The sequence below is a fragment of the Raphanus sativus genome, chromosome 8 (assembly GCF_000801105.2).
Source record: "Raphanus sativus cultivar WK10039 chromosome 8, ASM80110v3, whole genome shotgun sequence".
Classification (NCBI taxonomy): Eukaryota; Viridiplantae; Streptophyta; class Magnoliopsida; order Brassicales; family Brassicaceae; genus Raphanus; species Raphanus sativus.
In genome coordinates, this window is record NC_079518.1 from 12,936,561 (window position 1) to 13,006,340 (window position 69,780).

Here is a 69,780-nt window from a genome sequence, read left to right on the forward strand (position 1 = left end):
GCATTGGCCGCGATTCTACACTGTGACACTTTCCGAGCCATACTTCCCCCAACTGCTAGAGTCAAATGTGTTTCTGATGCTGGTTACTTTATTCATGGGTACGTGAGCTTTTATTATATGGTTAAGGACCGCCATAAAACCATAAAATACGAACAAACCGAACCAAAACCAAACTGTAAACCGGATACTTCATCTTCTACGTAGTCTAAAATCATAATCTAATCGACATCAACTTATGGAACTATTGATCATTTAATTCGATTTTGTGAAACAGTAAGGATATATCAGGAGGATCATACATCCAAACGTATTACAGTAAAGTCGTCGCACTCCACGTACAATTTCTCTCCTATCTTTTAGTATCTCACTATTATAAACTCCTCATAAATCATGAGGATATATCATAAAGTCTGTCTTGCTTAAATCGTTTTGTAGGGATCTGCAAAGACTCTTCCTGTTTCATGCACCTCAAAAATGAAACCTGAACTCGTACGTATACTCAATTATCATCATTGACCGCGCGGGCATTATCTTTTGCATATACACATGGAACAATGTTAACTAGTGCTTTTTTTATCTTGTTTTGCAGTGTTTCTTCCCGCAAAACGTTGTCCCTTCCATGCGAACACCACTCTTTGTCATTAATGCTGCCTTCGATTCCTGGCAGGTCTGGTACATTACATTTTATAATAGGGACATATATAGATAAAAACATATATCCATTAATTAGTATGGTAAATATTTCAGATCAAGAATGTTTTGGCTCCAACTGCTGTTGATAAGCGTAAGGAGTGGAAGAACTGTAAGCTTGATCTTAAGAAATGTACGGCCGCTCAGCTCAAAACCGTCCAAGGTGATCTCCATATAACCTAAACCGAATTATCAATTTCCGGTTTTTAATGGGTGAATAAGTACGACTGTTTTATCCAGATTTTAGCTTGGTTTCAGTTCAGTTGCTTTACGAAAATAGTCAGTCAATGTTATAGACCGAATCTAGTTTGAACTGATTTAGTATGGTTTAGGCTCAAAAGTTTCGGTGCAGTTTAAACAAGTTGATTTGGCTCGGTACGTATTAACTAGACTAAACTGGGTTGGTTTAAGCATACAGGGTTTAGGGATCAGATGATGCGTGCATTGTCTCCGGTTCACTCTACTCCGTCCAGAGGACTGTTCTTGGACTCGTGTCACGCTCATTGCCAAGGCGGAAGCGCCGCCTCTTGGTCCGGTGCCAAAGGTCCCCAAGTCGCCAATTCGGTAGTAAAACTTAATTAGTTCTTTGTAACCGTTTGTGTTCTAATCTTAATTATGCTTTTAATTTGGTATTTAATGTCTTTTTATTTTTGTGCAGAAAATTTCACAAGCAGTAGGAAACTGGTTTTATGGTCGGAATGCATTCCAGAAGATAGACTGTCCGTCGCCTATTTGCAACCCTACTTGTCCTGCAATCTCGACTGACGAATAGTTCTCAAATCATATGGCAAAAATGTTCATTTTTATTAATACCAAAAATTACCATTGCTGAGGAATAAGAGGTTAAGACAACTGCATTAAAACTGACTAAAAGATCATATTTCTACATTCATTTAAAGACTATTCCTGTATTTAATGTGAAAAGTTTTAAACTTATCCATTTTGGTGAACAACTCATTTCTGTATGCGTTCGTTTTAATTCAGTTCCATGCCTGGAAGAATTATAACTTATAAGAGTTGTTGCTTTCTAATCTCTGATACTGATCAAGTTACCTGTGTGTCTCGTACAACCATCAATAAATATAAGACGGGAGACTGCTGATGTATTTCATCAAGAACCAAAATCAAAACATAGATGAAACTTCTAGGAGGAGCAGCATAAAGAACATTAAATTGCGGACAGAAGAAAACAGAGCTATATGATAGCTGAAGTAAAAATATCTTCTTCTTCTTGCTGAGATGGTTAAAAGATTAAATGTCAAGAGCATGAAGCAGTTTCTTTTATTTATATCCAAGACTAACTGTACAAAAAAGTCAAACAATCAGAAACTATTTCGTAGAAAGAAAAAATCCAAAGGAATAAACTATATTGGGTTGTAAAGTTCTAATGCCTTATATTTATATTATATAGTATGTACAATGGTTTCAAGATTCAACACCTTCGAAGTCTTCTTTTAATACTTCACATCATTTTTTTCTTTCTTCCACTTCATCATTTAATATGTATTCAATTTTTAAACACTACAATAATTTCTATTTCTATATATATAAAACAGACTTTTCTGGCATTTTCCGCAGCCATGTCGCCTTTGGAAAGATGGGCATTTCTTGACACGTGTTGCAACCTAGGTGCTCTATTCTTTTTAACGCGCGTTTTGGTTTCGGATTTGAAATAGGCCCAAGCCCATCACCAAAGAAACACCCCATCCAATTAGATCGTCACTTCATCTTCCTGATATCACTGCGATCTTCCCGATGAAGTCTCGGCGACGTAGAGCAGTAACGTCTCTCCTTTCAATTAATCACATCTTTACTCCAACTTTTATCGCTTGATCCAAACCGCCTAATTAATGCAATAAAAGTACCTCTTTGTCTTCCATAGTAACCGATTGAAGGCTTCCCTATAAATATCGGTATCTTCCTGCTACGATGAGCGCACCTCACACAATATCAAACAGGATTCTAATTTCCAGCAATCGATATCCATGTCTTCATACACTCTCCTGCTGTGCCACCGTTTCTTTTTCATGCATGTACAAAGCAAAGCGTAGTCACTGGCTGCTTAGTTCCAAGTTAGTAGGTTCGACAAAAGCTTCAACCGTTTGCATAAATGGCGATTCTTTTAGGCAGATCCTGCGGTGAATTGTTTTTAACGTATCAATGACATAGGTGTCTGAATCAGAAACTGTTAAATCTATACTCTGCTATATCATGCTCTTCACAACATCTCTTTTATACTCCTGTCAACGGGCAAGTAACTATTTTTGAGTTCTTCACATCTTTAACCTCCATCTGTTTTTTTATCACTGAACCTGCCTCTGTCTTAGGTTAGTCTTATTGTTCTAGATTATTCCATTCATGTAAGCTTTTGAATGGGTTTTGTCTTATTGGATTCAGGGCATTATTGAATTTGTTACTGGTCTATCAAAAATGTCGTGTTATTGGCTGCTTTAGATTTAACTTAATTTGACATGGACTGGTGTTTGATCTTGAAAGGGAAATCGACAAAATTTATAAAGTCTAAGAACCATGTAGCTTTGAGAGGAGAAGCAGCATTAAGGGCAACACTGCCAAAGGAAGCTAAGAACAATGCAGCCATAAGGTAATTCTATCTTTTGTATGCTAGCAAGTAACAACTTACGATGAGATTGATGAATTGACTGATAGAACTTCTAGGATTAAAAGATTAAAGCATGCAAATAAAGTTCTATGATTACTTAATTCTATACTTGACATTTAATTTTCTCTCTTTGCAGGTCAAAAGCAAACACGTTGGAGGAGCTTTCTCTATGAAAAGAAAAGGTAGTTTAAGTAAACATTATCGTCAACTCTTTGTTCTCTCAATGGTCAGTTATATAAGCCATGTAATTTTGTCTGATTTTCCTCCCTAATCAATTCATAGGCTCGCTTTCTGGGTTTCGTTTTTTCCGGTGCTAATGTATTCAAACAGGAGAGTTTAGATCGAAAGCTTCTTACTCCCGTTCTGAAGTTTGCTGGTGAGCTGAATCCAACTAAACAAACTGATGCAGAATCATTCTTGGTTTTCTGACGTCTTCTTATTCATCAGCTGTTGCTACGCTTCATTTCTTTGTTTATGACAGGTATTTGTATGGACTAGAAAGGTAAACAGAATCTTCCATCCTTCGAAACATTCTTCAGTCAAAAGTTAATATCTGAGTTTTTTTAAACCCTGGAACACACTGTGCTTACACTTTCTGGCTCAGGAACTCTAGAGAGGTGACAGCATTACAAAAATACTGTTTGGACCATTGGCATCATCACATTTCACGTCAGGTGCGTTCAAGGGAAACCATCTGTTGAATAGTCTGTCAAAAAGTAGTTACACCACGTTGATTCGCTAATGATATATTGTTCATGCAGTCTTAGTAACAATGATGTTATCGTAGGGTGAGATCGAGTTTAGTACTTTAGCCCCATCCTTTGTGTGCCACCAGTCTCACCCATGGGAAGGATGACGTAGTTAGTCACAATACAAAGAACATAAGGCTCTATGTAAAACGGGTTTTCATTCATATGACTGACCGGGGAGGTGGTGAGAGAAGTTTCTCTTTGGTGTGGCCTTTCAAGAAATCTGTATTTCTATTTTGTAGTGATATCAATTTTAATGCAAAGCCTTCAACATATATATTCTGCTATTTTTTCCCTACAAGTTTCGTATTATTAAACTTGCATTTCTGTATCGTATCTCAAAAGGGCAAATCATGATAAACCGTATTGTGAAGAAATCGTTAAATATAATTTTGGGAATTTTCTTCAGTGAAAATAGATAACTATGCTTCAAACTCTTGATCCCTTCACTTGCACATATAAGATAGATCAGTATTTCATTGATTTTTTTTTAAAAAATGGTGAACAATATGATAGATCAAAATTAAATTGATTTGATCTTTTTCAAAAACCCTAGAAAACAAGATTACAACCTTCTATATAAGATATCAAATTTGTGACCCTAGAAAACAAAGACAATATTTAGGGAGGTGTATTCAACTGAGAGTTTCAGGTGATTTGTTTTAAAATGACAAATCCACTGTTATTTAAACATGAATTTTAAAAACTCATTTAAAATCAACTGTTATTGAACTTGACATTTCGTAAAGTACTCTGAAATCCACTGTTATTGAAAATATTTTAAGTTGTGGGATTTTAAAGTTTTGAGGTGATTTTAGGGTGTTTGGGTGGAGTTTCTTAGTTAAAAAAAATAAAACTCAAATCCCACTGTTTTAGGTGATATTTTAAGTAGTTTAACAAAAATCACATAAATCTCTGTAACTTATTAAAATTATCTAAAACTCCATTAAAAATCAAATCACATCAAATGCTAAATCGAATACATCCCCCAGAGTATTTGGTAATTTTAAAACTAAATATAATTAATATTTTAGGTATACTAGATTTTTGGGCTCAATTTTTTGGTTTAATTTTGGTTCGGTTTTGGATTCTAATTAATATGATTCAAGAAAAAACATTTTTTACAATCGCCACATGATTCAAGAAGATCTTATACAGGCTACATGTGATTTTTGTATTTGATACCAGGGAACACGCATATCGTCAAAAGGTTTGGGATTGTTTTCCCGACTTGAGCAGATAATTTTGTATTTTTATTTGCTTATATATGATGATAAAATACATAACTACACATAATTCACATAATTTTACTTGAAAGCAAATTCCAGAGCTTATGACCTGAATATATTATTTTTACATTACCAAAGGAAAATAATGGATACCCCTTCAAACCTCCTGCAGACCCCATCTCATCAAAGATTGGAACAATGTTTCGAACCCAATAAAATCTGACCCAAAAGTCAACCAAACCGTGGACACTTCAGATGGAGACACTTCTGATACGGATCCCACCTCCTACTTCCCCAACGTAGACCTACAATATTTTGCATCAGAACCATTGAGGATGGTTTTTCATTACATATACTTTATGGAGTTATGCTTGGAGAACAACCAGGGCCGGCTTATTAAGTTAGTGGACCTTGTGCTCAAGTTTTTCATTTCCAAAATCACTATTAACATTTTTAAAATCCAAAACCAGGACCCTAAATCTGTATACATTTGACAAAATAGGACCTTGGTTCCTTAAAGAAAATTATTGAAAAATAAAAGGACCATGTACTAAAGCTCCTTCAGCACATGTGTAGAGGCGGCACTGCTGTCTACATAGTACTTAACAATATAAGTAAGTATGTTCTCTAATTAAACTCAACTTTATTTTATGTTTAAATTTCAACAAAGTTAACTCTCATATGACTATCAGTTTTTTTATTTGTTCTAATCTATTCTCAATTAAAAACAATTTCAAAAAAACTAATATATTACGATCACTAACCAAAATCAAATAAATCAGGGGAAATATCATTTTATTTAAAACATATTTTATTTACTAAAACCATGAAAAAATTATAAATTCATTTACAAATAAAATATACGAACCCGGCGCGTAGCGCCGGAATACCACTAGTTATTTAATAAAATTCAACATTCTATTTTACTAATTAATTATTATTGTTTTTATATCTAAATGAAATAAATTTAGTCTCTATATATAGAAAATTTAAAATGATAAATTTTCATGTAAGAAATAAAAATAAATTATTTATTTTATTTTATGATTATTGATTTTAAATAACTAAGAGGATATGAAAATATCAAAAATTCTTAGAAATTGACATGTGTGGTCGGTGATCCCCATTTTATTCTTATTCAACATTTTGGATTTTTCCAACAATAATATTCATCTCATCAAATTTCATTTTTCAACACTTTTATTATAGTGATTCAACTGTTGAATTTTATATTCAACACCGCTATTATAGATAGTCTAAAGAGGTTTAGGTTGAGTTTGAGAGTGAAACTTCATGGCCTAACACGGCGCTTGAATTACATGATGATTTATTTGTTTGCAAAAATCCCAACACTTGTAAGATCACCAATGTTAAGAATTCCAACACTATTCACTATATTAGAAAAGGAGGAGAATATTTTGCCATCATCAGTCAATACTCAACAGTACGATCTTCCAGAATTAATTATTATTAAAATAACATTTAAAACACATTTTACAATTAAGGAGCTGCAGATGAAAATAAGAACAAAACTTAGGTTCATCTCTTTGGGTAAACTTTTAAATTCACCTCATCCTCTAGATCAATCAAATTACCGTGTAGATTATTAAATAAAATTCAAACCCTAAACCCGAATCCTAGACCCTAAACCCAAACCGTATACTTTAAACTCAAATCCTAAACTCTAAACCTTAAACAAGAACCGTAAAACTAAACCCTATAGCGTCTAATTTTGGGGTTTACGGTTTGGATTTAGGGTTTAGGATTTGGGTTTAGGGTATACGGTTTTGGGTTTAGGATTTAGGATTTGAGCTTAAGATATACGATTTGGGTTTAGGATTTATGGTTTAAGATTTAGGTTTAGGGCATACAATTTGGGTTTAAGGTTTAGGCTACATGGTTTGGATTTAGGATATAGAGTTTGGGGTTAGGATTTAGGATTTAGGGTTTAGGATTTAAGATTTATGGTTTAGTTGGCTGCCTTAGCATCGCTAAAATTGACGTCACTTATTTTTTTAGCTATTTCTAAAAAACTAATATTATTTATTTAATAATCTACTGGTAATTTGATTGGTCTAGAGGGTGAGGTGAATTTAAATGTTCACCCTATGGAGTGAATCTAAGTTTTGTTGTAAAATAAGGAATCCTCCCATTGTAAAATAAAGAATCCTCCCATTGACAGAACAGAGAACTTTTTGGACCAAATTGCTCAAATCCAGTTAGCACTAGCGAGATTGTACACATTGTTACATAGATCAGACTAAAAAGTTTGTAAAGAAATAAAATATACAAGAAGATATATAGCTAAACAGTATTAATCTGCAGATGAAATGCATCATCAAACAACTAACCAGTTTAGATATTAAATACATGATCAAAGGCAACCAACAAAGTTTACACAAGTATTATTTAAACCTTTATTGTTGTTCTTTTTTGTTACGTTTGTTTTCGACTAACATTATTCATTAACTGCATTTATTCCGCACTAACGACACTAATTATATCGATTCTGTTACTTCAGCTGAAAAATTCATAACTCTAAGATGTAGCAACAACAAAAGAAATCACAACTCTAAATTCAAAATTATACATATATCCAAAATAAATTGTTCTTCATTCACATGTCTGCAATAAAAACTCACTTCATATCTTCGCATATACGTATACGGTGGATTGTCAAATCGAATTTCCTCATAATCAATACACAATGTGTATAATAAAAATAAATGTTTTTGTAACACTGCTTCACTTGTCAGATGTTATGGAACAAAATCGTCAAATATCTCAACAAAACCTAACATTATTTAGTATACAAAATTGAAATTTTTATCTTTTCTGAATTAAATAGGTCATCTTGAATCTTTATCGTGGAAACTTATTCAAACTAACACCAATCATAAACCCTAGAAATTCTCAAGAACAAATCTCTTGGTCGTTATCTCTATCGGGAATGTAAGAACTAATCGTTAGAACAGATTGAATTGAGAGGTAATTCCACCAACAATCTCTAGCTTAAAAGGGTGATATCAGCATCTTGATTTGGGCAAACCTAATAGCTTAAACCAAAGAAAATCAAAGACCCTTTTTGTGTTAAATGAAAGGAATTGGTGCGAACAAACAAAATTTAAGATAAAAAAAAAACAAAATTAAATATCAAAATAATAAGGAGAAAAAAGAGAATATGGAGAATGTGAAGGAGAAAAGAGTGTATTTTATACTTCCAGTATCTGATTGGATTCTTGGTTTTTGTTCATTTTCACCATCATGGCTCCGATTCAGTTGATGCAGGGTGGGATCCAATCCCTGCTCACAAACCAGCAAGTAAAACTTCGTGGATGTGTTATAAATTTGGTTCCCGACCTGCATCAAGCGAATCCGAGGCAGACAGTGACTCTTATCATATTATCTCGAAAGAGAAAACTAAGATTTACTGTTAGAGAGAGAGAGAGAGGAGGAGAGAGAGAGAGAGAGAGAGAGAGAGAGAGAGAGAGAGAGAGAGAGAGAGAGAGAGAGAGAGAGAGAGAGAGAGAGAGAGAGAGAGAGAGAGAGAGAGAGAGAGAGAGAGAGAGAGAGAGAGAGAGAGAGAGAGAGAGAGAGAGAGGAGAGAGAGAGAGAGAGAGAGAGAGAGAGAGAGAGAGAGAGAGAGAGATTGGTTTGTAACGGCGAAATGAGGGAATATTGCTTTGTAACGGCGAAATGAGGGAATATTGCTTTGTTGTTTTAGAACCCGATGAAAGAGACACAACCTTAGCTTCGATTGTAAGTTATTAAATACAGATAATAAACCACTGATTTACTAACACGTGTTTCTTATTAAAGAAAGTCTTCACTTTCACACTATTGACTACTGACCATGGAGATATGAATTAGATTTTTACCCTTATTAATAGTGAAAACTAGGATAAGATATGCGCCTTGTGCAATGTGATTTATATATGTAAAATATAAAACATGTGGTATTTGCAAAGTTAAAAAATTTATATATGAACCATTTTTGTATATATGTATACAGTTTTGGATTGTTTATATAATCGTGTGTACGTTGGGCCTAGAAAAAAATAATTGGAATTGTGGATCAAAACTTAAAATTTATGATGGATCTGATACCTTTGGATATTTTTTTTACTAATTTACCAATGAATAAGATTTATATTTTTTTAATTTTAATTTTAAATTTATACTAATTTTCAGAATATCAGATTTTTACATTTTTGACAAAATAAGATGGAAAATTAAAATATTAAAAATAATACATTAACAGAACATAAAATTAGCAGCACAATTATTATTATAAGATGAAATTAGTTTTTTTTTGTTTGCAACTGATACTTTACTTCAAGTACAGTATAACCTCTTTAAATTAATACTCGATAAATTAATATACACTAAAAATCTCTATAAATTAATAGAATTTTTAGTCCCAAATTGAGTTTTTGTTTCAATTAGTATATCGATAAATTAATAATCTTTATAAATTAATAAAAATTATAATTTTGATGTAGTCTCAACATTATTAATTTATAGAGGTTTCACTGTACTTGATGATGGTATTCTTTGTTTGCAACCGATACTTTATATATGATGAAAGCTAGGTTACCATGATATATAGGATTAACTACTACAAAAGAACATTATTATCGTTTTCTTAAACTCTGAAAAAAAATTAGGCAATTTATTCCTTTGTGCCAAAGTTTTTTCTTAATTTTCAATATAAATTTCCTAATATAAGTTCTAAAAGTTTGTGTAGTAAGGAAAAATATTCAATATATAGATTCGTTTGATAATAAATTATTCTATATTTTTCTTTCTTTTGTTAACAAAACAGAATAAATATTTTTACCTAAATTTTCATTAAGCTATATCTGTGTACAACGTTATTATTATATTTTTCATGATTATCTCTGGAGTGGTTTTCCATGAGCATGTCTAAACAATAAATGTTGTCTAAAACAATAAATATTGTCTCATATTGTCTTGAATGTTTTTTTGTTTCTTATTATATACTATTTTAAGTCATTATTAAAAAAAAATTGTATGGAATGTATTTTTTAAGAAAGAGAAATGATAGTAACACAATTAGTATTTAATTTTCTTTTTCTTTTGTTTTAATGTTAATTTTATATTGTACTTATACCTTAGTATTTTAAGTTTTGAAATAATGTATATATATAGTATAGATGGACTATATTTTTTTATAGAAAATTTGATATATCTTATTCATGTAGATTTTGAAATTAGTTATTATATGAAAGTAGAATATAGGTTTGAAAAGGTGATATTTTTCTTCAAAGACTAAGTACAATGTAATATTCCATTTTTTAAAATAAATAAAATGTCAAGTATATATATATATATATATATATATATATATATATGATAATCAATCCTATTATTTTTTACACCGCAAGAGGAGTGAAATATGGTAAGTTTTTAGGAATAATTGGTAGGAGAATATTAATTGGGTTGTTTCATTTTAGGTATGAATTTTAGTTGATTGTATAACAATTATTTGTTGTAAGTAAGAAGAATAGAAGAGAGGAGAAGAGAGGAATTGGTGTGTTTTATTCCATGAATAATGAACTCATTATATATGATACAATAGCTTGGGTACAAAGTCTAACTTGGAGTAGGTAATAAGTAAATCTAAGACTTTCCATATGGACATCACCACAATATTTATAACATTTCCCCTTGATGTCCATTATATCAAAGTGCTTTCATAACGCCGTAGATGTTGCCTCGTTAAAAACCTCACCAGGAAAACCCAATAGGAAAAACCATGGTTAAGGAAAAAAGAGTGCAGCGCGTAATGACTTCCCCTCATGTATACATTCGTCGAGATATTTGAGATGATGTAATCTGATCAGGTGAACTAACTTCTCGAAAGTAGCTGCGAGTACCGCCTTGATGAATAAATCAGCCAATTTGTAGGACATGAATATCACCGTTCTTCTGAAGTGCATGAGTCCTTCTATGACTTGATCAGTTTTTTCGATTCTCTTGCTTTCAAAGACTTTAAATCAGCATTAGGGTTTCAAATACTCCTTTCTGGTGTGTATCATTTGTGTGTTCTTTGTGGCCTCATTAAAACCTTGTTATGGGAAACCTAATAGGATAAAAACCATGATAAGGAAAAAGAGTACAACCATACACATTTTCATATTTTTTCCCCTGAAAGCAATATCTTCAGGATATGCATTTCAATCAAATAAATTCCTTTGAAACTGAGAATATCATAATAAACTCTTCCATTAGAGTATTCAAGATCTATGGACTTCTGGTCCACAATTCTCGTTTGATATAGACAATAATTTCTTGGTCTATTTAGACTTCAAGCCAAACATCTTACATACAGTATTCTAGACATTCACCTCGTACATACGAATTATTCATTCATAACTATAAAAGTTACTATTATGACTTTCTTTCTTGTCATATAAAATTACGTCTTTCAGTTATGAAAGAGATTAGTAACTTGCTCAAATAACACTCTTAAGTATGGTACTTCAGGACCAATCATATATATGATCATCTTAAAATATTTAAGGATCTTTTAAGATAACATCTCTTATTCTAGATGTCTAGTCTGGAGCACATAATAGTGTAGTCTTTTCAAGATCTTTCTTCCAAACAAACCATTTGTTATAACTCTTCAAGAGTTTGGATTTTATTCAAATCAATGATTATATTGATTCATAATCTCTTGATAAATACAAATGGATGTACTGATTAACTTATAATATTTCATATATCCCATAACACATAACACATATTTCGATCGAATACTAGAGTTTCCGAGAACATGATTTTGAAATCACCAATCCTTCAAGGATTATATCTCTTAGGGATTATCAGTTTCCAACGGGTTGTATAGTTCAAGTTCTTCATTTATTGTCAGACTAGTAAGAAACTTGAAAGTAGTTGCATCTATCATATGAGACTATGTCTCTTCACAATCAATTCCATACTGGTCTTACTTTGGTGCAATGACTCATTTCTATCCCACTTGTTTTACACCTTCTAGTGTATGGACTACTGGTCCAAATACATCTCTTTTTCACAAGAGTTTGTATCTTTGTCTATTACTTCTTTATGATTTGGCCAATCATTTATGTGTGTACACTTTTCAATAGACTTTATTTCATGATCCTCTTTCTCATTCATCATATCAACTGCTACTTTGCATGCATAAATATCTACGACGTCGATTTGCTTATCGGTTCCTTTTTATTACACACATGACATAACTTATTGAGATCTCTTTTCATTGTCTCAGGTACCTGAATTTTCTTTCAGTCATGTTAATGTCTCTTCTAGAGATCATTCAAAACTCTTATTCCTCTTGACCATTATTAATTTATGCTCATTTTCGTTTACGAGGATTTTTATCTTTGGAACCAATATGTCTATTACGCTTTAGGCGTAACTGGCAGTTTGATATTGTTCTTCTGGAACATTAATTCTTATTTAGAGCATTTATACCTGGTATATATGATTTGGTCACACTATATTATGGTCATTAGTTGCTTCTGGCAACTGATTTACTAAGCTATAGAATTATCTTTTGGACTTCTGATTCACTTTCTCTTTAGTCTGAGGATCAATGATAATTCCATTCAACTTGTTTTTTTCCAGCTTTTTATTTTCTCCTCCTTATGTTGGAAATACTAATTAAGCTTTTAGCATTCATATCGAGCCTTACTTATATCCTTCGGGGATGGCTATAGATACTTAAGTATCAATTGATCATATCCAACATATATTACCAACCTCATTTGAAAATCTTAATTAAAGCTCATGTGGTGGAGCAACTCGAATGTATATCGCCATCCCACATTCTTAGATGAAAATGGTTGGTTTATGATCCAATACCAATGATAGGGAGAATTAATGATTACTTTTTGGCTTGATGCGAATTAGTGTTGTTCAAAATATTTAACACTTATCCCAATGAATTTTCTATAGTCGTCAAAGACTTAGACGTGAATTCACCAATAAAGATGCATAGTGGGTGATCAGTCCACCAGCATCTCCTTTATTTATGCCAATAACTTCATTTGGCTGGTGAAAACCGTATTTTTATTTTATCTTATGAGCAAGAAACATTTGTGAAATCATTCACAAGAATCTTCTGGTTCTTCAATGAATATCACATAAATCTTTATGTATCTTTTCGCATCATCACTGAACCAAAATGATCTAACTGGTTCATGCCAAGTATTTTGTAAACTTCTGGTTTACTCTATATATATCTCCATTACACTAATCTTTGTGTAGTACAATATATAAGAGGATGTAGATACTTTCTCTAAAATGGTTTTACTGCCTTGAGAAATATTTTTGGAAGTGAATTCCTTTGCTTAGTATCTAAACATAACTTGTCTCAAAATTCCATAGATTTACTTTGAGAAAGATTCATCAATCTAACTTTTAGTGTAAACATAATCTTCTGGATGTTTCACTTATTATAAAATATGAGATTCTTTAACTCTTCCCCTCGAGATGATATCACTACAGGTTTATCAATCTCGATTGAATCTCATATTAGAATCAACAAAATGCCTTACATGGGCCATGTATTCTTTCTTAGATCCTTCTTGCTTTTGAGACTCTTATAAGAATATAATACATTAAGGATTTTAAATTGCATTTTTATATGCAATAATATTATGTACTCTTCTGGAGCATCATATATCCTCTTCTTGAACATTCTATAAGATTTTTACTATCTTATATTGTACTCACAATAATTTTCTTTCATCTACAGATGATTGAATCATATCTCTTCTTTATTACCATCTTTATTTTCTCAACTTCAATTGAGAGTATGAGTTCTAAAAAGAAACTCTTTGGATCTTAACGTTATTTATATCCACATTCACGTCTGCAACCACTTTTATATTCATTTTCTTGAATTATACTATTTATGTGAATTTTCTTTCTCAGTATAAAATGTCAAATTCTCTTCAGGAGAATCTTTAGATTCAAAAGATATAGTGAGCTTTAGGTAATCACATGAATGTGATCGTACCTTTCTTTGGATTGTTTTCCAAAACTTATGGATCTTCTAAAGTCAAACCTTAAACTTACAACTCTCATATATAATGGTAATAAAATATAATCATAAGCATCTTAATATATCAAAAAAATAGATAATATTTTTGAAATTTAATTGATTATGCATTAATAAAAGTAAATAAATTTTATCTTAGTAAAAGATGCAGTCAAAGATCTATTAATATAAGATAAAAATAAGGAAAATGCAATCATCTTTAATAAAAAGTAAATAAGCTGTATATGCATAGATTTATATACAAAACTTATAAGGCAATATCAATATTCCATTATCAATGCATAAACGTTTCTCCCAAATCGTAAAAAAAAATATTGATTCAAGATCTTATGCAAGTAATATATTTTCAGGCTATTCCAGTTTAACTAAATGGAAGATAGGATAAAAATCGTGGATTTATAAAAATAAACGTGTTAATGAACTAAAAATCTACACGTCAAGACAAATGAGTTGACAATATATATGCAGCCATATATTATTAACATGTGGCCATATAATTCGTAAGCTATTAAACCACTATAAACAACATTCAGCTGCAAACTTTAACATGTAACTACTAATTCGTATGAACACTATTAATATGCAATGAGTCATCCCATGATAATCATCACATATAAAAAAAAAATAAGAATGCATATGAATATAAACCAGTTTGAGCATTAGCTTATGATCATCGACAAGATCTTTTTTAAATCAAACAATTTTCTTTTCTTGAAACAAGGATAGATCAATATTGTCGATTAAAACTCCTAAACTCATATTATGTATGAATCCATTCTTACAAACCATGAATTGATAATAAACATGATTTGAGGAAGGAAAAAAAAAGAATTATAATCTATACCTATTAACTCAAGATCGCTAGAGCTTCGTGCTGATAACGTGTTGTAAGTAAGAAGAATAGAAGAGAGGAGAAGATAGGAATTGGTGTGTCTTATTCCATGAATAATGAACTCATTATATAGGATACAATAGCTTGGGTACAAAGTCTAACTTGGAGTAGGGAACAAGTAAATATAAGACTTTCCATATGGACATAACCACAATATTTATAACATTATTGAATATTTTGTTTAGGTATATAAGATTATGATTCACTTAAGACATTTATGATATGTAACATATATGTGGGAGATGTTCAATCCGGTAAAACTGAACTATTTAAAACCAAACCAAACTAAAATAGAGAAATTGATTTTGGATTTGGTAATGCCGAATAGATGTCATTTTAAAGAAACCGCGATATATGGATTTGGTTTCGCATATATACCGATCAAACCGAATAAACCGGTCAATTAAAATATAGTAATATAACTATCTGTAAATTATATAATAAGATTAATAATTTACACATAATTTATTCTATTGCTGTAACCTTCATAATTAAAATATTGATTTTAGAAAATTAAAAATTTGATTTAAATTTACAGTTATTCTTTTTCATTTTTTATCAAAATAATTAAAACAGAATTCTACCTTTTTGTTGAAAAATATGTGTGCTATTATTTAGTTATTTATAATATTATGGATTACTAAGTTTTATTACTTTTACTCTATAAAAACTATTAGTATTATTAACTTAACATGTTTACTAATTATTATAAATAGTAAAATAAAATAAAATTGTAACATAGATCTAACTAAAAAGTCTATAAAGAAACAAAATATACAAGAAAATATATAACTAAACAGTATTAATCTGCAGATAAAATGCATCGTCAAACAACTAACCAGTTTAGATAGTAAATACATGATCAAAGGCAACCAACAAAGTTTACAGAAGTCATATTTAAACCTTTTTATTTTCTTGTATGTTATTCGATTCCTAGATGATATGATGCAATATTTTGCAGATTTAGGATAAAAAGCTTATCAGACGTTTTAGAGTACTGCAAACATAACCGTTCATTGTGTTCATGTGCTGCGGAGAGGCATATCCATTTAGGATGTCATAGATGCATAATCATTCATTGATCCGAACGTTACAGGGAGAGCTGTATTGTGAAAATATTGTCTGGAAAATTATTCGTCAGTATCGCATATGTTGCATGTAATTGATCATAATATGTAATAGATTAGAGATCCTATGTTGGTGTATTTGAGATTTGATCAGTATTGTATAAACAATCAGCTTTATTGTAGAAACCCTAATTAATAACAACAAGAGCTTTCGGCTTTCCCTCGTTTTGGTTTAACTATTTTGAATTCAAAGTTTAAACTGATTAAAAATAAATTTTACCTAGAGGTTAAATAGATTGGCCATCATATTTATATTCATAAATAACCAATGATAAAATTCGATAGAAAAGTTTATGTGATAGTTATTTTTAACAATACAGTTTATCTATCGTCATTTTGTTTCAAAACTGGATTATATTGTTTCTTAAACTATTTAAAAAAAATCAAAAGAATAATAGGTAAATTATTCAAACTCTTAAACAGTGTTCATATATTTCATAGGTGTTTTTCGGTTTAATTATTTAAATTTTGAACTAAACTATATTGTTTAACTATGTAAAAAGTCACAATCCTAATTGTTTTTCAAGCCCACTTACACCACTGATACGCTATTTACTGTGAAATACTTGCATAACTCCAAGTATCCAACACGAACCTCGATTATTTTAAGAAGCAGGCCTTTTCTCCATTACATGTAAACCGAAAGAACAGTATTTTTTTTTTATCAAAATGAAAAACAGTAAATTTTAAACACAATTTCTATGATAGATTTCATAAAGAGACCACATCTGATTTTTTTAGAAAAATTTAGCATCTAAACTTAGTCATTTTATCATGGAAACTTTGTAAACTTTATTTTGATTTCTTCTCCCAAAAGGATAATAAGCAGAGTAAATTGCATTAGATATCCTACAAAACTTTAGCAACCAAATAACTTTGTTTTTGTTTCATCTCACGCACATTATTTTAGGGACTGCAACTTTCTTCTCTATAAGTCAATCTATAACAGTATATTGGTCAGCCCTCTAATCACGCCCAGCCCTTCTACAACGCAAGTACTTATTACAAACCATAAAAGTATAATTTAAATTGAAGGGTAGATATTTTTGTGCGCAAGCTTTCCAAAAGGGAATCGAACAAAATACATGGAAGTAGAAATTTTTAAAAGTCTGTAAATATCTTGAAGAACTTATAGTATTTTCTATAGATGGGAAAAATAGAAACAAGATTGGGTAAAAAATCCTAGTAACAAAAGATAAGGCCAGGAGAGAAAAAAACACACATGAACTTGTCAATGATATGTTTTTGAAGCTTGTATTTCATGCAAATCCCAAATCTGCTAGTTCATAACTAGAGGGTAAACGTGGGATGGGTCGCTCTATAGGGCCAAACGGATTAAACGGTCTTCTGATAGGATCAAAGGGCTTGCGGGAGATCATGTAAGCAGATCCTTCAATAGTATTAACAGTTTGATCTTCTTGATTGTTGTTTCCGTGAGTACCATTCCATATCTCGCTCTGCTTGAAGTTCTTAGTCAATGCCTCGAATTCTCCATCAGTCTTTAAAAAAAGGACAAGTAAAATTGGTTTTGCGTGGTGCCTAAGGTATTGAAAACAAACAACTACGATATTCTTTTAAAAACCTAAAGTGACATTATGTTATTAAAAGAGAATGTTGATATATTACCTGACGAGGCGGAAAAGTGGAAAATAAACTTTGAGGAGCAAACACCATCTCGGAGACAACGTCTTTTTGAATTTGTTCACCACAAGGGATAGATTGGTAAACAAGGCTAGACTCTGCAGTAGCTTGTGGCATCACTGGCATGAGCTCTTCGTTGGCTTCTCTTGCTATATTATCGGGTTCGTATAGGTTAAACCAGCTAAGTAGTATATTCTGCAAAGATCAATGGTACATAAAAAAGAGGGCGAGAAAGCATCAATTATGATGAAATTGATACGTATTAACAAACAGAAGTTACTTAGTTTACAAAAAAAAAACAAACAGAAGTTACAGACATACCTTAAGTTGAGTTATGTTGAAAACAATGCAACTGTAAAAGTCATCAGAAGAAGGAATATGATATCCTTTATTATTCATTCCCTCTGTAACATTCAACCCAAAAAAAAGATTAGGTTTATAGAATTTGTATTTCTATTTTACTTGAAAATTTAAGGAAACTTGTAAAGCAAGAAAAAAGGAAAAATCACAAACGGGGTAAACTAGGAATATTTGAAATTTTGAATAGAATCCATATAAACCGTTTTGAAGACCTAGTGTTGATGAATCGTTGGAGCTCAGATGATCGACGGGATTTTGAGGTTGCTGAGGAGGTAAAGATGATGATGACTGTGTCAAGTGCGAACTCTCAGTCTCTGTTGTCATTCTAACGAGAGAAAATTTTGGAAAGAAAAAAGTTTTTTAGTTTGATTACTTAGGGTTCTTTCTGTATCTCCTCTCAACTTCGTCCTCTAGTGAGATTTTTTTTTTGTGGGTGAGTTAAAAAGACAAAAAAAAAAAAGAGACGAGGATTTATCTTTATATTTTATTTTATTTTATTATGTGGAATTTTTGATGTGTTTTTTTCAGAGAAAGGAAAAAGAAACTTTTAGTATGCGATTAATTCTCATAGTCTTATAGATTCCCTTACTATTTAGAAAACGAAGAAGCTAGAAAATACGAAAGTGATTAAATACATAAAATATTATCATGCTAATTTGAATTTTTAATACTATTTATTAGTAAGATGATTATGTTCGGTAAAACATCTAGTTATTAGATAAATATGAAGTATATTTGGATAATTAGTATAACCTAGTGGACTATACAACAAACTATATTTTTTATTCTAGTAATAATATACGCTGTTGATGATAAATTTGTAGGAATTCACGTTTTAAACTGACTTTCCCACGATTCAATTTAACTTAGGGTTCTTGCTGATGATAAATTTGATTACTTAGGGTTCTTGCTGATGATAAATTTGTAAGAATTTACGTTTTGAACTGATTTTCCCACGATACATTTTTATTCTAGTAATAATATATGCTGATGATGATAAATTTGTAGGAATTCACATTTTGAACTGATTTTCCCACGATACATTTTTTATTCTTGTAATAATATATGCTGCTATGATAAATTTGTAGGAACTCAGGTTTTGAACTAACTTTCCCATGATTCAGTTCAAAAAATGTAGCCTTTCAATTAAATTATATTTTTATGGTTTAAAATAAGTGATTTACTTGAGTTCAAGATATAAATGAAAGGCTAGATATATCTAGCCCATCCCTTCTATAACGCAAGTTATGGAGCATCCGGTTTGCGTTGTTGACTTGCTTGGCCTGGCAGGGGAGCTAAGAGAAGCTCATGAGTTCATAAAAGGGATCGGCGAGTCACAGAAAGCAGGTGTATGGGTTGATTTCCTAAGTGCTTGTAACTATCATGGAGGCACAAAGTTGGAGAAAAAAAGTTTTGTTTGAAACGAAGCCGCCAATGCAATCATCTTACTATTATCAACTACATATGTTGGTTTAAGAGGTTTGGAAGAAGCTCCCTAGTTAGTGATATTGACATTAGTGTTTTTTTGAAATTTTAACTCCGAGTGAATCCTTTAGGCTGGTGGTGAGAAGTAATAAGAACAATAGGCAGTACCTTCCTTGCAAAATCCAAGAAAATATCATTACAACATATTGGTCTAATTAGAGTTAGATTCGGTTTGGTCTGATTAGATACGGTTTGATTCAATTGTACATTTCATTATTATCTCAGCCGGTTTGTTCCGGTTCATATTGTACTAAGTGTATATAGTGTGAGCGATGCACACATTAATCAATAACAGAAAATCCTTTCCTTTCTTTGTCTCTTCTCTCTCTTGTCGTCTTCTAGACCTCCATGAACGTGAGAAGAAACTTTCTTTCTGTTCACCTCTGAAACACTAATATGGTATCAGAGCGTTGAGTTAAAACTCAACATCGGTCCATTCTCTTTCTTTTGAGCTCCATTTTGCTCATTTTTTTTTTCGGTTCTCTGTTCTCCTTCTCTCTGTTTTCGCCGTCTTCTTCGTTTCCTGTCTCGATGGTTGTCAATCTACGTCGGAACCGCCGTGGTCGTTTTACCCGTGCTAGCAGCTCTAATCCTCTCCGTGGAAGCCCTGCTTCTCCTTTCGATGAGGATCCTTCGCTTGCTCTTTCCGCCGTGATGAACCCTGACAGTATTCACTCGCCTCTGTTTCTCCATAGTGCTGACCATCCAGGGATGAACCTCGTTTCTATTCAACTGGATGGATCAAACTACACACAGTGGTGCTCAGCGATGAAGATAGCCCTTGAAGCGAAGAACAAGATCGTTTTCGTTGATGGATCTTTTCCGCGACCCGATTCAAGCAACAACCTTTTGCGGATCTGGTCTCGTTGTAACAGCATGGTAAAGTCCTGGCTCCTTAACTCGGTGTCTAAGCAAATCTACGGTAGTATTTTGTCTTTTGATGATGCAAAGGAGATTTGGCTTGACTTGCATCACCGCTTTCACAAGACGAACCTACCACGAACTTTCCAGTTGGTTCAACAAATCCAAGACCTTCGTCAAGGCTCCTTGGATCTGTCAGGTTATTACACTGCCCTCAAAACCCTTTGGGATAACCTCGATAGCACTGAACCTCCGGAAGTTTGTCTCTGCTGCAACACCTCTAGCTGTCTCAGTCAACGTGCTGCTAAAGCAAAGGTCGAAAGAGGACGCACTATCAAGTTTCTGGCTGGTCTTAACGAGAAATACTCAATCATTCGCAGCCAGATTATCATGCGCAAACCTCTTCCTGACCTCGCTGAGATCTGCAATATTCTGGACCAGGACGATAGCCAGCGTCAGTTCAACTCTGTGGTCTCTCCAACCACTTTTCAAGTGGGTCATGACTCCTCTCCAACAGCTCAGTCTGGTGCACCTGCTGGTGACAACAACACTCCACAACAAGGAGCGTTGAACGCTTTTCAGAAGAGGACTGGACCTACTTGTTCTCACTGTGGTAATACTGGACACGTGATCGATCGATGCTATAAGCTACATGGTTACCCTATTGGATGGAAGAAAGGAGGCCGCTGGAACAATGACAAAGGATCTCAGCCAAAGCCTCCTGCTCCTGCTGCTGTCACTGCTCAAGTCACCACTCATGATAAGCCTCATTCACCAAATGGTTTGGCAAGTCTTGTTGGTAACTTGAACAAGGACCAAATCCAAAACTTCATTGCTTACTTCAGCTCTCAACTGCAAGTTAAGCCTAATGAGTCTGCTCCATCCACATCTCAGCATCAAGATACCTCCGGTATTGCTTTCTCTTCCTCAACATTCAGTTTTGTTGGGATTTTAAGTGTCACACAATGCGCTACTGATTCTCATACATGGGTGGTTGACTCCGGTGCTACTCACCATGTCTCTCATGATCGTAGTGCCTTTGTTAATATTGACACTAATGTTCAGCACTCTGTCAATCTACCTAACGGTTCTACTCTCAAAGTCAGTGGAATCGGTCAGATAGTGATCAGTGCCACTTTAACTCTGCAGAATGTTTTGTACATTCCAGAGTTTCGACTCAATCTCTTAAGTGTCAGCTCTTTGACGTCTGATACTGGAACTGAAGTTCTGTTTGAATCTGGTTGTTTCCGTATACAGGATCCTACCAGGGGATCGATGATTGGAAGCGGTAGAAGGATAGCAAACCTATACGTCTTGGACGCGAGAAGCTTGGAGTCTCCTGCTCAAGATCCTGACACTTCTTCTTTTATTCATTCTGTTGTCGATGCATCTGTTTGGCATCAGCGTTTTGGTCATAGCTCTTTTGAAAGACTTGAACTGCTTCGTGATGTACTTGGATTTTCTAAGGCCAAGAATAAGGGATTGTTACATTGTGATATCTGTCAACGAGCCAAACAAAAGAAGTTAACTTATTCTCTGCATCCTAAAATTTGTTCTGCTCCGTTTGAATTACTTCACATCGATGTATGGGGACCGTTCTCTGAAACAACTCAAGATGGTCACAGATACTTTCTTACGATAGTAGACGACCACACACGCGCTACTTGGGTCTACCTTCTTAAGCTCAAGAGTGATGTTCTTACGGTTTTCCCAGAGTTCATTCAAATGGTGGAGACACAATATGATGCAAAGGTCAAATCAGTTCGTTCAGATAACGCACCGGAACTGCGTTTTGATGCTCTCTACAAGTCAAAAGGGATCATCTCTTACCACTCCTGTCCGGAAACTCCAGAACAGAACTCAGTAGTTGAGCGAAAACATCAACATATCCTCAACGTAGCTAGAGCTCTTCTGTTTCAATCTGGAGTTTCTCTGAGCCTTTGGGGAGAATGTGTCCTTACTGCAGTGTTTATCATCAATCGCACTCCTTCTCGAGTCATCGACAACAAGACTCCCTTTGAGAAACTCACTGGAAAATGTCCTGATTACTCGAACTTGAAGACTTTTGGATGCCTATGTTATGCGAGTACATCTCCAAAAGGTCGCCACAAGTTCCAAGATCGAGCTCTTGCCTGCGTTTTCTTGGGTTATCCATCTGGTTACAAAGGCTACAAGCTAATGGACATTGAGAGCCATGAGATCTTCATCTCACGTAACGTAGTCTTCTATGAGACTCTGTTTCCGCTTCTGCAATCTCCTCAAGATGCAGAATATGATGCTTTCTTCCCTCATGTATACAAAAGATCAGCGTCTCCTGCTCCTGCTCCTCATACCTCTGAGACAACTACAACGCCTCCAGTTCCCTCTGTTCCAACTCGCAGAGTCTCCAAGCCTCCACAACATCTTCAAGACTACCATGTATACTCAACAGCTACCTCTACAGAGCATCCCATCTCCAATGTGATCTCATATGCGTCTCTCTCTGATCCGTATATGATCTTCATTAATGCTCTGAATGACATTCCAGAACCAACTTCCTTTGCTCAAGCATGTAAGATCAAAGAATGGTTGGACGCTATGGATGTTGAGATAACTGCACTTGAAGATAATGGAACTTGGATCATCTGTTCTCTACCAGCTGGTAAGAAAGCAGTGGGTTGCAAGTGGGTATACAAGATAAAGCTGAATGCTGATGGGACTTTGGAGCGTTATAAAGCTAGGCTTGTCGCCAAGGGATACACACAACAAGAAGGACTAGACTATGTGGAAACCTTTTCTCCTGTTGCAAAGTTAGCTACGGTCAAGTTGCTACTTGCAGTTGCAGCAGCTAAAGGATGGTCTCTCTCTCAGTTGGACATATCGAATGCCTTTCTAAATGGGGACCTCGAAGAAGAAATATACATGACTTTGCCACCTGGATACTCTGGAAGACAGGGGGAATCTTTCCCACCTAATGCTGTCTGCAAACTGAAGAAATCTCTCTACGGTTTGAAACAAGCTTCTCGCCAGTGGTTCTTAAAATTTTCTAAAGCGCTTCATGACTTGGGTTTTAAGACTTCTTCAGGTGACCACACTTTGTTTATCAAGAACTCTGGATCAGTGTATATGGCAGTGCTTGTCTACGTTGACGACATTATAATTGCTAGCAGTTGTGATCAAGCTACTGAGTTGCTCAAGGCTGCTCTTCAAGCTTCTTTCAAACTTCGAGACTTGGGAACTTTGCGTTATTTCCTCGGACTAGAAGTCGCAAGATCCTCTGCTGGAATCTCCATCTGCCAGCGTAAATACGTTCTCGATTTACTCACTGAGACAGGGCTTCTAGGTTGCAAATCTTCTTCTATACCGATGGACCCTAGTATCAAACTGTCTATTGAAGTTGGGGAACTTTTGGAAGATGCAGAGCAGTATCGACGTCTCGTTGGGAAGCTATTATACCTGACGTTCACTAGACCTGACATAACTTTCGCGGTTCACAAGTTATGTCAGTTTACTTCTACTCCAAGACGTCCTCATCTTCAAGCCGCTTATAAGATTCTTCATTATTTGAAAGGAACTGCAGGACAAGGCTTGTTCTACTCAGCTATCTCAAACTTAAGGTTATCAGCTTTTGCAGATGCTGATTGGGGCTCTTGTCCAGACTCCCGTCGGAGCATTACTGGGTATTGTATGTTTGTTGGATCGGCTTTGATTGCTTGGCGTTCCACCAAACAAGAAACTGTTTCCCATTCCTCTGCAGAGTCTGAATACAGAGCAATGTCTGAGGCAGTTCGAGAAATGCTTTGGTTCCGTATGATGATGGAAGATCTCTGGATTGACGTTCATGAAGCTGCTCCTTTATATTGTGATAACACCGCAGCTATCCACATCGCAAACAACTCCGTGTTCCACGAGCGCACCAAACACATGGAAAGAGACTGTCACATTGTTCGCGAAAGAGTGAAGATGGGAATGATCAGAACACTTCACGTCCGATCAGAACATCAACTTGCAGACATCTTGACAAAACCTCTCTTTCCTACACAGTTCCGCCATTTATTGAGCAAGATGGAGTTCATTAACATATATACTCCATCTTGAGGGGGAATATTGGTCTAATTAGAGTTAGATTCGGTTTGGTCTGATTAGATACGGTTTGATTCAATTGTACATTTCATTATTATCTCAGCCGGTTTGTTCCGGTTCATATTGTACTAAGTGTATATAGTGTGAGCGATGCACACATTAATCAATAACAGAAAATCCTTTCCCTTCTTTGTCTCTTCTCTCTCTTGTCGTCTTCTAGACCTCCATGAACGTGAGAAGAAACTTTCTTTCTGTTCACCTCTGAAACACTAATACAACAGTAAATAAACAGCTCAGAAAGTACAAAAACGAATAAAGGTTAAGAAAATTTAGGAACTACTATTACTCAGTTAATGGAAAACCTGAGAAGCGAAACTGATGAGAACAAACAATCAAAGGCTTGAGAAGAGAAACATCTAAGGAACAAAGAGCATCCCCAGCTCATAGATCAACTTCCTCAAAGCAAAAGACCTTCATGGAACTCAGACTCTGTTTTTATCCAGACCATGCCTTATGTTCTGTGAATCCATAAAGGAAATCAACGAGCCAACAAACAAACATTTCAGATATTGGCTCTCCATAAAATGCCTGTGTGATTGTTAATACAAAGATTGGATTTTAGAGATGAAGAAACCTCATGATAGACGTCTTAATCATCCAAGTAATAGTACGAGCCAGCAGACTTTTGCTCCCTGTCTTTAGTCGACTCTAATTTGTTGATCCTTGGTCTGAAATTAGTGGGATCTCTTCTGAACGTGATGTTCAGATGCTGCAGACGTAAATGGAAAATCATTAGCACCAAACATAAAAAGTCCCTTATTCTTGTCCCTACAGTGTAACTAAGAGTGGAACAGGAGACTTACAGATAGAAAGAGATTCATTCCACTGAGCAGTGACTGAGGACAGTTTGCAATACAGTCAATGGATGGTTGTCCTTCATAGACAATGACTCGGTCTGCCAGATATGTTGCCATTATAAAGTCATGCTCCACTATAAATGCAGTTTTCTTAGCGTGGAGAATGAACCGCTTAATGACTTTAGACGCCACAATACGTTGCTCTGAATCGAGATACGCACTCGGCTCATCGATCAGGTAGATATCCGCAGGCTGCAGAAATTCAAAGTTTGTGTATGCATCAGATCACTGAGATGAAGAATCTACGGATTCATAAAAAGAAAAATGCTGACCTTTCCGAGGCACAGAGCTAATGCAACCCTTTGCAACTCTCCACCAGAGAGATTGACAACTTCTTGATCCATCAACTGCTCAATCTGAAGCGGTTTCATCACGTCGGACACAAACTGAGGATGCATGTAAGAGTCCCGAATCTTTTGGTGTAGCAAGTGTCTAACTGAATTCTGAAACTTGGGGCTGATCTTTTGTGGCTTGTAGGAAACATTGAACTCTGGTATCTCTATGTCTGATTCTTCTGTTTCGTCAGGTTTCAACAAACCCGCCTGCAGAAAATTACCAAAGTTTTAGGAGTCCACACCATTTACTGAAACTCTAACCAAGAGAGGATATAATGGAGGAAGAGAATACCAGCATTCGGATAAACGTTGTCTTCCCTGTACCATTCTCCCCAAGCATTACAATAATCTGAGAGTCGGTGAATTCACCTTCCGTCACTTTCAACCTGAAGTTTCCTTGAGTTTTGGTCATCGTAGGGTATTTGTACCTCGCGTACGACTGTATTTCTTCAGCACTTTCTTGTGGAGTCTCAGCAACCTTCGAACAAAAGAAGAACTCATTAGGGAAACAATGTTGGTTACTGTTGTGAAGCGGCATTGCCTCTGCACCACCAAAACAAAGTTTACCTTGAAGGTAAGCGATTCATCTCTAAAACGCAAATTTTCTGTGGGGACAAACCCAGCCAAGAAAATGTTGATCCCTTCTCTGACAGAGAAAGGTAGAGTCACGACCCCATAGGCTCCTGGTTTCCCATACAGACAGCAAATGAAATCCGACAAGTAGTCAAGAACACTGAGATCATGCTCCACCACAATGACGTAGCTGAGGAGGAAAGGAAAATGTCAGTATCTTAAATAAAACAATCAGAAGATGAAAAAAATCCAAACCTATTAGGCCTCAGGAGAGAACGAACAACTTGAGCAGCTTTGAGTCTTTGCTTGACATCAAGGTAACTAGACGGCTCATCAAACATGTATATCTCAGCGTTTTGTATAGCAACAACAGCGATGGCAAACCTCTGCAGCTCGCCACCAGACAAATTCTCAACAGCACGATCAATGACCTGGTTCAGTTCCAGATCAGCACAGAGCTCAGCCTTCTTGTCTCTCTCGTCCTTCTGGTCAAGGACCTCTCCAACATTGCCTCGAACAGCTTTTGGGATGTGATCGACATACTGAGGCTTTATAATGGCCTATCATGGACACGAAATCACATCTTGTGTCATTAAATGAACACTCTCTGGAAACAAAATTATAAGGTCAATTAACATTATGATACCTTTAGATTATCTTCTAAAATACGGGTGAAGTAGTTTTGAAGTTCTGAGCCACGGAAGTGAGTCAAGATTTCTTGCCAGTCTGGAGGATTCTACACAAGGAGGAAAATATAAGTATTAATGAACTACTCAAGCGATGCAATTTTCAGATAAAAGTTCAGGAAAGAATATTACAGTGAAACGGCCAAGATTTGGTTTGAGCTTCCCAGCCAAAATTTTCAGAGCGGTTGATTTTCCAATACCATTTGTGCCAACCAACCCTAGGACTTGGCCTGGCCTTGGAACTGGGAGCCTGGAAAATAAAGCCAGAGATTACACTGTCTCAAAAGTAGCAGAGGAATCAAAAGGAAAACTGAAATAGATAAACGAACCTGTGCAACTTGAAAGTGTTGGCACCATAGCGATGGGTTGTATCTTTCTCCAAGTCTCTGGGAAGATTGATGATCTGAATAGCTTCAAATGGGCATTTCTGCAAAAAGACAGCAGAAATTATTTAGTTTCCCAGCTTTGTTTACATGTACAGATATATATATATTATATACCTTGACACAAATACCGCAACCGATGCACAACTCCTCAGAGATAAAAGCAAGCTTGGAACCAACAGTCACCTCAATACAGAGTTTTCCTACGATGAACATTGGTTAAATGGCACTGAAATATTAAAAGAGTTAAGTCATTCAAGTCTTCACTAATTGACACAACAAATTCAATCAGAGAAGTAACAGCACCAATTCATTTTTTTTGGAGTAAGAGAGAGAAAAAAAAAGCACCAGTCTTGACGACAGGACAGCTCTTCTTGCACTCTTGGCGACATTTCTTAGGCTTGCAGCGGTCCGAACTCACAATCGCAATACGTGTCAAACGATCTGCCATCTCTCAAAACTATGTGAAGCGAGTTTATACACACACAAAAAAAGAAGTGTGAAATTAAATTCAAAATTATGCCTCATATCACCTTATCTGCTACAAATGTTGACAACTGATAAATATCAAAACAAGGAGAGTGATAGAAAAGGGAAAAAATTAGAACACAATTACGATCATTTCGAAGAAAGATTGACGCTTTTGATACAATCCCATATGTAAAAGTTAAGTGCGAATCAATCGAGAAGCAAACACCGAATCATCCGAACCAACGACGAGATAACGAAAATTTGAGATTAGAACCTGAGATGATTGAGAGATTTGCTTCGAGGAAGATTCGAAATGAAGAAGTGTGTGTGTGTGTTTTCGCAGATTCTTTTTGGTGAAACAGCGGAAGAGCACACGCACGCACGCACGCTCGCACGCACTTGAGAGTTACGCTTTTCCGCAGATGACAAGAAAAGCGAAGGGTAGGGTTTCAGAATTATTATTTTCCCGACAGGTTTGACCCGGTTCGCTTTAAATTGGGCTTGGGTTGGTCCAAGTTATGGGCCCGTTATTGCAATATTAATTTGTTTTCTTGTTTTTAACACAAATAGTTAAGAGTTAATTTGTTTTATCCATTTTTATGTTGTCATTGTGAATTTTCTTTTCTTTTTATATACTTCCTTTATTCAACTATAAAAAAGTTTTGGATGTTTTCTATTTCATTTTATTTTATTTTTTCAAATTTCTGTTCGAAATTTATATTTAATATGTTGTGATTTTAATTTATACTCTACAACATTTATATAGATGGAATGTTTTTAACTGAACACTCAAGAATAACTTTTTAAATAGAAGTTAAAAACTATTATGACTTTAATACCTAAACAAAAAGTTAAAACCGTGTGTTATGTTGAACATAGGAAGTAGTATGGTAAACTGCTCTGATCTTTGCTAATTTAAATAGCCATACAAACTGAAAAAGTAGTACTAACATTAGAGATTGTCTATGAAGTTGTTGTTCTATACATGTCCTATCTTGAAGTCAACCCTTTCAAGAGATAATGAGATATACGGCTTTTCACTTTTGTTTCTCCATTTGCCGTCTTCTCAAGTAGAAGTTTTTTTTTTTTTATTATTATTCCACATGAATCCAATGTTTGTTGTGATTTCTTGTTTACTCAAATTCTGTTGTCAAGTTTTCCCTGCCTTTATTCTCTTTCATTGTGCTTATTTGATCTCTTAAAACTTACTTATGGTTTGGTTGAGGTTAACCTTGGTGACGGAAAAGAAGATGTCAAACTGGAAGGTGGAGATTCTAAAATGAAACAGCTTCTGCCTCCATAGATGGACTTGACAAGGAATCAATCTAACTAAGGAACAAATAAGACAGGAAACAAAGGCTGATAAAGATGATGTTGAATGGGAAGAAGGGGCTCCTGTTGCGGATTAGTTAATTCACTGTCTTATCAAATTACTTTAGTTAAAACTTAGAAGGAACCAAAACAGAGAGTTTGCATCTCCTCAAAAGTACAGAAAAGAACAGTTCTCTTTGACTATGCAGAAGAAGATACTTTGTTAAGACATGCTTATAGTTCGAACTATATTAGTGGGCCATAAAATGACAGAGAGAGTTTGCATCCCAAGAACTATATTAGTGGGCCATAAAATGACATAAGACAATATCAGTATCTACAACATATATCATAAGTTGAAAACTTCACCAACAGCATCAAGTCATCAAACATTAAAGATTTAGAATAAGAAAAAAGAAGCAAAATGAACACAAAATGTCAATTATAAAACCAAATTATAGATAAGTTTCAGGGCATCTGCTACAAAAAGAGATTGAAGAAACCTCTTCTGCAGATGCCATAAGGTTTACATTATACTACCACTCTCCATTTATTTTCTCCGAACCAGTAATCTCTAAACCGATATAGTTAAAATATAAAGAGTTGTAGAGAGGATTATTAGAAAACATCGGTCAAGTAAATGAGACTACCGGAGGAGAGAATCAAAGGGTGGTTTCTTTTTAGATTACTTCCACTTCTTGAATTTGCCTCCTCCTCCAAACATGCCATGTTTCCCGTGCTTTCCATGCTTGAACTTGCCTCCATGCTTGCCTCCATGCTTCCCGTGCTTGAACTTACCATGACCACCATGACCATACCCATGAGATGCATGACCAACGTGGCCAAACCCTCCGTGCCCTGCATGCCCGTAAGGGTTGTGTGATGCATGACCAACGTGGTGAGCTCCATAGGCTGCTGCGGCGGCACCAGCTGCACCAGCAATCATACCTCCGAGTCCACCACTAGAATGTCCTGATGAAACAAAACAAAAAGAAAGGTATTACATGGAGGACATGCAAAGTAGCAGAAAGCAGAAAGAAAAAGACCATAGACTTGTTCACAGGATAATCACAAATGATTAAAAAAAAAAAATTGTCAGACTAAAATCACCTCAAAGGTTCAATATTATCACAAATAAACCCACCAATCAAATCATTTCCATTAAAAAAACTAGCAACATATTAGAAACTACTGTACTTTTACCATTATTACAACATCTAGTAGGTTGAAAACACAACAAACTACAAGTTTTGTATTCAAACATTAACATTTACACGCTATGTTCCTATTACCATCCAAACATAACAGGATGATGATCTAGCAAACTACAACGAACAACCCTTTGCTGTAGCCTATCAAACATCAACATTTTATAAACTATTTGTTAACTACTAGCCTTCAAAATATGTCACACTATATGGGAGAGTGGTGATACAACACATTATAAAGGCGAACCCTTTAACCCGGGATAATAGTTTTGTACCTGAATGGTGAGGCGCAGGATAGCCTGCAGGAGGATAGCCACCGTGACCGGGAGCAGGAGGATAACCACCAGGTGCACCAGGAGGGTAAGCACCGGGTGGGTAACCAGCAGGTGGATAGCCTCCAGCTGGAGGATACCCTTGCTGTGGAGGGTAGCCAGCGGGTGGGTAACCTCCAGGAGCGGGTGGGTAATGATGTCCACCTCCTGGAAACCCATGAAACCCTTTGTCTTGCTCATCATGATGCTTGTCTTTACCTCCTCCCATCTTTCTTTTTAACTCAGATTATAACAACCTACATACAAAGAGTTTGAAACCCATCAGGATAGGGTCAAAGATCATAACTTTCTTTGTTATCTCGTTTTGGTTGCTATGATAGATCAACTAGATCCAAACACACCCAAAGCAGAGAAAGATAACAAAGTACGACATACATACGAACGATTCGATTGAGCACATTAATATACTAATGATCCATATTTAAGAGTGCGATTAATTGAGGAATATTTACCGACAGGAATTGAGAAGATTGTTTCGGAACGAATTGGTGAACAGAAGAAGACGATCGCTTATGTCTGTATATATGGAGAGGCGTGCTGCGTCTGCGTCAAGATATTATTTGTTTAACGCGTTACCATTTTTGAATAAGTTTTATTTCTTCTATATATTATTTTTATTGTCTTTTTCGTCCACGTATTGTTGTCATAATCATAAATTGAAACACTTTTAAGTCTTAGAATTCAATCGTGTCTCAACTCAAAATGCTATTGACGGAAAACGAAAACACTCATACAATAATTTGACTAGTGTGAGTGTTATTTGTGGCTCTAATTGGGTGTTTAAAAAAACTTAAAAAGGTAAACGGGTTGAAATGAAAAATATGTAAAACTAAAAGGAGCGATGTGATAATCAAAACGTCTACGTCGTGGTAACGCGCAATCGACACGGAGTCCTACGAACATGCTTAAGGAAAATATATTTTCCTGTGATATCATTATTATTATTTTTTTTTTTTGAGCAACTATCATTTTTATTATTAAAGTGGCGAAAAAGTCTTTATCCTTTAATTTGACAAACGCCAAAAAAAATATTGGTGGTGAGGCCAAGAGAATCTGGTCCTCCACAAATCAGAATTATTATATTTTCACTTTATATACCATTGTTAATTAATTAAACAAAATGTTGATAATTAGATTCCCAATCACGTCAGATAAGTAAACGTATCTTTATGCACATCTCTCGCGAACATACTCAAACAATCCAAAACAAAGTATATGGTTTCGTGTTCTGCATGGTCACGTTCTCCCACGGTGAATGTGTGACTCTTCCCATCCACCTGAATCACACTTTCACCTGGATACTTCTTTACATTCCTGAATTTCATCATCGATCTAATCCTAGCAAGACCATCCCACATACCAGCAGCTGCATATATGTTCGCCATCTCTACATACGACGCAGCCGTTTCCGGTTCCAAGTTAAAAAGACACTCACCCGCTTGCTCGGCCACCTTCACGTTACGGTGGATCTTGCAAGCGCTAAGCAATGCACCCCATATGCCTGCATCGGGTTTATACGACATGTTACGGATGAGTTCTAGTGCTTCTTCGAGCTTTCCCTTTCTTCCGAGAAGATCTACCATGCAAGAGTAATGCTCTAGTCCAGGATTGATGTTGTATACTTCTTTCATGGTGAGGAAACACTCCCACCCTTTCTCCAGAGAACCTGAATGTGCACAAGCTTGGAGAACTGCAAGGAACGTTATGTGGTTTGGTTTGTAATCCGAATCTATCATCTTGTTGAAAAGTTCCAAAGATTCGTGGAAGACTCCGTTCAATGCGTATCCAGCTATCATTGTAGTCCATGTGACGACGGTTTTCTCAGACATGTTATCGAAGATGTCTCTAGCTTCGGCTATACTTCCACATTTTGAGTACATATCAATAAGAGCATTGCAGATTATGACGTTGTCTCTCTTGTACCCATAAGTATCTGCTCTAGCATTTAACCATCTTCCAATCTCTAATGAACCGAATCTTCCACAACCTAAAATGAGGGAGAGTAAAGTAACGAGATCTGGACTCACTCTTGTCTTGTCCATGGCGTGAAACAAGGACAAAGCTTCATCCATATCACCTTTCTCGGTATACCCACTTATCATCACAGTCCAAGAAACACATGTTCTGGAAGACATGACGTCAAACAAAAGCCTCGCTGAGCTTACATCTCCAGATTTCGAATACATTGAAACGAAGGTATTGACCACTTCTGTATCTTGATCTGCACCAATACGGATTGCATGAGAATGAATCAATCTTCCTTGTATTACTGTTTCAGGGCTCTGACACGATGCTGCTAAATTAATAAAGGTGCTCAAATCCGGTTTAAACTCTTCAAACAACATCAACCTGTAAAGACCAAACGAATCAAACGCTTCACCAAAAACTGCATAAGCCTTGAACATCGAGTTCCAAGACACGACGGTTCTGTCACTTCTGTCAATACCTTCAAACACTAACTTAGCCGACTCCAAATCATTACATTTCGCGTAACTAGAAACCCAAGTGTTAGCAACCGTAACCTGTACATCTACACCTAAACGTACCCCAAACGCATGCACAGCCTTCAAAAGCTTCAAACTTTTTTCGAAAGCAGCGGATTGAATCAAGGTCATGACGGTCACGGAGTCAGGTACGATCTCGGCGAGCCTCATCTCACGAAACAGAGAAAACGTCTTATCTGTATCCCCCGGCTGACAGAAACCAGAGAGCATCGCGTTCCAGGTGGTGGCATCTCTCTCAGGCATTACGTCGAACACCTTGCACGCGTAATCCAAACGATTGCATTTCACGAACATATCGACCGTTGCGGTTCCAACGAACAGGTCAGACCAAAACGTAGACTTTAGGACATGGGCATGAACCATCTTAGAGTAAGCAATGTCAGAGAGCTTAGCGCAGGCTTTGGCCACAAATGGGAAGGTCAAGTTGTTGGGTTCGAACCCTTGGCGCTTCATTTCTCGGAATAGGAGAAGTGATTCTGTCGGATCATTTCGGTTGACTGCTTCTCGTATCTGAACATTCCAAGCGCTAACGGAGGATAGGCCAAAACGATTCAACCGGCGGTGAATCAAGGACATGGACTCTCTCTCTCTCTCCTCTCCGGTCTCACTTAAACGCCGTCGTATTAGACGCTTCACTTCAATATCCACTCGTGCAGGAGCTGGGGCATTCGGTTAATACGTTTTTTCGGGTCGGGTTATTCGATTTGGTTTCTAATTTTATCTATTCCGAATTAAAAACCGAAATCGATTCTATATTGGTGAAATATCAAAAAAATTGTTGGATAGTGCAAGTCCTGTTTCGGTTTATTTGGTTGTCACGTGCTGTACCGATCGGTCCTACTTGTCTAACAGAACACAAAACCAATCGAATGTTATAAATTTCCAATTGGTTTTAGCTTCAATTGGATGTCAAACCAAGAACAAGAACTTTTGGTTTGTTCGGCACTTCGGTTTGCTGCAGCCGTATTCCCAGCTATTGACTAAGAGCATATTTATTGGGGTATGTTGGAGGGGGATCTTGGTGGGAGGGATCACAAAGGGTGGGAACCAAGAAGAAGAAAGGAGAAGAAGTGGTCTCGCGAGAAAACGTTTTCTGGGCAGTTTCGCGGGCCCCACGACACGTGGCGGCCCATGATTAGTTTGTTTTGATTTTTTTTTTTTTTAAACAAAAAAAAAACAAAAAAAAAAATTTAAAAAAAAAAGAAAGAAACCCAAATGAGTGTGAGGAATAATTATGCTCTAAGGTAGTAAGGTTTAATAATAGACCCACGTGCTTGTCACGTGGCAAGCTTTATACTTGTACAGTCAACGAAGATTTGTTTCGTTTCATCATCAGTACGAGGACGAGTCAACGGGAGAGATGACGGCGGCGATGATACCGGACGGAGGCGGATCGGCGGAGAGAGACGCCCGGATGGCTCATACTGCGATGGCGTTCGTTCAGGTGTTTAATGGCGGGTACCATGTGATAACAAAAGTAGCACTAAACGTAGCAGTGAACCAGCTAGTATTCTGCGTATGCCGTGATCTTATCGCTTTATCTATCCTCGCTCCTCTCGCTTACTTCCGCGAAAGGTTTCATCCTTTTTTCCAACCTTTCTCTTCCTCCTCCTTTGTTTGTTCTCCCCAAGTTTTGTAATTTTGAGTTTGGGTTTCACCTGTTATTATTGCCTGGTCCATTGGTATGGATCTGATCCATATTGTAACGCAAAAATGTTTTTGTGCTATTATCAGACAAGTGAGAGTTTTGTTCTGTTTTTGTTAGTATATAACCTGTGGGTCACTGATCGTTGCAGTTTCTTTGTTGATCATGTTCTGATACTTTTTTAGTAGACCTGTTGGACTCTTTTTGATTACTAGATTTGTTGGACTCAATCTGCGCTTGTCTAGTTCTGTAATATTTTAACATAGTTCACATGATAACGTATCAAATAATGAAAGAATAAGAGTGGGAGGTTGTAACTCGTCAAGTTTATGCTATTTCACGCTCAAGCTTTGCAGGGTTTGTTTTGATGAATGTTTTTAATTATTCAACACTTAATCAAGCAACATTGTTTCTTCTTTTCTTTTTTTTTTGTGTATGTAGAAAGATCAGAACTCCGATGAATAGAAGCCTTCTCTTGTCGTTCTTCTTTTTAGGCTTAGCGGGGTAAGAAACCATCTCTCTCCGGTTTATGTCAGACTAAACATATGGCTAATGAAACCTCTGCGATATCCTCAAATTTTATAGGGTATTTGGTAACCAATTGTTGTTTCTTATCGGTCTTACATACACAAATCCTACTTATGCTGCTGCCATTCAACCTTCAATCCCGGTTTTTACCTTTCTCTTGGCTGTAATGATGGGGTTAGTATCGATTTTTTTTTGTTTTTGTTCAAGAAGTCCTCCTCTTTAAATGGCCTTTCACTTTTCAACTTTTTTAAAAAAATGGCTCCTGCTTTGTATGCAGTACAGAAAGAGTGGATTTGTTGAGAATAGAAGGTCAAGCTAAAGTTGGAGGAACACTTGTGTGTGTTATGGGTGCCATATCTATGGTTTTATTTCGAGGTCCGGCCTTGCTAGGAGATGAAGATGTAGGCTTTGCAATAATAAACCATGAAATCAGTGGTAAAGGCCAACCTGAGGCTACTGGGTGGTTAGTCTCTGGCTTTACCGGTCTTGGGTTTGAGCTATGGCACATTGGTGTCTTGTGTTTGATTGGTAACTGCATGTGTATGGCTGCTTTTCTTGCCATTCAGGTGATTGTTTCAGTTTCTTTGGTTAAGTTTACACAAACTCTGTGCATGTATTTTTTTTAATGTTGGATGTGATGGAAACTCTACAGGCGCCGGTTTTGAAGAAGTATCCGGCAAATCTTTCGGTGACTGCATTGTCATACTTCTTTGGTACAGTACTAATGGTTACAACAGCTTTCTTTATGGTGAACGAGCCATTGGATTGGAGGCTAACACAATCTGAAGTTCTTGCAGTTATATATGCCGTAAGTTGCACCAATAATACTTTTTTTTTTGTTTTGATCTTCTCACATGTTTCTCTTGTAATCAATCAACGGCACATTTCATCTGGTTTTATCTTCTCTTTAGGGAGTTATCGCATCAGCACTAAACTATGGACTCTTGACTTGGTCCAATAAGATCATTGGTCCTGCCTTGGTTGCTCTCTACAATCCTCTTCAGCCTGCTGCATCAGCTTTCCTGTCTAGAATCTTTCTCGGTAGCCCTATTTATCTTGGAAGGTGAGACACGTTCTCTGGAATATTCACGTCCAAGATTGATGTTTTATTTTTTCAACATCTTCTTGATCATCATTTCACATACTCTTCACTTCCAAGAACAATACATTTTGCTTTTTTCGACATCTTCTTGATCTCATTTCACATTGTCTTCACTCTCCAAGATTGTCTAAGTCGGTTTATTCTCCATCTGTGCAGCGTTGTGGGAGGATTCTTCATTATTTTGGGACTCTACATGGTCACTTGGGCATCATTCAGAGAGCGAAAAACTGCAGTTTCCGAGATTGGGATGGTGTCTCATGGTGCAAGAACCTCGGATCCTTTGATATATAATGGGACAGTTAATAGAATAGGACAGTTGTTATCTGGTTCACCCAGTTCCTCTGTGAAATTTGCAGACTAAAAAGTATCCATTTAAAGTTAAGAATCAGAGAGAAGAACCCATTTTACAAAAGTGTTTAGTTTCATATCATACTAATTTAATATATATTATTTGATTCCCATGAGAATTAATCACAGATTAATAGTGTTTACTCCATTGCTAATATATGTTGTTCTCTTTAATCTTGAAGTTCATCAGATTGTGGACTAAGTCACACCTAGACCAAGAAAGTAATCAACTCTTATTTATATTAGGTCTAACCATATAAATTTAGGTAAGAAGATAACATATTATCTTAACTTTTTGAATGGTTTTAGCAATGGATAATAATATTCAGTGTGAGATAAATAATAGATTAGACTACATAGTGTCTGCTTACAGTTACAGTTTTAACTTATAAATAGTTTCTTTGTCAAGTAAGCCCGAGTCCCTGTATAACATAAGTTTGAGTCGCTCTTTTTCTATTTGTTTACTGATCAATCGAGCTATTTTCTGGGATCTCCAATTGAGCTCGGAAAAATGTTTATATTTTGTGGGTTCTCGTGTTGCTGTCTTCTTCGTTGTAATCTCATGTGGAATGCGTTTGATTTGATTTGTGCAGTTCACATCTTGCCCTGAAGAATCTGAAATATATTGTTGGTCTTCTGCATTTGATGCTAGTTGTTTGTTTGTTCCCTAAGAACTTTAGCTTCTGCTTTGAGTATAGCAGATTGAGGTATACGTAGGGCAGAACCGCAGAAGCAATGCTTTTTGGTAGGATCACTCTGACTTTTTACTACTGCATTTGCCGCGAGTACACAACCTTCTGTTCCATACGGTGGAGTCCTATGAGCAGTTGAGCACGTGTAATTTATCTTGCATAATCTTCATGTAACATCCCGAGTTGTGATATGTGAAAAGGCTTAAGAGAATTGATTTGGCTACCTATGTCACCAAAGTTGACTTACCTTTTCCGTCACACATCCGTTTAGAACTCCAGAGTTAAGCGTGCTTGGGCTGGAGTAGTGAAAGGATGGGTGACCTATCGGGAAGTGATTCGCGATACCGTGTGAGTGAGGCCGAAGCACGGGGAAAGGTCATGTGGTGATTGCAGGGTCAGTAAACGATAATTTCGAGCCTTAGAAAATTAACGACCGACCGTCGGATGGGATGGGGCCCACGGGCCGAGAGAGCGGGCGTGGGTGGCCCATTAGCCGTGGGCGGTCGGGGCGTTACAAGTGGTATCAGAGCTGGTTAGCCGTCTCAGTTCTGACCTGAGAGGCGTCTTGAGACCTGTCGTGGGGCGCAACGAGGGCGTTGCGTTCTTTGAGAAGGGGTGAATTGTAACATCCCGAGTTGTGATATGTGAAAAGGCTTAAGAGAATTGATTTGGCTACCTATGTCACCAAAGTTGACTTACCTTTTCCGGAACACATCCTGAAAGAACTCCAGAGTTAAGCGTGCTTGAGCTGGAGTAGTGGAAGGATGGGTGACCTATCGGGAAGTGATTCGCGATAGCGTGTGAGTGAGGCCAAAGCACGGGGAAAGGTCGGGTGGTGATTGCAGGGTCAGTAAATAATGATTTCGAGCCTTAGAAAATTAACGACCGACCGTCGGATGGGATGGGGCCCACGGGCCGAGAGAGCGGGCGTGGGTGGCCCATTAGCCGTGGGCGGTCGGGGCGTTACACTTCAAGTTGTGGCCAGTTCTAGGTTCTCAGCTCTTCACATCGTCAAGATATTTATTTCCAAGGCTTTTTTTTTCCTTTCTTTCAGACACCGTTGAGTTCAACAGTCAGGGTTTCACCGCGTAGGCCATTTAGCTTTGGAAGCAGCATACATCTCATGGAATATTCATTGTACTCATCCAGCAGCACTAGTTCCTTCTGGACCTCCCCTAGCAGGAGTCAAATGCGTCTCCAAAGTCGGAGATCACAATCCCAAAGAAGATCTTATAAGTTCGTCGCTCGCTGAATCCCACATGCTCCCATATGTACTTCTTTCTATACCATATACTTAATATGGTTACTAACTTAAACCAAGTTCAACTATCTATATCACTCTCTTCCTCTTTACCCTTTTGTATTTCTACAGTTTCTTTCTTGTATAGAACCGGAGCAAGTGCTAAGCAGCTTGAAAGAGAAGAAGAATATATCCCTCATGCTCAAGACTGCGTTTCAGCCTTGTATGTGCTCATTTTTCTACTCTCTGATTCTATCATCATCATATCTAAAGGAAGACAAAAACAGATTATGTTATGGTTGGACTTCATTTCATCAAAAGATTCGGGGGCTAAAATGTCTATTTTTTTCTTTCCCATGAAAATATCTAACTTCAACAATGTTCTTGTATTAGATTATAGAGCCCAAAATCCTATGGGGACCAATGGTCCCGGACCATTGTGGGTGGTTGGTATGTAGATTGATAGAGCGATCATAGTAACTATGGGTTAGATTTTTTGCATATACAGTATTAGTTTGATTTCCATTCAATGCATTCTTAACCAACCCTAATGGTTAACTTGTGCAATGGTTTCGTTTTTTTCTAGTTCCTTCCATTCATAGTATTCATAAATTTTACTTTCAGTTACAGCATATTCGTGCTTTGTCTCCATTAAACATCACTTAATCCTTAGATTTATTCACCTAGAAACTATAGTCAGAGCTTACTAATGTCACTCTCCTTTACAAATAGTCCGTGGAATCCGTACGGAACCCTTCGCGGCAACCTCACGGCCGCGACAATTTCAAGCTCCGGCGACTTCGCGTCCATCACTATAAACTTGGAAACTCCAGCCTCCTCATCGTGAACATACGTCACCACGTAACCGTCATCCTCCTCTGCCTCCGCATCACCAGGATCCCTCGCTACGAAAAACGGTTCGCCGCCGTAACAACCTGGACCGTACATCCTACGCGCCGCCACCGTGCAGTCATCCCGATCTCCTTTACTCACGTCGAGCTTCACCACTCCGGAGATCTTCGGCATCGGATCCCCGATCGCCGCGTACACGTACCGGCTCCGTCTCCCGACGAACGCCGGATTGATCACCGCGAAATCGAGGTTCCTCGCGGAGATCGGATGACGCGTCACGATTCCGTTGACGAGATCGATCTTCACCTTCTCCACCAGAGAGTGGACGAGATCCATCCTCTCTATGGCGTGCTCGATCGACAGAACGTTCGGAGCGATCAAAACGACGGTGTTTCCGTCGTCTTCGTCCCAAGCATTGATCGCGTGGATGATGTTGAATCCTGGAACCTCGAACCATTTCATCTCCGAATCATCGCCGGCGTAACGAGGAATCACTCCGAGCCGCGGCGTCTTCCGGTTGTCCGCGCCAACCGGAGATCCCCCCTCGAGCACCAATCTCATCACAATCTGAATCTCCGCGAAGATCGCGTGCCTCTTCGTGATCGCGAAGTCGTGAACGAGGGATGGAGACGTCAAGGAGTTAACCGGAACGTCTCTTTGTTTATTCCCGGTTGGATCAAACCGGAAAAACGTTAAAAACGGTGGAACCGGACCGTACCGGAAAGCGAACGTTTCTCCGGTTTGAGGATCGGTTTTCGGGTGAGCTGTCATGCTCATCGCTAACTTCCCGCCGAAATCGAATCGTCCGATCGTTTCGATATCTCCAGTGTCCGTTAATCGCACGGCGTACGGTAAATCAGATTCTCCTAAAGCGAAGAGACGGTTACAGAAGAAAGCTAGACTCGTGTTAGCCAAACCAATACCGTTAACCGGATTATACTGTCCAGCTAAAACCCTAAACGCCGTCAAAGCTCCGCGAGCAAGAGAAGCCGGCACGCCGTTAAATCCGGAGAACACGTTAGGGATCAACGGAGCTCCGTTCTTGTTCTCGACGTTGTACTTATAAGTCTTGACGTATCTGCTACAGAGCGTGGCTTTGCCGTTACGGATACGGATCGCGTGAAGCATGCCGTCACCGTCGAATAGGTGGTAAGGACCACGAGGGAGAAACTGTGGGTTAGGGCCGTTACGGATGTAAGCGCCGTCAAGAGACGGTGGAAGAGAGCCGTGGATGATGTCACATTCTGTTGGAGGGAGCTCGTCGAGGACGGGAGCGAAGTTATTGGAGAGAACGTGTTTTGGATCAACGGAAGGACGTGACGGTGGATCGATGAACGTGTTGATGATGTCTTCGACGGTGGTGAAGAGAGCTGTTACGATATTCGTTTCTGGTCGGAGTTTTGCCGGAGATGGAACTGCTGTGGTGTAGAGTTTCTTAGGTTTGCTCGGAGGAGGGCCATTGTTTTCGACGACGGAGGAGTTGATACGGAGGAGAAGACGAGAGGAAGATGGGCGGTGACGAAGCAGAGAGGGTTTAGGAGATAATGTGGAGAGGAAGGCAGAGGAAGAAACAGAGTCCATTGCTATTGTTTTTTTTTTTTGGCTTTCTTTACCTACACGTTGAAGCCTGTGAGGAAGATGAGTGTGAATGTTGGGCTATATAACAATAATAATAATTATGAAATGGAATTAATATCAATAAATATTCTTGTGAAATTTTTGTTTTATGTGAAGCTATGATTATTCTTTGGTTTGTTGGTAGTTATGTAACTTGTGTGAATGTAATCATTTTTTTAATTTTTTGAAGTGTGAAGTTGTAAGCTACACTCAAAAGAAAAGTCGAGAGCAGAGGAGAAAAAAGAGAGTTTGCCGTGGTTTAAATTTTCCGGTGTCCGGCACTTTGCCGTCGACACCGGTGGAGATTTCGTAGTTAGTTTGTGTTTTTTGTTAGCTTGCAGGGTTCTTTTTGTGTCCTCTCAAAGCAGTTTATCGAACTGGATTTATCATTCATGAAGTTTCAGATCTGGATCTAACGACTTTGTTGTTGATAGATCTAGATGTTGGGTTAGTTTTCTGTTCGTTTCCGGTGACAACTATGGAAAATATGTTGCCTTTCTCCTAGATCTGGTTTTGGCTTATCACTGATGGCGTTTCAGAGGCGCGTGGAAGTCTTTTCCTGGTCTTGTTGTTATGGAGATGGTAGATCTAGTCGCGGTCTGCAGTGTTAGCTCTCGAGGACTTTCTGTTTGGCATGTGGTCCTTCATATACCAGTCTGCCCTTCAGCTGCTCTCTTCTTCCTTTGCCGTATCTCAGGTCCGGTTAAGAAGGTTTGAGAGGGTTCAATGGAGCACGATAGCTGTTTATTCTGTGTGAAGTGGAGAGGATGTCCCCACTTAAGTTTTGTTTGGCTCAGAATTTGTTCTAGTTAGTCTTGTTCAGCAACGGTTTCAGCGGTGGCGTTTTGGCGTGTTCGAGAGCAGAACAGGGTTAGCATCTTCGTGGTAATGAAGCTGGTTAAGTCACTTCTCCAGTTCCTGTCGTGGAGGAGTCCTCGTCGCATCTTTCAATAAGGTTCTTTCCCGGTTTGCTCGATGCTCTCTTAAATCCTCAGTGGCTTCATCTTGGATGATTGAAGCAATATAAAGAGGTGGAGATGTTGAATCAACTGGATGAAGATGCGGTTGTGGAGAGGTTTGTCCCGGGTGGCTCAGTTCTTTGGTTCTAAGGTTCAGGGGTTAGTTGTGTGTGGGTGTGATGCTAATTTGCGTGGTTCTGGCTCTTCATCTCTTCATCGTGAATAGAGGTTCAGATGATTTGGGTGCTTTATGTCCTTCACGTCGCTTGCTCACTTGTCTGAGTGTTATTCTCCGTAAGTTATCCGGCTGATTTAGGCTCTTGACTAATTATCTTTGCCTTTGTTCTTTAATGTATGTGGGTGTATAGAGGTAAAATCTTGCTTTAGTTTTCAGTTATCTTTCAGTTTGTTTGTAGTTGCCTTTGTTTGGCTTAAGTCACCCTTGTATGGGTTCTAGTTCCGGAGATTTCACTTTGTTTCGGTTATGTATTCCATCCAAGATCTAATATAAATCAGTTGACGGAAAAAAAAAAGAAGTTGTAAGCTACACTCTAGTTTTTTAGGCCTACTAGCTTAATTCAAGTAAGTTATATGAAAAATCACATCTCCCACATAAAAGCGCAGATCTATAGTATTAAACTTATGAAAAATGAAAACCCGATAAATATTTATATGGGTTTACGATGAACTACACTAGAAATCATCGATGAATTTGACTATCAAACATGTTACAAAATTTGTTAACGAGTTAAAACAAATTTTGTAATATGATACACATTTTGTTAATATTGAATACTACTATTTAATATGTTAGTAATTTTGTTATCAAGTTATATTTTGTTATAACACATTAAAACAAATCAATAACTTAATAATACACTATATAATTCAGAATTAATCATCAATCTAACACACTATCTAACGGTTAACATACAAAGTTAACATCCAAATAAAATAAATTAGCATTATAAAAAGTTATAAAAACTTAGCATGTTAACAATAACATTATTATATATATATTTTATTTATTTATATATATGGCTCAACGTGATAACATAAATATTAGTATATGTTTTATAGCAGAACACGAACAATGATTAAAACCAAATCAAAATTATTTAGAAGCTGAGGTGTTTGCATAAACCGGTAAAAGGGAATTCAAAATGAAATAAACCGAAAAACCCCATGTTTACATATTTTTAATCGATATGAAATCAAAATTAAGGGGAAAAAAACTGATCATGAATTAAGAAAATTCAGAAAAAAAATCACAAGAACGGTTATTCAAAATAAGGAAAATTACCTTTTCAATAAAACAAAACTAGAGAAGAAGAGAGAACATATTGGTAAGACCACTTGCCAGTGGGTAGGGGTGTCAAAATGAGCTATAACTCATGAGTTAACTCAGCTCAGCTCATTTTTTCATGAGTATGATCTCTATATTTTATGGTCATTTAATAAATGAGTTAAAAAAAAATCATGAGTTATATGCAGAGCCGGTCCTAGATTTTTTAGGGCTGGAAGCAAACAAAAAAAATGTGGCTACTTATCAAAACAAAAAGAAAAGGAAAACATGTACTATCTTAGGTTTGAACCCGGATTGCTGAAACAAATACTTTAAAACCGCATTAAACACGACTAGACCAAGCAAATATTTGAGGCCGGAAAATATAGGTAAATATGTCGGCCGGAAGCATAGGCTTTATTGGCTAGGCCCAAGGGCCGCCTCTGGTTATATGAACGATCTTTAATGAACATGAGATAACTCATGAGCTTATTTATTTTTATACTTGTAGTTATATATATATATATTTGGATAAAGTTTATTTTTGTTATGGAAAAAGATAATTTATATATTTATCATATTTATCTTTTAAAACTAAAATGTAAAATATACACTTGTTATTTATTTTGTTACTATTTTAACATGAAATATTTATAAATGTTTTATTTTAGTTTTATAATTTGTACAGATAAAGACATCGAAGATGAAGACTCTCAAGAAGAATAGGGATTTGGACCATTGATTTTGGCGTTTAGCTTTAATTTAAATTATTTTAAGAGTTCAATTTTTTTTTATTTTTGTCATGGGTTGGTTTTTGTTTAGTATTTAATATTTATGTTTTGGATTTTTAATATTTAAATTTTGAATAATATTATAGAAGTTATTTTATCACTATTTAATTTTATTTTATTATTATTATTTTGTGTTAGATCACAAGTTATCTCATTTAACTCATGATTTAGATGATCTGAGTTCGAGCTTACATATCAAAGCTTATATAATAAATGAGCTGAGTTGAGCTAACTCATAAAAGAACCGAGCTCACTATAAGTTGAGCGGAGATGAGCGAACTAGCTCATTTTGACACCTCTACCAGTGAGATCACGTCTCAAAGAAGCTCTTACAGACCTATCATAGATGGAAATTGGGATATGGACAAAATTGTCATGGAAAATAATATCTATAAGTAAATGGTACTCTCCTAATAATAGTGGCGCTGGAGGCACATACTCCAATTTTCTCTTTTGAATTTATATGTATTTGTAAGTTTTATAAACTAGATTAATTAACTAACACAACTTAAAATCGTTTGTCATGCATTCAATTTTAGATAAAAACAAGTTAATATTATTTGGCTAGTTTGGATTTGGACTTAGACTTAAATAATTTTACATGCTAATCCTGTAATAAATAATTAAGTTATCCTTATATCAAAGGTTAACTATATTGCAAGAGTGCAGCTATGCAGATACACTGCAATCATCTTCACGTTTGATAGTTTGTTTTGTCAAAATATTAGCCAAGATATTATGTATCTTTTCTTTTACGTGGGTTTTATATCAGTTTTAATGTTGATTGATTTTTTCCTTTCTATTTTCTCAACAAATTATTTTTCTTTTCTTTTCTTTTCCTAGATTTAAGTATACCTACAAATCAGTGCGATAAAAATGCATTTGAATATTCTGTCACCTTATAATTTAAATTATATTATTAGTATATTTTTGCTTAAATTATATTTTTAATAATAATTAATTGGGTAAATCCAATTGTTTTTAGAATTTTGTTGACAATATATATATATATATATATATATTTTCAAACATACTAAAAATAGAGGATATATTTTAAAGTATATGTTCCCCTGGCTCAAAAATATTCCAGATCCGACAATGTAACATGGATAGAGTACGACTCACACCAAACTATAGTGTTGCCTTACAATAGTGTCACCTTGACGCCTTTGTATAAAAAGAGGAACAAAACATTCTAGTACATAGATTAGGTCACTTAAGTCGGGCTTTATAAGAAAATTAGTGAATGAATTAAACATGTATGTGGCGTATATAGTTATCTATTGTATGCGTTACTTTTAGTTTTAAAATTTTCAAAAAATAAATACAACGGTTACTATGTTACTTTTAGTTATCTATTGTATGCGCTACAAATGTTTGAAACAAATAACAGACGGATATAACTGCCTATATTTTTCCCTTCCATTTGTTGAGGAGGAATGTTTATAAGTTTTTTTGCTTTGGTAAATATTCTAAGTTTCAGTTACCTTATTATGCTATTCATTCATCATAATTCACTATAGCTTTTACTTTGTACTGCCTCTGTTCTGTAACCCAGAACGCTTTTTCATGGTTGTACATGGAGGAAACCACCACCAAACATTTCCATTACAATTTTCACAATATTTAAATTTTAGATTGGATACGCAGTAGAAGTATACAATCCTGATAATTGGTTAAAATGTATTTTACAAAAAACTTTTGGTTTGGAAACAAATTGTTTATTACTCTGATCAGAAGAAAGTAAAAGAGTTACACAACCAAAAGCTCCATGGTCTCCCACAAAAGGGTCTTTTCCAAACACAACAGAGACTAATAGAAAGAGAGTATTTACAAGTGAAACAGGGAGTTTTCTAATGAACGGCCAAGCGATCAGAGTCTAAGGGAGACATCAATGAAAAGATTCGATGAAGTTTCTCAACAAAAATCTCCAACTCTTTTGCTTCTTCTTCCCCAATCGCAAAGTTGGCTATGCATATGCTCAGCTCAAAAATCGCATCTCTACATTGCCTGCTCCAACAATTTCACCCATTCCATCAAAAACTAAACCAACAAGGGCAAATATAATTCTATATATTGTCTTAGAAGCTGCTGTTACCTGACGTAGTAGTACATCATGCCAAGTTCTCTTCGAACTATCCAGTTATTAGGCTCCAATATCAACAGCCTTTCTGCAGCCGCAATAGCCAACCTTCCCTCATCACCACAAAACCGAATGGTTAGACTATTATATAGGATCCATTAATCCCTTCATAAAACTGCATATAGGAGGAGAAGCTTCTTGAGTACCTAAGGTCTTGAGGCCGCAACAAAGGAAAATTAGAAATCCTGAAGTTGTTAAGTTCACTAAGTGGAGCAGTCAGCATTTGTCCAGGTGTTGGCTTCGAAGCACGTCTCCAATGAACCCTCTAAAATGAATCTGTATCAATCTTTTTGAAGTTAAAGAATATGTGCAGTTGAGTCTATAGGTGATAGGGGGACTTACAATCAGATTGGAGAGAGCAATGCTTATAATGTCTCTGTTTGTTGCAACAGCAAAGTCTAGAAGTGACTCTCCGGTTAACTCCGATGCCATTGATTTAGGATCATCAACGCACTCTCCATTGACAGTAGCGAACAAGCTCTTCCCTGAAGTTGTTGTTGTTACTTGAAAGAGTTCTTCTGGATTCTCAGTCTTGGGCCAAACCAAAAAGTCTTCCCCAACTCGAGCTCCCACAATAGGCACACCTAGGCGCTGACAAACTTCAATGTATATTACATTAAACAAGAACGCTGCACATGGGACATAGGATTAGAGACAGTTCAAAAATTGAGGCAAAAGACAAAAGCTAAAGGGGAATGTTATACCAGAGCTGCATCTAGAGTTAAGTACAGAGTGAAGGTAGAAATGGTTGGGGTCTTCATTCAAACATGTTGGTATCCGCTCGAAGCCTCTCATATCGAAGAGGACTGTGTTTACAGCTTCGAGGACTTGAAGAGAGTGGCAGCTGCTGTTGATGATGCCTCGTGAGACTAACTCTTCCTCTACTTGTTTGGAGATTGCATCTAGTTCCCTCAGCCATTCGGGTATACTCTTTCCATCTAACTGCAACAATAGCTGCTGCTCATCAGAATCTGTCTCGCTCGGATCAGATTGGTCTTGGATGTTTCCTCTCTCTCTCGTGAAATACAGAGCATCTATCTCCCGGTTGAAAGCCAAGAAGGCTTCGTCTTCAGCAGCAATGTACAAGAGGACCTGTTTAGTCCATTTCCATAAATAGATGTACATGACAAAAATAGAAACTTCACCAAAATACCTTAAATGTTCTTATTGTACCTTAGCAATGGAAATATCAGAGTCTTTAGAATGAGTAGAGATCTCTCGAGCAAACATTTGGCGGAAAGGCTTAGTGACCTGTAAACCAAGAAACAGCAAAACATGAGCCAGAGTCATTTTTTTATATATTTCAATTCGTATCGTAGATTCAAGAAGGAAGGAATTCATTGTGTGGTACTTTGTTCTTGCAAAGTAAAACCTCTTTGTAAGATTTGGGTCTTGGTGAGTCAGCAGAGGCAGTTGTAATCGGGTACCTCATCTTCTTTTGAATCCCAGTCGTGAAAGAACAAGGAAGAGGACGTTGATCATACCTGATGATCGTAAAGAACATAAACAAACCCATGTAGCGGAGGATCTTCTTCTACCACAAAAGATACCTTCTTTCAATACATAATAAAAGTGAAAGAGATGAGTAGATCACCTGAGAGTAGTAGTAGTACGGTGAGCGAGTCCAGCAAACCTGGAGACTGGTGGTGAAGAAGAAGAAGCCATAGACATAGCAGCTGATGCAAAGGAAGGTGAAGCACACAGCATTTTTTTGTGTTTGTTTGTGATTATAAACAAGAACAATCGTCAACGATGATGACACAAGAAAAGAGAAGAAGAAGAAGAAGAAGAAGGTTTGGGTATGGCGTCTGGATAATCACTTCCAGCTATAGAATAATCGGAAAGTCTAGAAAGAGAAAAGCAATTGGAAGAGTAGAATCGATATTTACCAAGTTCCATAGCAAAGCAATGCAATGAGAAGAAAGCAAACAAGAATGGATGTTCTGTGATTCTTTAAACCAAGAAAGTCTCGAGGATTCTCGAGAAAACAGAGGAAGAAGAGAAAGGATGGAGCATTGTTGGAGAATTGATGTGTGGGTTTTAAGAGAAGGAATCTAGGGGGGGTTTTTATACTACTAGAAGAAGGAGGAAGCTGGATCACTGAGTATGTTTCTCTCTCCTTCTTTGATAATGGCTGATTTGGTAAGAGAGAGAAATACTGTGTGATGATGACTCCGATGACAAGCCGAGTTACAAAATAAAAAAAAAACATCTACGTAATTCTATTTTCAAAATTTCTTAAAGATTACTTTTTTTTTTGCCACCAAAATTTTATTTTTTATATATAATAAAAAACCGAAACCTAACAAATTACAAATTCCACACAGACTAGATATCACAAACAGTCACTGAATTGGCTTTAAAACCCAACTTGAAGAAACCTTAGAGACTAAGCGTGAAACCGACGATAGCCGCCTCGCAGATCAGTTTTTTGAAATAAACGGACACGTATTACCATCCTCGACATCAAGGGACACACGCGTTGCGAGGACCATCGCATCACCATTGCTTCTCGCCATACCGAGATCCAAACCTCAAAACACTGGACCACACCGGAGCTTCCGAACTCCTCCTCCCTTCACCGCGAACACTTTCAAACTCATGAATCTCTATTATCGGAGAGATTCAATCGCCATGGTGAGATCTCCTCCGCCGTCATTCACCGCAAATCGCCCAAGAGAAAGCTTCACACTCAACATCACCCTTTCCAACGGAGAGCTTCACTCGTCCTCTGATGAGAGCTCATCCATCAAAATCAAACCAAAACTACATCAACAAGACCAAGAAAGATAAAAAAACCTAAAGCACATCTAGGGAAACAAAAGCCGGCGGTGCAAGGCAAAGGACGCCTTCACCCCCGGAGACAAAGTCGGCAACGGTGGCGCATTAGGACCTCCCGGAATCTTAGCCGGCGACATAGAGCTGAAGAAGTCTTCGTTCCCCAGAATTTTTATCGACGACGGTAGAGCTATCGGAGCCTCCACCTCCCAGAGCAGTAAAACTTGAAGACAACACTTGACTGTCACCGCGAGCCGTCTGCAATTCTTTTCACCGCGAAACCAGAGAGAAGCGAGATGCCGCCGTTGAAAGCCCCCAAACGAACCGAGCAACTTCCCGAGACAAAACCCTAATCTAAATCCGCCAGTATATCGGAGATCGACGACATCACAGAGCACCCAAACCAACGACTACGCTGAAACAAGAAGAGGGATGACCACCGGCACCGGCACGCGCTCAGACGCGCAGCCAGACGCGCAGCCAGACACCGGTGCGACCTTAAATAAAGAACTTTCGATCTGGATTTCCGTAAAGTCCTTAACCCACAATTACACATTCATATATAATATATACATCCCCTTATTATTAAAAGAGAAGCAAAATAGAAAAATAACCTTTAATTAGTATTTTATTTACATATATGCCATTTTGTATATGTGTCACCATGACAGCCCACCTCAACTATCATTTAAATTTACCCTTTTGTATCTAGAATAATTACAAAAGCATGCTATTGGACTTGACTTACTTTGATTAGTATTATTTAGGCAACATATATCTTCTGTGTGTCAGTAATTCTTGACGAGAATAAACGTAAATCATGTGATCAACGAAAATAATTAAGGCAAGTTAAACTCAGTCAGACTATTGTATGGAAACTAGAATAAATTCTGGTATTAGAGGTTTTACCTTTAATGTTGTATATACATTATATATATATATATATTAGTTGAGAAACATCACAACATTGTTTTATAGCCATATGAGAATGAAATTTAGAATTTTTAGAAAAATAAGTTTATACGTCTTAATTTATATTATATTTTTTTATTAAACTAACTATCAAATTAATAAATAGTATACAAAAAATATTCTCGCATTTTTCTTAAATAAAACTACGGAATTACCTAATATGATTAACGTATAAATGACAACTAACGATTATGAATAATATATATTTGATAACATTTTTTTTTTGTATTTTAACTCTTTTTGTTTGAGTTTTTATTATTTAAAGATATTAAACAATCACATTAACCATATAATAAAAAAATAGATTTTTTCGTATATGTTATATTTTGATTTTTTTTTAAATGACTATAAATTAATATTAGATATAATATCGAATTTAAAATTCTATATATGACTGTGGAAATTTAGGTATATATTTTGAAATAAATTATGATGTCTTAAACCCTTTTTACATAATTTTTTACAATGTCTTATATATATATATATGTATATACTTCATACGAAATAAATGCATTTTATATGTAAATACATATATGTATGTAGGGCTGAAAAAATCTTAATCCAAAAAATGGAACTGAACACAATCCCAAAATAATAAATCCGAACCTTAATTGATTAAATATTCCAACAAGTTAAAATTTTAGTTATTTAGAAAAACCGAAACCGAAAATCGATCCGAACTGAAATATTTTGGATAACCGAGTATATTTGAAATATATTTATATACCTAAATATATTAGTTATTTTTAGATTCAATGTAAATTAAAGACATCCAAAATATATAAGATACTTTTAAGTTGTCAAACATACTTAAAAATATATATTAATGGTCAAAAATAAATGTGCAAAATAGCTAAATATAAGTACAATCAAAAGTTCAAAACACCAAAAATAATTACAATATTTATTGATTATCTATCCAACTATTCGAACCAAACCAAACCAATATATATACTAAGTTTAGGTATTACGACATATATTATTCAAGTTTAAATGTAATATTATTTTGTTTATAGATTTTGAGAAATTTAAGCATAAAATGAATTTTAAAAATTTTAAAATAATTTAAATGAGGTATTCGAACGCGAATTGAACCTTCAAAGATCTGAACCAAACCTGAATCGAAATTTATAAATATTGAATGTGGATGAAATTTCTGATCCCGAAAACTCGAAAACCGAATAGATCCGAATCAAACCCGAATGGAACTTAAACAACCATTCCTATACGTATTTAACATATATTTTTATAAAATATTTCACATATTATTTTTCTAAAGGACCCTAGTACAAGGACTCCAATAATGATGTCCTAATGACCTCAGGCTCGGGGCAATCATGTTGTGATTCACCGGTCCAAGCAATGTTTGAAAGGGATCCAAGAGGATGTCATCTAAAGTCCTAGTATTTTTAACATATACCTTTTATTATTTCCCATATATCTTTCTCGAGAATATATTTCCTTAACAAAATTTGGAGTGAGCATACTGCATGTTGAGTTTTATTACATTGTTTCATAATTTGTAGAACTAGTAACTGATGGTTTGGATCCACCAACGCAAATGGTGCCGGCATCTCTCACGTTTTGTTAACATTGGTGGGGTTTACACTATATAAATGATAAATTTGGTTAAAGGTGACAAAATTACTTCGTCGAAGCAAAAATTTATATTCAAGATTTATAGTGGGGCGGGGTTTTGTGTTAAAAGAAAGTATGTGGGGTTTACAATAAAAAAAAAATCATGAGCCTTGGTGTTAGTTACCTTTAAATTTTCTGAGGCTGGTTAGCTAAATCAGCTTTTGTTATGTTAAACTTGTCCTCTCGTGATGCAGTTATTTTTGGGTTCACCTATTAAGATAAGTTCACCAATCAATAATATTTTATTATTTCATATTCAGTATTTTTTTAAGAAAGAATATTTTTTCAAATTATATTATGTTCAAAATAATAATAAAAAATAAAAAATAGTAGTAATTAAAAAAAAGAAAATTTTAATATATTAACACTGTTAGCAAAACACTAAACTCTAGATCCTAAATTATTGGGTAAACTCTAAATCATTGGATAGATCTTAAATCTTAGTTGAAGCTACTGAACACTAAATTTTAAAAACACTAAACCATTAATCATAATCTCTAAACCCTAGGATTTGTTGTTTATAGAAGGGTTTAGTGTTTAAGATTTAGTGTTTAATACTTAGGGTTTAGTATTTTACCGAAAGCGTTAAAAATATTTAAAACAAGATTTTTTTTTTTAGCAACTACTATTTTTTATTAATTTTTATTCAAAGGTTAGGGGTTAGGATTAAGGATTTTGTGTAGATTTTGTGTTAGAGTTTTTGATTTAGGGTTTAGGGTTTACCCAAAAGTTTAGGGTTTACCCAAAGAGGGTTTATGATTTAGGATTCAGTGTTTTGCTGACATCGTTAAAAATATTTAAAAACAAATTTACAATTACCACTATTTTTATTTATTTTTACCTTTTTATTTTAATAACATATATAACTTGACAATCTTGTTTACTTTTAAAAATATATTGAATATTAAATAACATAATATTATTAGTTGTTGAACTACAAATTCACCCAGGAGGTAAATCCGAGAATAAATCGGAGTGTATAAGTAGCTACCTTGAGTTTTTGTTATGTTAAACTTGTCAGTATAAGTAATTAAGTAGCTACCTTGAGTTTTTGTTATGTTAAACTTGTCCTCTCGTGATGGAGCGTACAGTAGCTACCTTAATTAGTTTTAATTCAAAGTTAATTTTTGCTCAAAAGAAAAGGCATATGGTGTAGGATTTTTATTTTACTACAATAGGACAACTGATATTTATTAAAATAATAAGAACATAAATTAAAAATTATAATACCGAAACAAGCAAATAAAAAAGAATTGCAGAGTCGGGATGGTTAATATATTTTATTAAATCTTTAAACGCCTAGTACGACGGTTTTATAGCGCTCAGATTCCCAAGATACAACTGCAGCATTTTTCTGTTTACCAACACCAAAAAACAGAATCTATCGAACCTAACTTTTTGTTGTACTCTCAGACACAAAAGATAAAATAAAACATAACTATTCAACATGGGAGAATTGTTTTTTTGTATGTATGTGTTGGTTTATACCTTTCTTTATGGCTTCCAAACCTTATTTATAGAATTATAGGAAATGAGGTGACAATAGGTTATGGTTCTTAAAACCAAACCTTGGGAGTAATGGAGTCTAGTTAAAAAAATAAATGTTGTCATTAGTGAAATTTGATTCATTTTGACTGTAAAATTAAAGAAGTTCATAATTTTACAGGAAGAATAGATAACCTATATCCCGATAAACCACCGGAGGCTTACAAAGAGACAACCAGACGACTTGAGGACGAGCACTTGTGTGACATTTCTAAGTCACTCATTTTGTGCTTCTATTTCTCATTCAAATCAACTCAGATTTTGACTTTGACATGTAGTTACAGTATTTCTTTGTGTCAAATATTCGGTTATTCCGAACGTCTTCGTCCATAAATTTACGAAAATGATCTTAAACCATTTCGTAAAAAACGAATATGGAAATTCACTTATATATATGTTTTCTCACTAATACTGATCATGATGTTTATCAAAAGATTCAAACTGTATTAGCCATACAAATGGCTATATTCTTCTTGTATTACACGTCACTTAATCTTGTCCTTTTGGAATCAATTATTCAAATATCTCAAGTTGGGTTACTTCTTAGATTCCTCAAAAGCTGAATAATAAACTTCTTTTTCTTTCCTGCCAAACCTACTAGAAAATTAATACTTCTTAGGTTTTGGAGCTGTTTGTAGCTCTAGAGAATTTAATCCCAGTATACATTAGCATATATTCCCGCATATCACACATATTTAACGAAAACCAGATAATGTTACCGTTAGTATTTATTTCTTCCATATATGTTAAAAAGATATTTTTTTGTAAAAGGATATTGAAAAATCTTAAATTTCAATTATAAATTCATGTTCCAGTGATTAGATATTTTCTACAATTTTAACCAATTAAAATTTAATCAATACAATGAATTTATTTGAAGTTTACAACTACCATTATTAAAAATATTTAAAAATATTTAAAAATTATATTTTTGAAATTTTTTTTTGTAAAATATGGATTATTTTAAAACGGGTAGAATATATTCTAAAAGTTACGTATATGGCCCTATATATTTGTATATGCTATTTAAACTAGCTACTTTAATGGAATATGATTCGGATCAACGAATCTAATAAAATTACATGAAGGGGTTTGTGATAGAAAAACATATATTCCCACAAAAGTTTTTCATTCTTCTTTATATTATTGGATTTTAATGAAAGTCGCAAGTGGATGAGGGTCTCATCCACAACAATTGGCAGGTACACGGCGTAGTCACCATGATATGAATAATTGCATTATATATATGAATATCACGTAACACAAAGGAACCGCTTGAATAATTCACATATATAATTAAATATAATGTTGCGTTGTACTGAACAAAATGATTTGCTTAACAGGATTTCATACAAACGGACATTGACTTGCGTTTAGTATGTATCTTAGCTTTATTTAGATTAAATTAAAAAGACCAAACCACCTTTATGTTAAACTCGTCGCTTAATTAAGAGAAAGAGAGAATGTATTTTATGGCCACGTGTTGAGAGTTGATTGGAGAGAGGAGAGGCCAAACACGACATCGTTTCGTCTCTTTCACTTTTCCTTCTTTCCTTCTTTCTCTCTTCCTTCTCTCCTCTCCTCGACGACACGAAAGGCGATTTTCATCATCTCGGTCAATTTCCTCAACGAGACGGCGTCTCTGTCGGTGGCTCGTCTCGACGAAGGAGAACGAAGTCTCCTCTAGTGGTTGCTCTCCTCGACCAACGAAGACGGCGAGATTTCTCTCGTGATGGCTCTCGGAGACGAAGGGACAAACTATTTCATTCATGCATGATTGAAAGGTAACGATGAGTTTAATTTGTTTCAAAGACAAACTATTTCATTCATGCATGTATTAGATTGAATCGTGAATCTTTAGAATGAACAAGCCTCTGATTTGTTTTAATTTTTTGTGTATTTGTCTGTTGAGATGGATGATCGAGAGGCGCACTCTGGCGAAACCTTGCTCTTCGTCAGACAGAACCCCCACGATTGTTCATTAAGGTAAGACCTCTGTCTTTGATCATTTGAATAGAATAAATCATTCTTCTTTGCTCTGTTTAATTGGATAAACTATTGCCATTGCTAATGAAATTTAGAGTCGTATAAAACATTCTTCTTTGCTCTGTTTGGTTTGATAAATCTTTGTAGAGTTTTTAGTCTGTGGTTTGTGATATATGTTGCGATTGTATTTGATTTTTACTTAAAGAATTCAACCGTAGTGGTAGGTTGTGATCAATGCGTAGGTTTAGGTAATAAATTGTATGGTTAAATAGATATTGGTAGATCTAGGTAATAAATTTTATGGTTAGACTGAATTGAATGGTTTGTGTGAGGAAAGGTTTAGTGTGATTAATGGATTGTAGCTATATGTCAACTCGGTAGTGGTAGGTTGTGATCAATGCGGAGTGTGATGTCAAACACGGTTATAAACCGTGTTCTTCTCTTCTTTCTTCTCCTCTGTCTTGACATCACACTCTTATTCTTCTTTCTTCTTCTCCACTTTCTCATCTCTGTTATTTCTCTTGGTTCAATGTCTTACTTTCCTGGTTCTGGAACCGGTTCGTTAGTGGACTTACTTAGTTCACAAACCCAAACAGTTTCCTTTGGAAGCTTTCCGTCTGTAGCTAGTCTAGGAACCGAAGCTTCAAACCCTCATGGAGTCACTCCTGCTGCGCCAAAACAACGAAGGAAATGGACACAAGAGGATGACATTGTTCTCATCAGCAGCTGGTTGAACACGAGCAAAGATGCAGTGGTGGGGAACGAGCAAAGAGCAGGAACCTTTTGGGACCGAGTCACTGCATACTATGCTGCAAGTCCTCACGCTGCTGGCTGCTTGGCGAGAAAGACTGGTGACTGCAAGCAGCGTTGGCACAAGATCAATGATCATGTGTCCAAGTTCTGTGGATCATACGCAGCAGCTACTAGAGAGAAAAGCTCCGGCCAGAATGAAGTTGATGTTCTCAAACAAGCACATCATCTTTTTTTGATCCATCACAAGAAGAAGTTTACTCTAGAACACGCATGGAGGGAGCTGCGCTATGACCACAAGTGGCGCGACATTACTAATACTGATGACAATAAGAAAAAGAAGAGGAAGAATGAGGAAGGTGAGGATTCAGTTCCCTCTGAAGCAAGTGGAAGCAAGCGTCCACCGGGTGTGAAGGCTGCAAAGGCTGCAAAGGCTGCACAGGCTGCAAAGGCGAGTGGAAAGAAGCATGTGGTGCATGAGATCGTCGATGTTGACAAGTATGAGAGTATGTGGACAATCAAACAGCAGGATTTGGCCGCCAAAGAACGGTTGTTTAAGACTCATATGCTTGAGAATCTCCTTGCAAGACAAGATGCCTTAGCTGATTACGAAGAAGTCCTCAAGAAGAAGCTTATCAATGATTTGTTCTCTAGTTAATGTTTCAATGTCTCCTTGTTTAATGTTTCTGTTTTAATGTTTCTGTTTATGTTTTAATGATAATTTGCTTTTGTTTAATGTTTCTGTTTCTGTTTTAATGATAATTTGCCTCTGTTTAATGATAATTTATGTTCTTGTAATGCAGGTGGGAAGTACATAGAGTTCTTGTCTTTTTGTTTCACAAGACAAGTTCACGAGAGATGGAGGGAGTACAAGTTCACGAGAGATGGAGGGAGTACATGTAGTTCTTGTCTTTTTCTTTCACGAGATGTATAGTAGACATGTAGTTCTTGGCTTTTTCTTTCACGAGCTGTACATGTTTCACTTTATTATATGATTGTCTTTTTGTCACTGTCTTTTTCATCACTTGTATCTATAAATTCACACTCTAGTTTCATTCTCTCATCACAACTCATCACAAAGCAATTATCTCATCACAACTCTTGTTTCATTCTCTCATCACACTCTTGTTTCATTTTCTATTCATTCTCTCATCACAACTCAAACTATTTTTTTTTAAGATTCCAAAAAAATGGATGAGTCTTTCGATCAAGCTTTTGATCAGTATTATGATTACCATTTCAATGCAGCATTTGAGAGTTTGAACAATCAAAGAGGTGGTCAAGAAGAAGAAGAAGAAGAACAACAAGAAGTGGTAAAAAAACATAGAAAAAAAGAGTAGTTATCGAACGAAATCGCGAAGAAGGCCATCAACGGTTATGGAACGATTATTTCAGTGACACTCCTACATATCAGGAAAATCAATTTCGACGAAGATTTAGAATGAACAAGTCATTGTTCATGCGTATTGTTGACCGCCTCTCCAATGAAGTTCCATACTTTTGTCAAACACAAGACGTTACCGGAAGAAGTGGTCTCTCTACACTTCAAAAGTGTACAGCCGCAATTTGTGTCTTGGCATATGGTTCTGCCTTTGATGCGGTCGACGAATACATCCGGCTCGCTGCAAGCACGGCTCGGTTATGTGTGGAAAATTTTGTGGAAGCAATAATAGTATTTGTTCGGCGATCAGTACCTAAAGAGACCAACGCAAGATGATCTTCAGCGTCTACTTCATCTTGGAGAGGTTCGTGGATTTCCCGGTATGATATGAAGCATCGATTGTATGCATTGGGAGTGGAAGAATTGTCCCACCAGTTGGAAAGGACAATTTTCTCGTGGTTCGGAAAAACCCACAATCGTTTTAGAGGCGGTTGCTGATTATGATCTCTGGATATGGCATGCGTTCTTTGGACTTCCAGGTACTTTAAATGATATCAATATTCTTGATCGCTCACCTGTTTTCGATGACATCATACATGGCCAAGCTCTACAAGTGAATTTCTGGGTGAACGGAAATCCTTATTCAATGGTTTACTATCTCACCGATGGTATTTATCCTAAATGGGCAACTTTTATCCAATCTTACCACTTCCACAAGGACGGAAAGCAGTTTTATTTGCTAAAACTCAAGAAGCTGTCCGAAAAGATGTCGAGCGTGCTTTCGGAGTCTTGCAAGCACGATTTGCCATTGTCAAAAATCCAGCACGTTGTTGGGACATACTCAAGATTGGGAAGATTATGAGAGCATGTATCATACTCCATAATATGATAGTGGAAAACGAACGAGTTGATCGCACTCAATACGACACTTCGGGTTTCCAACCGGGAGAAAACGGCAAAAGTTCAAGTGCCGATCAGACCTTTTTCATAGATACCCCCTCCAAGTATCTCCAATCAAGATAGTGTTATAATAAGTATGTGTGATAAACCAGCGCATCAACGACTAAAACGTGATTTGGTTGAACATATATGGCGTAGATTTGGACGTGATCAACGCAACAACTAAACGTCTATGCTGCTTTTATTAATCTTTATTTTCATGTTTTTATGTTGTTATTTTAAAATCTATTTTTAAAATGTTATGTTTAATTTTTTTTAATTTAATAAAATAATTTTATCTTTAAAAACAAAAATTGTTTAATTTAAATTTAATATTTTTTTATTGTTAAGAACTTTAATTAAAGAAACTACCTATAAATGAAAATAATTAAGTGTATCTTAATAATATATCTTACCTTAATGATAATCATTAAAATAACACTAACCCCCACTTAAGATACAAATAAAGTTTCTACCTATAAACATGCTCCAAACTCTGCCATTTCTTAGAAAAAAAACATTAAAATAATTATAGACCCCACCAAAATTATAATCCTGTCTCACATAATTTTTTTTTAAACCTGTTTATTCACTGTTTCGCGGACTCCTTTCACGTGACGGTCCGCGGTTGGTTCGATTAGTGTTTTTTTTTAAATCAAACGAAAAAAAAATTAATTATTTTACATTGGAAATCGAACCCACTATAGTTTCACTAATGGAATGCTCTAAGAGTAATCCCAATAAAAGGTTCCCAACAAAAATCTCAAAATACATACATGTATATATACAAAACGTCACAACTTTAATTTTAAATACTTACGAAAAACCCAATATGTAATTAAGGAAAACCCAACCTTGAGATACTTCAGATTGAGTTTCTAATAACATTAAGATGTTTATAATTAAATATAAATATAATTTTGTATATATATATATATATTTGTGTATTTTGATAATTTTTTTGTTGATAAACCTCATTAGAGTTGCTATATATTTTGTGTATTTTGATAATTTTTTTGTTGATAAACCTCATTAGAGTTGCTCTAATAATCAACTTGCAAGTAGCGTCTAGTGTATTGTACCCCACATGACGATTTCTGATTGACAACAATACTCAACGTTTATAAAGATATGCATATTTTCAATAAATCTCAAAGTGCTTTAGTTTATAATATACATCACATATACCGTGCAAACGTAGCGCTCCGTATCTGTATGGAATTTGATACAATATCCCAAACTCCATACCATTATCCATATCATTTTCAATTATTTTATTTTCTTTAACCTTTTATAGGAAAATATTAAAACTATCTCTATAATATTATATTATATGAGAAGTCAGTTTCTTATGTGTCGCGCTCACGTTAACTCTCACGATGGTTGATTACATTGATACCCTTAATGAATTAAAAATATTACATTTAAATACTATTTATTTTTTTATGTAGTTTCCTTTTTAAAATTTTTTCATATAACAAATATACTAAAAAAAGGAAACACTTATAAATTTTAAAAATAAAATTTTAAACGAAATCAGTTTCCTATGTGTCGCGCTCACGTTAACTCTCACGATGGTTGATTACATTGATACCCTTAATGAATTAAAAATATTACATTTAAATACTATTATTGTTTTTATGTAGTTTCCTTTTTAAAGTTTTTCATATAACATATAAACTAAAAAAGGAAACATTTATAAATTTTAAAAATCAAATTTAAAAACGAAAATATATATGTATATATAATATGATTTCATTAAAAAGGAAATTTCACAAGATAGTAATATTCTATTTTAAAAATATTGTTAAATAACATAAATATATACTTTTGAAGTAATAAAATACTTACTTTATATCTATTGTTTCGTAGATGAAATATATATATTTGTATATAATGTTATTCATAAAAACTAATTTAAGAAAGATAATTTTGATATTAGAAAAAGAAATATTATTTATTTTAAAACATAATTTTAAACAATACAAAATATTTATTTTCAAAGTAATATAAATATTTATTTTTCATATAACATATATACTAAAAAGGAAACATTTATAAATTTTAAAAATCAAATTTAAAAACGAAAATATATATGTATATATAATATGATTTCATTAAAAAGGAAATTTCACAAGATAGTAATATTCTATTTTAAAAATATTGTTAAATAACATAAAATATACTTTTGAAGTAATAAAATACTTACTTTATATCTATTGTTTCGTAGATGAAATATATATATTTGTATATAATGTTATTCATAAAAACTAATTTAAGAAAGATAATTTTGATATTAGAAAAAGAAATATTATTTATTTTAAAACATAATTTTAAACAATACAAAATATTTATTTTCAAAGTAATATAAATATTTATTTTTCATATAACATATATACTAAAAAAGGAAACATTTATAAATTTTAAAAATCAAATTTAAAAACGAAAATATATATGTATATATAATATGATTTCATTAAAAAGGAAATTTCACAAGATAGTAATATTCTATTTTAAAAATATTGTTAAATAACATAAAATATACTTTTGAAGTAATAAAATACTTACTTTATATCTATTGTTTCGTAGATGAAATATAGATATTTGTATATAATGTTATTCATAAAAACTAATTTAAGAAAGATAATTTTGATATTAGAAAAAGAAATATTATTTATTTTAAAACATAGTTTTAAACAATACAAAATATTTATTTTCAAAGTAATATAAATATTTTGATTTATCTATCTAATTTCCTAGATGATTACATAAAATAATTAAGTAACATAAACTGATATATGTTTAATTGACTAAATTTTTTTTATAATTAGTATTATTGAAATGTTTTTTTCATATATTTAGTTGACTATAATATCTTTCAATTACAGCAAAATATCTATAAAATATATTTTACTTATGTAATATGATTTCTCAAATACAATCACAATTTTTTACTGCTTATTTTAAGTGTTATTATAAAAGACTATCATTTTAATAATAAACATCTTTTGATCAAATAGTTATAAAATATTTTAAATAACATAACACTATATACTTTAACGAGGTAGATATATTTTATTTTTCATTATTACAATTATATGTTTTCCTAATATTAAATTTGCTTTAAATTTTATGTTTTTATGTTTGTGGAGTTTAATATATCTATAATCAAAATACCAAAGTAAATATGGATTCTCATTTTTAGATTATATAAAATAAATTAGTTTACTTTTCAACAAATCTATTAAATAAAATTATTTAGAAATTATAAAATATTTTAATTATTGTAAATATTGATAGGTGTTCATGAGTTTCCAAAAATGTATCACTTACTTATGTATGTAACTTCCTATTGATCATCGTTTTATTATCTAATATATATTTTTATAAAAATGAACATGTAATTTGTTAAATATTATGATCATACATGCACATTTAAACGATGAATAAAATTAATTTTATTTAACATAATTATATATATATATATGTATATATAATTATGATCACACACACATGTATATATTAATTTCCAATTGGATTTTTGCTAAACGGAGTCTGGATACTTAATTTTATTAGTCCGACCACGTAAACCATAAAAGATAATTATATCTCAATATACTCACAATATGAGTGACTCGACTAATCAACCTTATATCTAAAATAATAGATTATGTTAAAATTAAGGAAGACAACAACCAACCTAAATGCAAACAAGAAAATTAATCAAAATTTTAATATATTTGGAATAAAAATATTATAGTTGAATTTAGAGAAATAAATGCAATCCAACATACCTAAATTATAATTAAATCGACTGTAAAAAAATCGACTAAATATGACATATCTAAAATCATATGTCTAACTAAAGTGTTGTAATATTATTAATATTAATTATGCATAAATTTATTAATTTAATTTAAAATTAAAGTATATAGCGATCAGTTATTATAATATATTTATTTTATAAATATTTATATCCGTGCATGAGCACGGAAAAATCACCTAGTATAATAATATAAAGACGACTATAATGAGAAGGTAACACGTATGTATAATGGTGATGAGTTGATTTCTTGTGATTTTTATAGTTTACAATAAAATCCATACAAACATTAGTTTTGTTTACGAATTGTTTTGACAACAGAACAGTATAGCATGTAATTAATTGTTTACATCTTTATTTTATTTTTTTTGCCTAAAGTTTCTCAAAAAATTTATTTACGGGAAAATGTTCACGTAAAACGTCGATCAAACAAAAGTAACTATAGAATGTATCGTGCATATGAGTTTTAGCCTTTTAGGTGTGAATCCCTTATAAGTTTGTCACTCGATTTTGATCCGCACTTTTAAATTGCGGGTTTATTTTTCTTTATTTTTTCTTAAATTGATAAATATTTAGTAAATATCATATTTTATATATTTGTATTTTTATAAAAGACTTAAGCTTTTTATCTTTTTTTATCATGTTTCATTTTAAATGAGTATCTATGTTTAGAAAATTAAACTTTATTTTTAATGAAATAAGTTGGTATAACTCTGATAAATTAATTTTATTATGTGGTTAATTTTTAAATAAAAAAATTATATACTTTTAATAAATATTTATACTTTTCAATGAAAAAATTCAATTTCTTATGAATGATTAAATTATATTAAAAAGAAAAAACATAATAATTAAGTGTTTACTTTTTATTCACTACACAAAATAGTAAGAATGATTGAAAAAAAATTATTTGAACTTGGATTCACTGGCCCAAAAAAAATAAGAATTGGATATGATTTCTTAATCGGTCCAAATGGCCCAAGAGAAATCTGATGTGAGTAGTGAACTTTATCCAAAAAAATGATTCAATATAGATATGCTATAAATATTACTTGATTACCCTTAATGAAACATGCAATATTAGTAAAGAAAATGATATTTTTATAAAATTAATAGGATATGTTTTAATAGTATAGATTTATTATATGAAAGATTCTTCAAGATTTTCTTTACAATATCATTGGATCAATCATATGACATGATATCACCGTACTACGCAGCTCGCATTATTATATGCAACTTGTTGTATAGTATATTGTATAGTTTAGAAAGACAAAAATTAAAAAAAATATGTTCATAAAAGGACGAAAAATTATTATGTTATTATATAAGATCTGAATTCTGGAAATGTTGTAAAAGTGATAAATACTGATTAGAGGAACCTTTCCCATAAAAGTTGGACCTATATTGGTCCCTTTTTCAAAGCTGGCAGTCTCATCCGTTTATCCTACGCCCTACCTAATCTTTTTGTCCCATGAATTGCATCACATTGAGTGCATAAATAAATAATTGTTATACTATTTCTGTACTTTTCCAGTTTACTAATTTTTTACTGTGTACTAAAACTCGAGCGCCTAACCGTTCGACTATTCGCCGGTCAGTCTTTTACTGGCTGCGATTTTAACCTAATTGCCAAACAAAATCGGAGCTTAATTACTCGGCCCATTAAACTAATTAATCGGTTCAACTTCCTATCAATTGGTCCACCTACCGTTTAATCGGCCCAATTAGAAGTTCTAAAAATTCAATCTTTATACTATAATGATAGTTTTTGGATTTTAACAAGAAGCTCAAATGCTTTACCATTTATCTTAACATCTATGACTATATAGTGAAATCCTTGGAATCACAAGGTGCTGAACTAACAAGAGACAGTGAATTCCTTGTTTTTTACGCATATGTTAATATATATGCACATATTTATATAATAAAAGTACAAAACCTAGGCTCCGAGTACTCTCTGGTTAATCTTCGATTTTTCTCTAACTCGTTAGGCGTGAACCGGCCATCCGACTAGCGTTTAACGTAATTCCGAACACATGTTTTTCACTTTTTGTAAGAGGTTATTTATAAAATAACCAAAAAATAATGGAAAATTAGTTTTTTCGCAGTATTTTGAAACCCGACCGGACCAGCGGTTAAACAGGTAAACCCGGTAATCTAACATAAATCTAGTTTTGGTTTTATGGAAAAATCAATATTTAAAAACCCGCAAAAACATACTAAAACCCGAATCCAATACCGGTTGAACCACTGGTTGAACCATTATATAATTTTTACCTCTTTTTAAGTTTTTAATTATGTTTTAGATTCTGTTTTATATTCTAAATTTCTAATTAAGAAGTTAGATTTTGACTTTTTCAGTTTTATTTTCAAACTTTTGATTAAAAATTGATGGTAAGTTGTGAAGTTTTGATTGAACTTTCTGATTTTCTTATCATACATTATACATTATACCAATTAGACTATTTTATTTGTGAGTTTTAGATTTTGATGAAGATTTCACTATGCCATCCAAAGAAAATTAAGTGAACGATGGTAGAGAAAACCAAAATTAGTGGATGTGATTTGGTGTTAGTTTATTTTTGTTATTTATAATTTATTACAACGATATTTTACTTTTGATTTATTTTAGATTTGAAGTTTAATTTATTATTTACATTATACATTTAAATATTTATGAATTTTATGTCTTGATATTTTTTAAATGTCATAAAATATGTACATATCCAAACTATTATTTTTATTTTTTAAAAAGTTAGAAATTTTTTAACTTTAATTATTTATTATATAATAACATTAGTTTACTTATTAACCCGGGGTTCACCCGCGGTCGACCCATTGACCCGGCTATCCGGGAGGTAGTCCGGTTCAGTGTCCAGATCGGGTTTAAATTCATTGATTTTAATAAGAAGGTAGAGAGAGATAGGAAGAGAAATAAGGAGAAAGTGTGATTTTGGTTAGTTAGTGACTTTGTGATTTTTCTTGTAAATTGGGCCTAATTTCCTTTTTTGTAACTCATTCAAAATATAGTTTGACAAATTTGTAATTAAGTTACTAGATACACTGTTTCTGTAGATTGTAAATCCAAATTTTAAAGCTAATTTCATGATTCAAAGTTGAGTTGTATTTGATTATGGCAGAACCAAAGGTTGTATAACTGTGTTAACTTAATGTAGTTGTGGATAGGAGTGGACGCATATCAAATACTACTGCTCAATATAAATAAATTTAGAAAAAAACCATACAAATTTGTCTTCAGAAAATATAATATAAAATAAATATTAGTGAAACTATATGTTTTATAACATTTTAAAATTTAATTAAATGTTCTTATTAGACATAAAATGTTAGAAGAACTATAGTTTTTATAAAGAGCTTATATTCCTTTTTAATTTAATACTTCTGTAAGTAATCATATAAACAACTAATAATGTTATATGGTAAAATAATAGTTATATAAAATTATACATTTAAATTTCTATATTTAATTGTAGATATACATATATTTTTATAAAAGTCGGAGCGGATTGGATATCTGACTCTGATTTTTTTAGTATTTGTGATTTTTTGTGTCATAAAAAACCCGACTCATATTGACTCTCTGAACAAAATGGGTAACGCTGCATCCATGTGAACGACGAAAGACGGTTGATTCCTTACATTACGTGCTAGACTGTCCGCCTTTGAATTTTGCGTCCGTGGTACATGAATGATCTTTGAGTTGAGGAAACTTTCCTTCAAGGTTTTGATATCTTCCAAACAACTTGCAAAAGCTGGTCATTCTTCTGGTTCCGAAACCATCTTCACCAATTGAGAACAATCTATTGCAAACGTGACCTGAAACTGACATAATTTCCTTATACATCCCATTGCGCAAAGTAGCGCCTCTACTTCCACATAGAGAGGACAGAGACTGCCCCTGACATTTCTTGCTCTCATCAAGCCATCAAAACCTACTAGAGTATTATACCAACTTTCTCCGGAGAAAATGTCATTTTCTTTCCAGGAACCATTTATGAAGTACCAACGTCCTGGGATTGACGGTAGAGTCACAACTTCTACATGTTGTGTTGCCCTCTGAGTGCTCAACACATGTGCCCCAGCCCAGAGTGTTGGTTCTGTTTCCGCCAACTTGAGTGTTTCCCTGAGATCCATATTCACATTACTAGAGATTTTATTATCCATTCCTTTCTAAATGTACCATAGTATCCATGCAAACTGATGATTATCCATTTGCGGAAGAACTCTCCAGAATAGATGGTCCATGTTTGTGAATAGCGAGCTGGTTGGAAAAATAGCTAGATTAGATGGAATCTTTGAGAGTGTCCATAACTGAAGCGCTGGAGGTTATTCAAAAAAACACATGATTAATCGATTTCTCTGAAGCTCCGCATCTGACACAACATATGTCCACTTGTAACTCCCTAGCTCGCAGATTTTTTTCCTAACTGCTATACATCCTAAAAAACAATTGCCATAAAAAGTGCTTTATTTTCGGCGGGCATCGTATTTTCCAGTAGAACACCTTCAATATATCGACTGTGGGTACATACATTACTGGTATTTGTGATTTACTTTTTAACAGATATTAATTTTTAATTTTGTTTGGCTTCGAAAACTTACGGATATCCGAATTTTTCGAATCGAGGCAAAATGACTAATAAATCAAATCAAAATTGACTGATGAAAAATGCTCACCCCTAATTATGGATGCTTGTAATAGACATGGGGGCTGCAAATAAACCGAATCCGAAAATTCGAACTGAATCCGATCCGATAAAAATGAATCTGAACCGATACGAATCCAACATAAATATTGAATGGATCTTATTTTATGGTATTTCGGGTTATAGGTATTATCCGAACCGGATCCGAATCTAAATAGATATCCGATAGGAACCAAAACATTCAAAACCCTTAAAAAGTTTTTGTACCAAATATGATCTCAAGTGCCGGTTGAAACTTGAAGTTTTTAGATTTTAGTTTTGTTTTCATCGAATAATGTGTCTCATTTGATGAGAACTTGATTTTCGTATGTGATTTAATTTATTTGGTTGCATTTCTATTAATAAATATGTTTATTTTTCGTTTGATTTTGAATGATTACGGTTAATATTTTTTTCTTATTTTTGAATCAATTTTATTTATGTTTTGGTTTGAAATAAGTACAAAATCAGGTATTTTAAAACCGAAAAACCGAGTTTCCTTCTGTTTTGGTTATAAAAGTAGGTACAAATCAGGTACTTTTAAACCGAAGAATTGATTGGGACTCGAACCCGAAAATACATAAAGTTATACTAATTCTTTGAAGAATTACTAACCCCGACCTGAAACCGATAAAATCTGAACTGATCCCGAAACGAACTTTCATATAATCTGAATGAGACTGATTTGATAAATCCGAAAAACCAAAATTCAATCGGACAAAACTAAAACTTGAATGGGAACCCAAATACCCAAACCTATCGGAGACTATATGAATATACAAAGCAGACGGTGATAATTCATAAAACAGAACTAATAAAATTATAATAGGAGTGCACGCTTCTTTGTTTGTCACCATACACGAGTACACTACAAAAGACAACGTGATTTATTTACTTTCTTATAATTAGCATGAATCATGTAGTGTCAGTTTCTGATATATGCTCATCAGTAGGCCTCACAGGGATCAGATATTTTGGATATTTTAAGATATTAAGATCTGGATCATTTTAAGAGAATTCATGTTTTTATTTTTATCTGGATTTAGAGTTTTTGGATATCTGAATTTTGGATATCCGGATTTCGGATATTTTTTAAAAAATTATAATATTCAGCGAATCTTTAAAATAAATACAAATAATATAAAAATATATAAAATACTAACAATAGTTTAAAGTAAGTATATATAATGTTTTATTTTTTTCTATGCATACTATTAAAAATTTATAGATATTATTATAAAAATGAAAATATAATAAATAAAATTGGTTTATATATAGTACTATTTTAAAATAATTATTAATAAAAATTACGGATCCGGATATCCGATTAAAAATATCAAGATATCTAAATCCAAATTTGGTTTTGACGGATCTAATATTTTATTATTCGGATCCAGATCTAACCCTTCCAAAAATCCGGATTTTCAAAGTGGATCTGGATCAAATCTCGGACCAAATCCAGATTTAGAATAATAAATCTAAAGCTTAATGCTCAGTTTATATATGTAAAGGAAATTAGTAAACCAATTTTCAAGAAAAAATCTCAGTTAATTTTATTCGTTTGCTAGCACTTACGGATATGATCCCATGTTGTAAAGAAGTAAAGATATCAGCCTAAAGAAAATACAGCACCAAAACATATATCTTATTTTTTGAGAATTGAATTTATTTATTTGTCATCTTCTTCATAATTTTAAGATAAATCATTTTGACAACATTTAAAGATAAATCATTAGTTTAATTGCTATTATTATTTAGATTTTATATATATATATATATATATATATGTTTTTTTTATTTTTCATGATATTTAAGATAATTAATAAACATTAATTTGTTCTACCGTCATGCATACTATTATTTTTAATATAAGTCATTAGCTTAATTAATATTATTATTTAAATTTATTATTATTTTCTATATATATGTTTCATGGTATTTAGAAATTTAGTAAATAAATATATATTAACATTTGATATTAACAATATCTACTGATAATATCGTAGTTACATTTATCTTCTATTTGATTTGAATGACTAATATTATATCCAGTTTAATGATTTTCATTGAAAATATTGATCTAGATACATACTATTATAGTATTAAAGTTAAGATTGAAGGTAAAATATCATTGAAAATATATCGTAAAATATAAATTATGTTTTATGATAAATATTTTATTATATATATAATATTAAACAATCATATTCCTAACCTAAATAAATTAACTTGTATAAATTTGTGATTTTTTCAGTCCACAAATATAATCATTGTTTAATTTCAAATCCAAATTTTCTAATTTGATTATGACTATAGAAAATATTTTGATCCAAAATCTACGGTCCATAAATAAATTATGAAACAAAAGAAAATAATTTAATATATTGATTACTAATATGAATATATATATATATATACCTAAAACTTTTAATTCTAACGTATATATATATTTATTTATTTATTTATACTATATGTTTTTCAACTTTTATTTTGAAAATTTGGGTTTGACCATTGTATACTATATTTTGATAAGACAAGTTTAGTAATA

General features: G+C 34.3%; 9 protein-coding genes and 2 long non-coding RNA genes across 29 annotated transcripts in view; 5 read left to right on the top strand and 6 right to left on the bottom strand.

Moving 5' to 3' along the window:
• Positions 1-1,647, top strand: part of LOC108823086 (pectin acetylesterase 7) — a 4,787-nt gene extending 3,140 nt beyond the window's left edge. For all 4 annotated transcript variants that reach the window (XM_018596323.2, XM_018596324.2, XM_018596322.2 and 1 more), the window contains exons 7-13: positions 1-98; positions 275-335; positions 436-489; positions 590-667; positions 748-853; positions 1,109-1,254; positions 1,349-1,647. The exon at positions 1-98 is cut by the window's left edge and continues 27 nt beyond it. In XM_018596323.2, coding sequence (XP_018451825.1) covers positions 1-98; positions 275-335; positions 436-489; positions 590-667; positions 748-853; positions 1,109-1,254; positions 1,349-1,462 — 657 coding nt within the window. In that variant the 3' untranslated portion in view covers positions 1,463-1,647. The remainder of the gene's footprint in view (positions 99-274; positions 336-435; positions 490-589; positions 668-747; positions 854-1,108; positions 1,255-1,348) is intronic.
• A 714-nt stretch (positions 1,648-2,361) lies between these two features.
• On the top strand, positions 2,362-4,334 carry LOC108820787 (uncharacterized). 6 transcript variants are annotated; one of them, XR_008937850.1, is made up of 7 exons: positions 2,362-2,762; positions 3,187-3,292; positions 3,447-3,492; positions 3,593-3,686; positions 3,758-3,812; positions 3,915-3,984; positions 4,072-4,334. It is a non-coding gene; the product is annotated as an uncharacterized LOC108820787 (long non-coding RNA). The 6 variants fall into 6 exon arrangements; XR_008937848.1 differs by having other exon boundaries at positions 2,363-2,770; XR_008937849.1 differs by having other exon boundaries at positions 2,364-2,469; positions 2,573-3,292.
• Positions 4,335-17,506: 13,172 nt separating this feature from the next.
• LOC108820030 (uncharacterized) lies at positions 17,507-18,830 on the bottom strand. 2 transcript variants are annotated; one of them, XM_056992047.1, is made up of 4 exons: positions 18,582-18,830; positions 18,343-18,425; positions 18,007-18,216; positions 17,507-17,879 (listed from the first exon to the last, which is right to left on the bottom strand). In XM_056992047.1, exons 1-4 carry the CDS (start codon positions 18,703-18,705, stop codon positions 17,640-17,642), a joined length of 657 nt encoding a protein of 218 aa, XP_056848027.1. In that variant the 5' UTR covers positions 18,706-18,830; the 3' UTR covers positions 17,507-17,639. The 2 variants fall into 2 exon arrangements, with proteins under 2 accessions (XP_056848027.1, XP_018448525.1); XM_018593023.2 differs by having other exon boundaries at positions 17,508-17,879; positions 18,594-18,828.
• A 5,992-nt stretch (positions 18,831-24,822) lies between these two features.
• On the bottom strand, positions 24,823-28,589 carry LOC108822947 (ABC transporter E family member 2). Of its 5 annotated transcripts, XR_008937840.1 has the most exons (14): positions 28,429-28,589; positions 28,032-28,143; positions 27,801-27,886; positions 27,630-27,727; positions 27,433-27,550; positions 27,261-27,350; positions 26,870-27,174; positions 26,609-26,804; positions 26,334-26,519; positions 25,979-26,248; positions 25,653-25,898; positions 25,424-25,558; positions 25,152-25,307; positions 24,823-25,058 (listed from the first exon to the last, which is right to left on the bottom strand). XR_008937840.1 is itself a non-coding variant. In XM_056992527.1 (12 exons), the coding sequence occupies exons 2-12, from the start codon at positions 28,132-28,134 to the stop codon at positions 25,439-25,441; spliced, it is 1,818 nt and encodes a 605-aa protein (XP_056848507.1). In that variant the 5' UTR covers positions 28,135-28,143; positions 28,429-28,589; the 3' UTR covers positions 25,089-25,438. The 5 variants fall into 5 exon arrangements, 1 of the variants encoding a protein (XP_056848507.1); XR_008937841.1 differs by having other exon boundaries at positions 24,823-25,050; positions 25,152-25,558; XR_008937839.1 differs by having other exon boundaries at positions 25,152-25,558.
• Positions 28,590-29,890: 1,301 nt separating this feature from the next.
• Positions 29,891-31,609, bottom strand: LOC108822813 (glycine-rich protein A3). The gene is made up of 3 exons (XM_018595988.2): positions 31,458-31,609; positions 30,949-31,241; positions 29,891-30,437 (listed from the first exon to the last, which is right to left on the bottom strand). Exons 2-3 carry the CDS (start codon positions 31,211-31,213, stop codon positions 30,151-30,153), a joined length of 552 nt encoding a protein of 183 aa, XP_018451490.1. The 5' UTR covers positions 31,214-31,241; positions 31,458-31,609; the 3' UTR covers positions 29,891-30,150.
• A 496-nt stretch (positions 31,610-32,105) lies between these two features.
• Positions 32,106-34,365, bottom strand: LOC108821693 (pentatricopeptide repeat-containing protein At4g19191, mitochondrial). Its single transcript, XM_018594682.2, has one exon. It carries the CDS (start codon positions 34,083-34,085, stop codon positions 32,148-32,150), a length of 1,938 nt encoding a protein of 645 aa, XP_018450184.1. The 5' UTR covers positions 34,086-34,365; the 3' UTR covers positions 32,106-32,147.
• A 428-nt stretch (positions 34,366-34,793) lies between these two features.
• On the top strand, positions 34,794-37,255 carry LOC108820583 (WAT1-related protein At4g19185). 2 transcript variants are annotated; one of them, XM_018593549.2, is made up of 7 exons: positions 34,796-35,084; positions 35,596-35,658; positions 35,740-35,856; positions 35,960-36,248; positions 36,335-36,490; positions 36,594-36,745; positions 36,941-37,255. In XM_018593549.2, exons 1-7 carry the CDS (start codon positions 34,870-34,872, stop codon positions 37,143-37,145), a joined length of 1,197 nt encoding a protein of 398 aa, XP_018449051.1. In that variant the 5' UTR covers positions 34,796-34,869; the 3' UTR covers positions 37,146-37,255. The 2 variants fall into 2 exon arrangements, with proteins under 2 accessions (XP_018449052.1, XP_018449051.1); XM_018593550.2 differs by lacking the exons at positions 35,596-35,658; positions 35,740-35,856 and having other exon boundaries at positions 34,794-35,084.
• A 2,289-nt stretch (positions 37,256-39,544) lies between these two features.
• Positions 39,545-41,613, bottom strand: LOC108818727 (probable carotenoid cleavage dioxygenase 4, chloroplastic). Its single transcript, XM_018591651.2, has one exon. It carries the CDS (start codon positions 41,495-41,497, stop codon positions 39,761-39,763), a length of 1,737 nt encoding a protein of 578 aa, XP_018447153.2. The 5' UTR covers positions 41,498-41,613; the 3' UTR covers positions 39,545-39,760.
• A 4,611-nt stretch (positions 41,614-46,224) lies between these two features.
• Positions 46,225-48,954, bottom strand: LOC108818682 (uncharacterized). 5 transcript variants are annotated; one of them, XM_056993131.1, is made up of 9 exons: positions 48,601-48,743; positions 48,306-48,387; positions 48,063-48,195; positions 47,885-47,962; positions 47,416-47,803; positions 47,054-47,340; positions 46,858-46,976; positions 46,667-46,759; positions 46,225-46,578 (listed from the first exon to the last, which is right to left on the bottom strand). In XM_056993131.1, the coding sequence occupies exons 1-9, from the start codon at positions 48,608-48,610 to the stop codon at positions 46,422-46,424; spliced, it is 1,347 nt and encodes a 448-aa protein (XP_056849111.1). In that variant the 5' UTR covers positions 48,611-48,743; the 3' UTR covers positions 46,225-46,421. The 5 variants fall into 5 exon arrangements, 4 of the variants coding, with proteins under 4 accessions (XP_056849111.1, XP_056849109.1, XP_018447102.1 ...); XM_056993129.1 differs by lacking the exon at positions 48,063-48,195 and having other exon boundaries at positions 48,601-48,954; XM_018591600.2 differs by having other exon boundaries at positions 48,084-48,195; positions 48,306-48,743.
• A 6,183-nt stretch (positions 48,955-55,137) lies between these two features.
• On the top strand, positions 55,138-57,404 carry LOC108821760 (uncharacterized). Its single transcript, XR_008937463.1, has 2 exons — positions 55,138-55,630; positions 57,184-57,404. It is a non-coding gene; the product is annotated as an uncharacterized LOC108821760 (long non-coding RNA).
• A 417-nt stretch (positions 57,405-57,821) lies between these two features.
• On the top strand, positions 57,822-58,623 carry LOC130498979 (uncharacterized). Its single transcript, XM_056992855.1, has 2 exons — positions 57,822-58,018; positions 58,155-58,623. Exons 1-2 carry the CDS (start codon positions 57,822-57,824, stop codon positions 58,621-58,623), a joined length of 666 nt encoding a protein of 221 aa, XP_056848835.1.
• The last annotated feature ends 11,157 nt before the right edge of the window (positions 58,624-69,780 follow it).

Coding starts and splice junctions, on each gene's coding strand:
- LOC108820030 (XM_056992047.1), bottom strand. CDS start 18,705: ATGACAACAGAGACTGAGAGTTCGCACTTGACACAGTCATCATCATCT. Junction 18,217..18,342: donor TCAACATAACTCAACTTAAG/GTATGTCTGTAA, acceptor TGATCTTTGCAG/AATATACTACTTAGCTGGTT. Junction 17,880..18,006: donor CCACTTTTCCGCCTCGTCAG/GTAATATATCAA, acceptor CTTTTTTTAAAG/ACTGATGGAGAATTCGAGGC.
- LOC108822947 (XM_056992527.1), bottom strand. CDS start 28,134: ATGGCAGATCGTTTGACACGTATTGCGATTGTGAGTTCGGACCGCTGC. Junction 27,551..27,629: donor AACACTTTCAAGTTGCACAG/GTTCGTTTATCT, acceptor TTTATTTTCCAG/GCTCCCAGTTCCAAGGCCAG. Junction 27,175..27,260: donor TTTTAGAAGATAATCTAAAG/GTATCATAATGT, acceptor TGTCCATGATAG/GCCATTATAAAGCCTCAGTA.
- LOC108822813 (XM_018595988.2), bottom strand. CDS start 31,213: ATGGGAGGAGGTAAAGACAAGCATCATGATGAGCAAGACAAAGGGTTT. Junction 30,438..30,948: donor TCCTGCGCCTCACCATTCAG/GTACAAAACTAT, acceptor TTGTTTCATCAG/GACATTCTAGTGGTGGACTC.
- LOC108821693 (XM_018594682.2), bottom strand. CDS start 34,085: ATGTCCTTGATTCACCGCCGGTTGAATCGTTTTGGCCTATCCTCCGTT.
- LOC108820583 (XM_018593549.2), top strand. CDS start 34,870: ATGACGGCGGCGATGATACCGGACGGAGGCGGATCGGCGGAGAGAGAC. Junction 36,249..36,334: donor CTGCTTTTCTTGCCATTCAG/GTGATTGTTTCA, acceptor GAAACTCTACAG/GCGCCGGTTTTGAAGAAGTA. Junction 36,491..36,593: donor TTCTTGCAGTTATATATGCC/GTAAGTTGCACC, acceptor TCTTCTCTTTAG/GGAGTTATCGCATCAGCACT.
- LOC108818727 (XM_018591651.2), bottom strand. CDS start 41,497: ATGGACTCTGTTTCTTCCTCTGCCTTCCTCTCCACATTATCTCCTAAA.
- LOC108818682 (XM_056993129.1), bottom strand. CDS start 48,923: ATGTTTTTTTTTTATTTTGTAACTCGGCTTGTCATCGGAGTCATCATC. Junction 47,341..47,415: donor TAACTCTAGATGCAGCTCTG/GTATAACATTCC, acceptor TCCCATGTGCAG/CGTTCTTGTTTAATGTAATA. Junction 46,579..46,666: donor ATGATGTACTACTACGTCAG/GTAACAGCAGCT, acceptor TTGTTGGAGCAG/GCAATGTAGAGATGCGATTT.
- LOC130498979 (XM_056992855.1), top strand. CDS start 57,822: ATGAACAAGTCATTGTTCATGCGTATTGTTGACCGCCTCTCCAATGAA. Junction 58,019..58,154: donor CTCGCTGCAAGCACGGCTCG/GTTATGTGTGGA, acceptor TATGATATGAAG/CATCGATTGTATGCATTGGG.